At 48.4% G+C, this 71774-nt stretch overlaps 1 protein-coding gene across 2 annotated transcripts; it reads left to right on the plus strand.

Moving 5' to 3' along the window:
- The first annotated feature begins 7872 nt into the window (after positions 1 to 7872).
- Positions 7873 to 59291, plus strand: vps26c (VPS26 endosomal protein sorting factor C). Of its 2 annotated transcripts, none has more exons than XR_015080896.1 (8): positions 7873 to 8060; positions 33296 to 33439; positions 35679 to 35828; positions 36965 to 37045; positions 37767 to 37920; positions 55314 to 55464; positions 56213 to 56365; positions 59011 to 59291. XR_015080896.1 is itself a non-coding variant. In XM_086007186.1 (8 exons), the coding sequence occupies exons 1-8, from the start codon at positions 8004 to 8006 to the stop codon at positions 59091 to 59093; spliced, it is 894 nt and encodes a 297-aa protein (XP_085863312.1). In that variant the 5' UTR covers positions 7886 to 8003; the 3' UTR covers positions 59094 to 59291. The 2 variants fall into 2 exon arrangements, 1 of the variants encoding a protein (XP_085863312.1); XM_086007186.1 differs by having other exon boundaries at positions 7886 to 8060; positions 37767 to 37841.
- Positions 59292 to 71774: the final 12483 nt, after the last annotated feature.

Genomic DNA, 71774 nt, shown 5'->3' on the forward strand with positions numbered 1-71774 from the left:
CAGTACTCCAATTGGTCAGTGCACGGCAGCGCCACTTAGCATAGGCCACGGAGATTAAGAACATAAGAAATAGGAGCAGGAGTAGGCCATTTGGCCCTTCGAGCCTGCTCTGCCATTCAATGAGATCATGGCTGATCTTCTATCTCATCTCCACTTCCCTGTACTATCCCCATATCCCTTGATTCCCTTAATATCCAAAAATTTATCGATCTCTGTCTTGAATATACTCAATGACTGAGCCTCCACAGCCCTCTGGGGTAAAGAATTCCAAAGATTTACCACCCTCTGAGTGAAGAAATTTCTCCTCATCTCAGTCCTAAATGGCCAACCCCTTATTCTGAGACTGTGACCCCTGGTTCTAGACTCCCCAGTCAGGGGAAACATCCTCCCTGCATCTACCCTGTAAGAATTTTGTATGTTTCAATGAGATCACCTCTCATTCTTCTAAACTCCAGAGAATATAGGCCTAGTCTACTCAATCTCTCCTCATAGGACAATCCCCCTGATATGCCATCAATGACTCAAAGACAAGGATTCAACTGAAGGCTTTTAATCACTAAGAACATTGCAGCATTACAGGTCTTCCCACATCGGGTTCGTCTGGTAGGAATGACTCATCCAGCTCCTGAGACCTTTATATGGCAAAAGACAGGGGCGTAGCCAATACACACAATAGGAACAAAAGGGGGCGGTTCACACAATACAAGCAGGTAAAACACATGGGCTGATGAAGGCATATATTTCATCACATTCACCCCTTCTACAGATTTAGTCTGTCCGGGGGTGTGATAGTCCTTCCTGAACGTCGCAACAGTACCTCGGGTTCCGACCGGGAGTCCGTGGTGCCCTCCTGGGCATACCCATGTGCTGGGGGTGTTGCAAGTACTGCTGGGGGCGGTGAGGATACCTCTGGGGATGGTGGAGGTTCTTCTGGGGGTGGTGGTGATGGGTCGTCGTCGTCGCTTCCTGCCGAGACGAGGTCCTTTATGGACACGGTGTCTTCACGCCCGTCGGCGTGCTTGACGTACGCGTACTGTGGGTTTGCGTGGAGTAGGTGTACTGCCTCCACGAGGAGATCCATTTTGTGGCCCCTCACATGCTTCCGTAACAGGACTGTCCCTGGGGTGGAGAGCCACGAGGGTAGGGATACTCCTGAGGTTGATTTGCGGGGAAAAACAAACATCTTCTCGTGGGGAGTGGCGTTAGTAGCAGTACACAGTAATGACCTTATCGAGTGGAGTACGTCTGGGAGGACCTCCTGCCAGCGGGAGGTGGGGAGGCCTTTAGACCTTAGTGCTAAGGTGACCGCCTTCCACACTGTCGCGTTCTCCCTCTCCACTTGCCCATTACCCCGGGGGTTATAACTAGTGGTCCGACTCGTGGCTATCCCCTTTGACAGCAGGTATTGGCGCAGTTCATCGCTCATGAACGACGCCCCCCTGTCAGTGTGGATGTAGTTAGGCATGCTGAACGTGCAAAACAGGTTGCCGAGGCACTTGATGACCGTGGCACTGGTCATATCTGGGCAGGGGTAGGCGAATGGGAAGCGGGAGTACTCGTCCACAATGTTGAGAAAGTACACATTGCGGTCGGTGGAGGGGAGTGGTCCCTTGAAATCTAAGCTCAGGCGCTCGAATGGCCGTGTAGCTTTGATCAGGTGGGCTCGGTCGGGCCTGAAAAAACAGGGCTTGCATTCCGCACAAGTGCGGCAGTCCCTGGTCATAGACCGGACCTCCTCAATGGAATAGGGCAGGTTACGGGATTTTATAAAGTGGAATAGCCGGGTGACCCCCGGGTGGCAGAGGCCATTGTGGAGGACCTGTAGCCTGTCCCCCTGGATGCTGGCACACATCCCTCGTGATAGGGCGTCGGGGGATTCGTTGAGGGCCCCCGGCCTATATATTATGTCGTACTCAAACGTGGAGAGTTCGATCCGCCACCTGAGAATTTTGTCGTTCTTGATCTTCCCCCTCTGTTTGTTGTTAAACATGAAGGCTACCGACCACTGGTCGGTAAGCAGGGTGAAGCGTTTGCCGGCTAGGTAGTGCCTCCAGTGCCGCACTGCCTCCACTATGGCCTGGGCCTCCTTCTCGACTGAGGAGTGCCTGATCTCGGGCCCTTGGAGGGTTCTTGAGAAAAAGGCTACGGGCCGCCCAACCTGGTTGAGGGTGGCTGCTAAAGCGAAGTCGGACGCATCGCTTTCGACCTGGAAAGGGATGTTTTCGTCCACTGCCCGCAGCGCGGCCTTCTCAATGTCGTGTTTAATGCTGTTGAAGGCGGCGTGGGCCTCGGCCGTGAGCGGGAAGGACGTTGATTTCAGGAGGGGACGGGCCTTGTCGGAATAATTGGGGACCCATTGGGCGTAATAGGAGAAGAACCCCAGGCACCTTTTCAGGGCCTTGGGAGTGTTTGGTAGGGGTAGCTCCCGTAGGGGGCGCAATCGGTCGGGGTCCGGACCGATTTCCCCGTTTTCCACCACGCAGCCCAGGATACAGAGGCGCATGGTGCTAAAGACACACTTATCCTCGTTGTAGGTGAGATTGAGTCTGAGGGCGGTTTTCAGAAATCTCGCGAGGTTCGAGTCGTGGTCTTGCTGGTCGTGGCCGCAGATGGTGACGTTGTCTAGGTATGGGTAGGTGGCTGTTAACTGGTTCTCATCGACCATGCGGTCCATCTCCCGCTGGAAGACCGAGACCCCGTTCGTTACCCCAAAGGGGACTCTGAGGAAGTGGTAGAGACGTCCGTTCGCCTCGAAGGCGGTGTATGGACGGTCCTCCGGCCTAATGGGGAGCTGGTGGTATGCCGATTTTAGGTCGATGGTGGAAAACACCCGGTATTGCGCGATTTGGTTAACCATATCCGCTATGCGGGGCAGAGGGTAGGCGTCTAGTTGGGTGTATAGATTAACCGTCTGGCTATAATCTATCACCATCCGCTTCTTTTCGCTACCCTTAACTACTACTACCTGGGCGCGCCACGGACTGGTACTGCATTCGATGATACCCTCCCGCTTGAGTCTTTCTACTTCCAACGCAATGAACCGTCTGTCCTCCCAGCTGTACCGCCTACTCTTGGTCGCTATGGGTCGACAGTTGGGTGCGAGGTTGGCGAACAGAGAGGGCGGCTTGACCTTCAGGGTAGCCAGACCGCACACTGTGAGGGGCGGCTGGGACCCACCGTAGGTAAGCGTGATACTTTGGTGGTGGCACTGGAAGTCCAGACCCAAGATCACGCTCACACAGAGATCTGGCATTATCAATAGTTTAAAATCTCTGTAATCATTGCCTTTTACCGACAACATAACCGCGCAGAAACCTGTAATTTTTGAGGTATGAGTCTTATCGGCCATGGCGATTTTGCCCTGTGTGGGGACTATCGTTAGTGAAAGTCGTTTTACCAGGCTAGGATGAATAAAGCTTTCTGTGCTCCCGCAGTCAATCAAGCATTTAACCTTGTTCCCGTTTACCTCTATGTCCATCATCGATTTAGACAACGGATGCGGCCTGGATTGATCCACTGTGATCGAGGCCACCAGTGGGTCCTGGAGGTCCGTGTAGTCGGGGCAAGATGGTGGACTCCATGAGGGTGGACAAGATGGCTTCCAAGATGGCCGCTCCCACGGCGCGCACGCGGCGGTGGTGGAGTTGGAGGCGGGGTTCCCTCTGCAGACTTTGCTGAAATGTCCTTTCTTCCCGCATTTAGAACAGGTGGTGCCCTTCGCTGGGCACAGATGCCTGGAGTGTTTGTCCTGGCCGCAGAAGTAGCATTTCGGGCCCCGATGCATCGCGGCAGTAGTGGGGCTCCTGGGTGGAGGCTGGGGCTCCGATGGTGCTGGGCTGGCCTGAGACCTGGGAGGTGAAGATGGCTTCCAAGATGGCGGCCCCCACGAGGCGGAGTGGGCCGCGTGGCCTGGGGAACAGGATTCAGAGTTCTTCTGGGCCATATCCAGTGATCGCGCTATATCTATAGCCTGTTTTAAGTCCAGTCCCTCCTTTTCAAACAGTTTCTGCCGAATGTAATTTGAACTGAGGCCCGCAATAAGGGAGTCTCGAATCAGCTCCTCCGTGTACACGATGGCAGACACGGCCTTACAGTTACAGTCTCTGCCCAGTACTTTTAGGTTTAGTATAAAGTCCTCTAGTGACTCACCATGCCGCTGCGTGCGAGTAGTCAGAAGATGCCTGGCGTACACCTCGTTTATTGGCTGCACGTAGTGGGCCTTCAGAATGGTGCAGGCATCCCTGTAGCTGGTGGCATCTTGGATGAGAGGGGAGACCCGATGGCTCACCCAGTTTCGCAGGATTCCCAGTTTCATGTCTCCGGTAGCGGTTGCGGCTGCTATGGTGGTGGATGAGTTTGCAATGAAAAATTCGAAGTATTGGAACCAGTGACTGAACTGTGTGGCTGCGTCTGAGGCATGGGGGTCCAGATCCAAGCGCTCTGGTTTCAGTAGTCGATCCATCTTGGTGTTTTAGTGATTAAAATTGATATGCCATCAATGACTCAAAGACAAGGATTCAACTGAAAGCTTTTAATCACTAAGAACATTGCAGCATTACAGGTCTTCCCACATCGGGTTCGTCTGGTAGGAATGACTCATACAGCTTTTGAGACCTTTATATGGCAAAAGACAGGGGCGTAGCCAATACACACAATAGGAACAAAAGGGGGCGGTTCACACAATACAAGCAGGTAAAACACATGGGCTGATGAAGGCATATATTTCATCACACCCCCCATCCCAGGAACCAGTCTGGTGAACCTTTGTTGCACTCCCTCTATGGCAAGTACATCCTTCCTTAGGTAAGGAGACCAAAACTGTACACAATACCCCAGGTGTGGTCTCACCAGGGCCCTATATAATTGCAGTAAGACGTCTTTACTCTTATACTCAAATCCTCTTGTAATAAAGGCCAACATACCATCAAGCTCATGGTCTACAGAGCAGTAGTAATACCCGGGGCGCGTGCGAAAAGAGCGCTGGGTGCGCACGTCAACCCAAGCACCCCACCCACCCGCCCGTTCAACCACCATCTGCCCCACCTGTGACAGAGACTGTAGGTCCCACATTGGACTCATCAGTCACCTGAGAACTCATTTTTAATGTGGAAGCAAGTCATCTTCGGTTCCGAGGGACTGCCTAAGAAGAAGAATATAATTGCAGTAAGACGTCTTTACTCTTCTACTCAAATTCTCTTGTAATAAAGGCCAACATACCATTTGCTTTTCTAATTGTTTGCTCTACCTGCATGTTAACTTTCAGTGATTCGTGTACAAGGACACCCAGGTCCCTCTGAACATCAACATTTCCCAATCTCTCACCATTTAAAAAATACTCTGCTTTTCTATTTTTCCTACCAAAGTGGGTAACTTCACATTTCTCCACATTATATTCCATTTGCCATGTTCTTGCCCACTCACTTAGCCTGCCTATATCCTCTTGAAGCCTCTTTGCATCCTCCTCACAACTTACATTCCCACCCAGCTTTGTATCATCAGCAAACTTGGATATATTACATTTGGTCCCCTCATCCAAATCATTGATATAGATTGGAACACTTCTTGGAGGCACACGCACAGGGATTGAAACCTTCGGTAGCAGGTATTCCATTCCTGCGCCGCGTGCACCCAGCGCTCTTTTCGCGCACACCCCGACTCGCAGCTCGTGCAGTTGGGGACCCGGCCGGAGACTGTACGTGGTGGGCTGTTTTACCATAGCACTTCAATTCGAATTATGTAAATACAAGAGCATGGAGTGTGCTTCAGGGGTTGAAAGCATTATCAGAAGTGAGATGATGCGAGTGGAAACTGTCACTTGTTTAGAGATGGAAGGAGACACTGTGAACGTCAAAAATGGGGAAATACGTAACTTTAATAACCGTGAGCTCACCACGTTGGACTATTTCAGGAACTCCTTGGCGGCTTTGTCAAACTTATTCTGCAGCTTTGGAGCACGGGGTCTGAAGCACTCAGTAAATACTGAGCATGCGCAGCAGGTCAGTGAGCATCTTACATAGTATTACTTCGTTCATTGAAGACAGCACAGGCAACTGCTGGTACTGTGATGGGAATGGGAAACAGCCTACAGGGCAGACAGTGAGCTGCGGAGCAGGACTGTGGCTGTCACTCCAGGGACAGGCCTGTGAACCGAGCCCAGAGCGGCCTGAGCTCAAATATCACCCACCATCAGACCCCACATCAATATCATTAGCACTGTCACACACCTCGCTGAATCTTTGAAGAAACGGGAATTACTAAGTCTTCATTTTTGTTTAGAATACAATAATTTTGCGCTTATCTGATACTGAAAAACCCCCCTTCCGAAACTCAAGAGTACCCAAACATAGCGACGTGGTGATAACAGGTAGGATATTTTAAAAGTTTTTTGTAAAGCATTTTCAGATGCAGTACGATAGCAAAATACTGCAGATGCTGGAAATCCGAAATAACAACAGAAAATGCTGGAAAAACTCAGCAGGTCAGGCAACATCCGTGGAAACGTAATTTCTCTCCACGGATGTTGCCTGACCTGCTGAATTTTTCCAGCATTTTCTGTTGTTATTTCAGATGCTGTAGTATAGTTTTTGTAAAGACCTGTTCCGAGATTAAATAAAGCCACTAATGAGGTTTATAAACCAACTGTCAATCTATATTGGTTTATTATGTTTGAAAAAAAATAGCAACTCATCATTTCTGTACTAAATCTCATTATTTTTAAGAGTGTCTCCTGATTTATGAGGCGGTGGGATTGGCAATACTGGGGTAATGTCCTTGTAATTCCTGCATGTTCTCCAGTGCTTTAATATCCTTTTTTGCATGGTACAGGAGACCAGAACTGCGGCACAGAAGCACATTGTGAAAAATGGATTTCCATTTTTAAAATCGGGCTTTTCATTTCTGGTTTGAGTTTAGAAATTTGCGGAAGCACCACTTGGGACAGGTTGTGTGCTAAATAACAACAACTTGTATTTATCTAGCGCCGTTAATGTAGTAAAACGTCCCAAGGTGCTTCACAGGTGTGTTGTAAGACAAAACTTTGACATGAGCCACATAAGGAAAAATTAGGGCAGGTGACCAAAAGCTTGGTCAAAGAGGCAGGTTTTAAGGAGCATCTTAAAGGAAGAGAGGTAGCGAGGTTTCGGGAGGGAATGCCAGAGCTTAGGGCATAGGCAGCAGAAGGCACGGCCTCCAATGGTTGAGCGATTAAAATCGGGGATGCTCAAGGGGCCAGAATTAGAGGAACGCAGATATCTCGGAGGGTTGTGGGGCTGGAGGAGATTACAGAGATAGGGAGGGGCGAGACCACGGAGGGATTTGAAAACAAAAATGAGGATTTTGAAATCGAGACGTTGATTAACCGGGAGCCAGTGTAGGTCAGCGAGCACAGGGGTGATGGGTGAACAGGACTTGGTGCGAGTTAGGACACGGGCAGCCAAGTTTTAGATCACCTCAAGATGTTTTCCTAAATGATTTCTGCGTGTCTGCACCGTAACAGGCGTTCAAATCATAAAAGGCAACTGGGGCGGTGGGGGGTTTATCACAACTGTGGTAACATGGGGCCTGTTGGCAACTCGGGAGGCCACAAACCACTCGGTGGGCGCTGGGAAGGGCACGTGACGCTTGGAGGACCAGCGTGCGATAACCACGTGATGCTTGGAGGACCAGCGAGCGCCTCCTGACGGTGGGAGGACCAGCGAGCGAGCGCCACCTGACCGTGGGAGGACCAGCGAGCGAGCGCCACCTGACCGTGGGAGGACCAGGGGGCGAGCGCCACCTGACCGTGGGAGGACCAGAGGGCGAGCGCCACCTGACCGTGGGAGGACCGGCGAGAGAGAAGACCACGTGACGGTGGGAGGACCGGTGAGAGAGAAGGTCACGTGACGGTGGGAGGACCGGTGCGAGAGAAGACCACGTGACGGTGGGAGGACCGGTGAGAGAGAAGACCACGTGACGGTGGGAGGCCCGGCCAGTCTTGGTCCTGGGTCTGGATCCCCGGGGTCACCATGGGGACGGTGGTGGACGTCAAGCTGAAGCGGGCGAACAAAGTTTATCACGAGGGGGTGAGTGCGATCGGCGTGACCCGCCCGCCTGTGGCCGAGCTCGGCCCACTGAACTGAACTGAACTGCATCGCATCTCACTGCTTCCTCTCTGAGTCCAGCTGTTTGCAACATTGTCTTAGTTACACTGATAATGTAGCCCTGGGGAATCGCACTGCAACGGATGCAAATCAGTTCGCAATCTGAGGAGGGCTGTTTGCTTTGGAATCCTGACTGGGTTTTGGGCATATAAAGATGCAGTGCAGCCCTTGATTCAGAGCCAGTCATGTCCTATTTTAAAAATGTTCTATATAATATAGGAGTTTTTTTCACGTTTGCTGGTGCTGTGTACCATCCCTGGCTCAGAATGTGCATTGGGTAACTGTCCCCACAGTCCCAGGCCACTGCCATTCTGGAGCAACACAAAAAGTTGCACCAGGAAAGGTTGAACTGCTTCCCTTTTCTTTCCCTACCCCATTCACAAGGAAGTGCCTAGATTCTGCTCAGTATGTTCAGCCCTGGCTCAGTTGGTAACACCCTCGCCTCTGAGTCAGAAGGTTGTAGGCTCCAGCCCCTCTCCAGAGACTTGAGCACGTAATCTAGGCTGACACTTCAGGGTAGTACCGAGGGAGTGCTGCACTGTTGGAGGTGTCATCTTTCGGATGATAAGTTGGGTGGATGTTAAAATATCCCTATTACGAAGAAGAGCAGGGGAGTTATCCCCAGTGTCCTGGCAAATATTTATCCCTCAACCAACATCATTAAAACAGATTATCTGGTCATGTATCACATTGCTGTTTGTGGGACCTTGCTGTGTGCAAATTGGTCTGCGTTTCCTACATCACAACAGTGATTGCACTTCAGAAGTACTTTTTTGGCTGTAAAGCAATTTGAGACGTCCTGAGGTCGCGAAGGGTGCTGTAGAAATGCAAGTTCTTTATTTTGCAGTTCTATGGTTGAAATTCGGATTCTGCTTCCTACTTTTCCATGGCAATGGGGCACCACTGTGGTGCCAGGCATGCATTAGTCCCTATCCGATGTACTCCATTTGAGCATATGTTAAAGCTACATTTTTGTACAGCGAGCGGTACATTTTTATTGTGGCCTTAAGTTGCGCACAAGCCTATGTCAAAATGGGTTATGGTATGTTTGAGTTGAAAACTAGCAGCGCAGAAATCAGATTTCATGGAGTGGAAAGAGACAAGAATTAAATTTATTTTAAACATCTGAATATACCAGCTGAAATGCTTGTCGCTTAGTGATGATGTTGTGGTCATGATGCAAGGAACTTGATCTATTTCTTATACAGATAATCACCTCAAGAAAAGTGGTTTAGAAGATGGCTGCTGGGACCGGTTGAGTGTAGTTTCTTGTTAAAATAAACATGTCATTTTTCACCTAATGAAAAGGTCTCAAGGCTTGGAAGTTTGAGTGTCAAATATTCATCCAGTAAAAGGTATTGAATCATTTTGTACATAGCAGTATAGAGTATCAGGGTGGCGGAGTAGGGGCAGAGGAGGAGCGAGGCGGTGACATGGTCTGGTGCATTTGTGTTCCAGGATGTGTCGTGATGGAATGGAATAGTGTATATAATTAAGTAAAATGAAGCAAAATTGAAGGCCACACTTGCACACCACTTTGTGGGTGTTTAAAAGTTGGGATTGCTAGAGGGATGAGTGTAGCTTGCCCCTCCTTTACTCTACCTTCTGTCCATGGGACATTTTGCTATGTAAAAAGCGCCATATAAATGCAAGCTTTTGTAGTAATGGCATGCTTAGGAGATGAGGCTGAGGGGATCTGAAGTGGAGAGCAAAAAATAGATCTATTATAATTTACAAAAAAGAAGTTTCTAATCTGTATTAATATGTGCGTGTGAGCACGGCAACCTGAGGTTTAGGCCTAGAGAACTCTTGATATTTTAACTGGGTGAGTAAGAGATTCCAGGGATTAATTCACATGAGGCAGAACTGCACCAGTTTAGGAAAATCTGTAGCTGGTCTTTTAATTTGATTTCTGAGAATTCAGCTCAACTGGAGTGGTGTCGTTGAGGAGGGGAGGGGGTGTCTTCTTTTATCGTCAGTTTTGTACTTTGCAGTTCACTCTCTTTTTCCTTGCAGTAGGCTGTGGCGAGATCTTAACCAAGCCCGCCCCTGCTCACCTGATGCTCACACGTTTGCACTGTCCAGCAGGAGCCAGTGGGTACCAGTTAGGAGTGGGAACTCTATAGCTGTTTTCCATTCCTTTCTAATCCAGAGATACTGAAGATAACTATGGTGCCATAACTGCAGTCATTCGGGTTTGTTTGGTCTGGGTACTATATTTATCCTGTAAGCATCAGGGAGCTGTTGTTGGTTTATTCGCCATATGCTATTTATCTTCCATATGTATGATGGACTTTCAGGTTTTTATATAACTTAATATTCAAGATCCACACATCAGAGAAGTATATTTTTAATATTCTATATTGGGCTGGGTATTCTGCTGCGAGTGTCTCGCCTCCTGACTCCCTAAAGCCTTTCCACCATCTGCAAGGCACAAGTCAGGAGTGATGGAATACTCTCCACTTGCCTGGATGAGTGCAGCTCCAACAACACTCAAGCTCAATACCAGGACAAAGCAGCCCGCTTGATTGCCACCCCATCCACCACCTTAAATATTCACTCCCTCCACCACCGTCGCACCGTGGCTGCAGTGTGTACCATCTACAAGATGCACTGCAGCAACTCGCCAAGGCTTCTTCGACAGCACCTCCCAAACCTGCGACCTCAACCACCTAGAAGGACAAGGGCAGCAAATTCCCCTCCAAGTCACACACCATCCTGACTTGGAAATACATCGCTGTTCCTTCATCGTCGCTGGGTCAAAATCCTTCCCTAACAGCACTGCTGGGAGTACCTTCACCACATGGACTGCAGCGGTTCAAGAAGGGGGCTCACCACCACCACCTCCAGGGCAATTAAGGACGGGCAATAAATGCTGTTCTTTTCAGTGATGCCCACATCCTGTGAACAAAAAAAAAAATACCCCAACCAACCTGAGACGAGGGAGACGAGCATGTTAACAATGGCATACCACTAGCAGTCCCAGCCCTACTTCCTCAATATATTAGCATTACTGTTGGGGAAATTAGTTAAGAAGTAGGGTTGGAAAGAGCTGGTACCTTAAATTGTTTTGTAGCCATATACAACAACAACTTGTATTTATATAGCGCCTTTAATGTAGTAAAATGTCCCAAGGTGCTTCACAGGAGTGTTATAAGACAACAAATTTGACACCGAACAACATAATGAGAAATTAGGGCAGGTGACCAAAAGCTTGGTCAAAGGTAGGTTTTAAGAAGTGTCTTAAAGGAGGAAAGAGAGGCGGAGAGGTTTAGGCAGGGAATTCCAGAGCTTAGGGCCCAGGCAACAGAAGGCACGGCCACCAAAGATTAAGTGATTCTAATCAGGGATGCTCAAGAGGGCAGAATTAGAGGAGCGCAGATATCTCGGGGTGGGGGGTAGTGGGGCTGAAGGAGATTAGAGATAGGGAGGGGTGAGGCCATGGAGGGATTTGAAAACAAGGATGAGAATTTTGAAATCGGGGCGCTGTTTAACCGGGAGCCAATGTAGGTCAGCGAGCACAGGGTGATGGGTGAACGGGACTTGGTGCGGGTTAGGACACGGGCAGCCGGGTTTTGGATGAGCTGAAGTTTACGTAGGGTGGAATGTGGGAGGCCAGCCAGGAGTGCGTTGGAATAGTCAAGTCTAGAGGTAACAGGCATGGATGAGGGTTTCAGCAGATGAGCTGAGATAAGGGCGGAGATGGGCGATGTTACGGAGGTGGAAATAGTCAGTCTTAGTTATGCTGCAGATATGCGGTCGGAAGCTCATTTCAGGGTCACATAACAGCCTCGGACAGATGTTAGGGAGAGGGATGGAGTCAGTGGCTAGGGAATGGAGTTTGTGTCGCGGACCGAAAACAATGGTTTCGGTCTAACCAATATTAAGTTGGAGAAAATTTCTGCTCATCCAGAACTGGATGTCAGACAAGCAGTCTGACAATTTGGAGACTCTGAACGGGTCAAGAGAAGTGGTAGTGAGGTAGAGCTGGGTGTCATCAGCGTACGTGTGGAAACTGACGCTGTGTTTTATAATGATGTAGCCAAGGGGCAGCATATAGATGAGAAATAGGAGGGGGCCAAGGATAGATCCTTGGGGGATACCAGAGGGAATGGTGCAGGAGCGGGAAGAGAAGCCATTGCAGGTTATTCTCTGGCTACGATTAGATAGATAAGAATGGAACCAGGCGAGTGCAGTCCCACCCAGCTGGACGACAGTGGAGAGGTGTTGGAGGAGATTGGCGTGGTCAACCGTGTCAAAGGCTGCAGACAAGTCAAGGAGGATGAGGAGGGGTAGTTTACCTTTGTCACAGTCACAAAGGATGTCATTTGTGACTTTGAGTGTTTTGGTACTGTGGCAGGGGCGGAAACCTGATTGGAGGGATTCAAACATGGAGTTGCGGGAAAGATGGGCACGGATTTGGGAGGTGACAACACGTTCAAGGACTTTGGAGAGGAAAGGGAGGTTGGAGATGGGGCTGGTAGTTTGCAAGGACGGAGGGATCAAGGGTTGGTTTTTTGAGGCGAGGGGTGATAACGGCAGATTTGAAGGAGAGGGGGACATTACCTGAGGAGAGAGAACCATTAACAATGTCAGCTAACATGGGAGCCAAAAAAGGAAGTTTAAAGGAGAACTTGAAAGATCTGTATCTATCACTAGAGCAGGCTGCTGCTGCTTTATTACTTTACTGTGAGGGGAAACCTGTATCCATCCATTTTAATGCATTGTACTCCTACTAACTCCCAGAATTCTACAGCATAGGAGGAGGTCATTTGGACCATTGCCCCTGTGCCAGCTTTCAGAAAGAGCTATCCACTTGGTCCCATTCACTCGCCCATTCTCCATACCCTTTGACATTTTTCATTTTCAAATACTCGCCTTTCCACATTAATTCTGGACTCTGCCTCCATTACTGTTTCTGGTTACGGCATTCCACGTCCTAACAACCCTCCCTAAAAAAAGAACTCTAGCCATACTTTTGCTGATCTTAAATCCCAAGTAACCGACTCGCCAACTAATGGAAATAGTTTTTCCTGATTTACGTGATCACAATCTCTCATAATTTTGAACATCTCTAACGGATCTCCTCAACCTTCTCTGCTCTAATGAAAGTTTCTCTCGTCTGCTTATTACTTAAGGCCCTCATTCCTGATATTGGTGACTCTCTTCTACATCCTCTTTCCTTGTCTTTCCTAAAGCAAAGGTGCCCAAAACTGGCTGCAATATTCAACTGCAGCCTAAGCAAGCAATGGGATTGATTTGTTTATGCTCTATTAATAGGTGCTTTAGTCCCTATAGGTGCTTTTATATTCGCCTTTTCTTCTGGTCCATTTGTTGCTCTGCTCTCATTTAGATTTATTGTTGGGTGCCAAATCCCACAGGCTCTGCCACGTAACAGAGACCTGATTGTAGAGGAGTGCACCAGTGCAGGTCCATTTGCTGCTTTTTATCTGTGCGCCTCATTCGAAGTTGGATTTGTATGCACACTATTTTGTGGGTCTACAACACCACCTGAACCCTGTAGGTTGGGTTGTTTGTGCTTGGGAATGCAGCTTGTAGCTGGAGAACTGTGCCTTGTTGCAGCTATGTGTGGGGCAATGTGCCTTATATGTTTGTATGGCTGCAAACCTCCAGTACCATCTATAATATTGATTTCGAAATCAGAACCAGTTGTTTTCTCTGCAATCCTGTCTTGAGTGAGGAAGCCAGAAAAATACTTTGGCCTTTTACCAAGACTTTTGCTGAGATTTTCCATCAGGCTTCATAGTATTCCAATACTGAGAAGATTGCAAATGTTTTGTAATTCGAGTGTACAACACTAAACACTTTTTAGGCAAAACAAAATTTGCTTTAATGACCCCCAAGCCGCACTCTTGAATTCCTCCCTGAGATATTCTCCCTCAGTTCCGGCGCTGAGCAACTCCTCATCCGTGGTAATTTCAATCTTCACCTCTTCTCTAAATTCAATGTCCTCCTTGCCCTCTTGAGATCTCTCCCTCCACATAAGCTCACCTACCCAGGGCCCGCTCAACCTTGCCGTCTGCCGTGGAGCTCTCTAACCTCCTTGGTCTCATCACGGGTCAGGCTATTTCTGACCACTTATCTGCTTCCCTTAGCACCCGCAACCCCCTACCTGATCTCAACCTCACTGCTGCCCTTGGGTGGGGGGGGGGGAAACCTCTCTTCCCCAAATCGCTTAGCAGCACTTTCAAACTGTCTAGCCATTGGCGTTCATTTGTCACAATCAAGCTATTGATTTGCTCAACTGCTGTCCCCCCTACTTTCATTGCCTTTGTCCCCAGAAAAACCATCACGCTCCCATCCCTCTTGTTTCTTCTGGTATAATCTCCCCATTTGCTCCCTCAAGTCCAGTGGACACAAACCTGGGCATACCTGGTGCACAACTAGCTCACCCACCCGTTAACCACATCTGGCTTGAGCACATCAACTGCTACCAGACCTCTGCCGAAACCACCCTGTACCTGAGGATCATCTTCCTTTCCTCTGCTGCTGACCATCTTTTAGCCCCTCTCTCTGCCCCCTCCACCCTCCCCTCTGACAACAAGTGCAAGGAGCTCATGGATTTCTTTATTGTCAAGAGCATCTATTCAGCTACCTCTGCTGCGTCTCTCCTTTCCCCATGTCCCTTAAGCCCCTCCTTTTCAAAATTGCTGTCATCACCCCATCCTCGACCAAAGCCACGCTCAGTTCCATGGTCCTCACTAACTAATGCCCTACTTCCAATCACCCTTTCCTCTTGCATGTCCTTGAATGTGTTGCTGCCTCCTAACTCTATGCCTTTCTTCCCAACATATTTCAGTTTGGATCCCTTCAGTCTGGCTTCTGCCCCTCCCAAAGCATAAAAATAGCCCTAAACAAAGTCATGAGCAACATTCCACGTGATTGGTGCATTATCCCTCCTCATCCTCCTCGACACCTCTCAAGCTTTCATCACAGTCAACCCACCATCTTCCTCCAATGCCACTTCTATGTTGTCCAGTGCTATGGGACTGCACTCATTTGGTTCCACTGTTCTCTCTTTTTCTCTTAGGCAGTCCCTCGGAACCGAGGATGACTTGCTTCCACATTAAAAATGAGTTTGCAGGTGACTGATTAGTCCAATGCGGGACCTACAATCTCTGTCACAGGTGGGGCAGACGGTGGTTGAAGGGGCGGGTGGGTGGGGTGCTTGGGTTGATGTGCGCTGCTTGCGCTGCCTGCGCTTGGCTTCCGCTTGCTCCCGGCGAAGAGACTCGAGGTGTTCGGCGCCTTCCCGGATGCTTCTCCTCCACTTTGTGCGGTCTTGAGCCAGGGATTCCCAGGTGTCAGTGGGGATGTTGGACTTTTTCAAGGAGGCTTTGAGGGTGTCCTTGAAGCGTTTCCTCTGCCCACCTGGGGCTCTCTTGCCGTGTCGGAGCTCCGAGTAGAGCGCTTGTTTTGGGAGTCTCGTATCGGGCATGCGGACAGTGTGACCCGTCCATCGGAGCTGATCGAGCATGGTCAAAGCTTCGATACTGGGGATGTTGGCCTGGGCGAGAACACTGACGTTGGTGCGCCTATCCTGCCAATGGATTTGCAGGATCTTGCGGAGGCAGCGTTGGTGGTACCTCTCCAATGCTTTGAGGTGCCTGCTGTACATGGTCCATGTCTCTGAGGCATACAGCAGGGCGGGTATCACTGCTGCTCTGTAGACCATGAGCTTAGTGCTGGGTTTGAGGTCCTGGTCTTCAAACACTCTCTTCCTCAGGTGACCGAAGGCTGCACTGGCACAGTGCATGGAGGAGGAGAGCATGCCAGGGGATCTCAGAGACGCTGTAATTGTGACTCATCTTTAAGAAAGGTGACAAGTCCAATTGCAGTAATTACAGAGGAGTTTCCCTGCTGTCTGCCACAGGGAAAGTCATCGCAAGAATCCTCCTCAATCGCCTTCTCCCAGTGGCCAAAGAGCTCCTCCCAGAGTCGCAATGCTAATTCCGCCCACTAAGGGCCACAATGAACATGATCTTCACCATGCGTCAATTACAAGAGAAATACAGGGAACAGTACCAACGACTGTACAGGGCCTTCTTCGATCTCACAAAGGCCTTCGACACTGTCAACCGTGAGGGATTATGGAGTGTCCTCCTCAAATTCGGCTGCCCTCAAAAGTTTGTCAGCATCCTCCGCCTCCTTCACAATGACATGCAGGCCGTGATCCTGACCAACGGTTCCACCACAGACCCAATTCATGTACGAACCGGGATCAAGCAAGGCTGTGTCATCGCACCAACATTCTTCTCGATCTTCCTTGCTGCAATGCTCCATCTCACCCTCCGTAAGCTCCCCACTGGAGTGGAGCTAATTTACAGAACAAACGGGAAACTGTTCAACCTCCGTCGCCTCCAGTCCAGATCCAAGGTCGCCCCATCCTCTGTCGTCGAATTACAGTATGCAGACGACGTTTGCGTCTGCGCTCACTCGGAGGTTGAACTCCAAACCATCATCAACACCTTCACCGAAGCGTACGAGATTATGGGCCTTACACTAAACATCCGTAAGACAAAGGTCGTCTACCAACCTGCCCCCGCCACACAGAACTGCCCCCCGATTGTCAAAATCCACGACAAGGCCTTGGACAACGTGGACCACTTTCCATACCTCGGGAGCCTACTGTCAACAAGGGCAGACATCGACAACGAAGTCCAACACCGCCTTCAACTCTTATCTATCCAATCATAGCCAGAGCATCTCTAGCAATGTCTTCTCTTCTCACCGCTGTACAGTTGCCTTTACAGCCATTCAAGGATCCGTCCTTGACATCTACATGCTGCTCCTTGGCAATGTCATCCACAGATTTGGCGTCCGCTTCTGCATGTATGCTAATGATGACCAGCCCAATCTCTCCTGGGCCACCACAGCTCCTCTTGCCCGCCCTCCCTCTCTCTGAATTCACTTTTCTGCTGTCCTCCCTACACCTTTCCCTCCGTATACCCTTTCCTACTAGTAATTACGGCCACCCCCTCGACCATGCCATTTCCTGGGGCCTCTATTCCCAGGATCTTGATCACTGCCAATACCAAGTCCAACCAAATCACTACCCTTACCCCCTTCCAACCCTACTTCCTTCTGCGTCGATCCCTGGAAAAAAAACACACCCTTCAGTCGCTCATAACCGCACTTTCAAACTTCCAGCCGCCTAGACTTTGGATCACCATTTGCCACAATTCTTCAGCCAACAATTTACTTAACCGCTCCCACACCTCCATCTCTGAATCCCTTGTTCCCAGCAAAACCATGACTCTTCATCTTGACTCCCTAAAGTCCAAGAGACTATCTGGTGCATAACTGGTTTAGTCATCCATTACCAACTCTGGTTGGCCCACATCAAGTGCTATCGGGCCTCACTCTCCTCTGTCAAAGCCGGCCACTACTCCAGGATTGTCGTGGAGAGCAAAGATAACGCTCGGCTTCTTTTCTCCACTACCCGACATCTCCGTAAACCCCCTTCTATGCCCCCGCCACCATCTTCTCCAAAAGACAAGTGAGAGGAGCTCATGGACTTCTTTGTCATTAAGATTGAGACCATCTGTTCTGCTTCTGCTTCCGATCCCCGCACGAGATCTGAACCCGTGTGTCTTTCTCCAGCTAATCTCCATTTTCCCCCTCTCCGAGCTCATCTCATCCATGAGACCCACCTCGTGCTCCTTTAACCCCATTTCAACTAAATTGCTGACTTCCAGCTTCCCTTCCTGGCCTTCATGCTAGCTACCATTGTTGATGGTTCCTTCTCCTCGGGTACTGTTTCCATTCCTTTCTAAACCACTATCATCATCCTTCTCAAAACCCCATTCTCCTCTCTCCCTACAAACCCACCCCATTTCAAACCTTCCTTTCCTCTCAAGTCCTTGAACGTGTTGTCGCCTCCGAAATCCATGCTTATTTGTCCCTGTTTGAAGTTTTCCAGTATCCGGTTTTCACCCCTCCCACAGCGCCAAAACTGCCCTAACCAAAGTCATGAACGTGTCTGTGACCGTGGTGCATTATCCCTCTTTCTCCTCCCTGCACCCTTCATCATACTGCAACGCCTCCTCTGTAGTCCAGATTGGTGAGACTCGGGTATCCAATTGTATGCAGAGTATCTACAGCAATGGCATCTCTTCCTGTCTAGGTCTTCTGCCTGTAGCTCCTCCCCCTTCCCTCCCTGTTAGTTTTTGCCCCAACACACTTCTCCGTCTCCCCTCCTCTGCAATTAACTGCTCTTTGCTTCCCCCATGCTGCCTGGTTGTTTCTAGTCAAATGTAGAATGTCTTTATTTTGGAAAGACAGGCTGTTAGCCGTATAACTGGTGTGTCTGCAGCACCATGTAATACAATAGACTACACCTCGCAGTGAAGTGAAACGCAAGCTCTCTGGAAGTGTGGAGAATGAAGTTACACAGTTGTAGAATTATTGGGTGAATCTCAGTGCAGTGGCTTCAGGCGTGCAGCTGCTAAGTAATTTTAAGAGGGTATTAAAGTGGGCTGTCAGCTGATTGTTTTACAGTCTGCATTGAGTGGTGTTGGCAGGGCTGGGTAATTTACAGACGAGTATAATGTTTCTTGAGGGCCGAATACAGAGCTGTGTAATGTGCATTGTCATATATAAGGGACTCGGTTTCTGAGCTACTTGTTACCACTCTCAAAAATGTCCAGGTACTTTCCCTGTAGATGCCTCCGCTCCGACAGCTGTTCTTCTTTTGGATCTTCTGCATGTTCTTCATTAGCGCTGCCTCTTTACATTGACATTCACCTTCATACTCTTGTGTATCCCTCCCGGAGCCGTGGCTCAGCGGGTAGCACTCTCGCCCCCGAGTCAGAAGGTGGTGGGTTCAAGTCCCACTCCAGGGACTTGAGCACAAAAATCCAGGCTGACACCCCAGTGCAGTGCTGAGGGAGTGCTGCACTGTCGGAGGTGCTGTCTTTCAGATGAGACGTTAAACCGAGGCCCTGTCTGCTCTCAGACGGACGTAAAAGATCCCATGGCACTGTTTCGAAGAAGAGGTGGGGAGTTATCCCCGGTGTCCTGGCCAATATTTATCCCTCAACCAACATTACGAAAACAGATTATCTGGTCATTATCACATTGCTGTTTGTGGGAGCTTGCTGTGCGCAAATTGGCTGCCACGCTTCCCACATTACAACAGTGACTACACTTCAAACGTACTTCATTGGCTATAAAGCGCTTTGGGATGTCCTGAGGTGGTGAAAGGCGCTATATAAATGCAAATCTTTCTTTCTTTCACTGTTGAAGGAGCTGGCTCTTGGCTGGAGTACTGTTCCACAGGCGTTCCAGGCACTGCTTCCCCCAGGAAACTGTCGCTCATGTGTGAGCTTACACACAAAGTGTTATCACGGGAGATTGTGGTGGGGTGGGCTGCGTTGCAGACCAGCCAAATCCTACTGTCCGTAGGTATCACTAGATATTGGTCACCAGATAAGAACAGGAACCTAGCTAATGGAGTCACAGCTCATCTGGATAATTACAGGCCAGTTAGCTTCAATGTCTAGATGCAGGAAGGATGTTCCCGATGGCGCGGGAGTCACAGTCTAAGGATAAGGGGTAAGTCATTTAGGACAGAGATGAGGAGGAATTTCTTCACCCAGCGAGTGGTGAACCTGTGGAATTCTCTACCACAGAAGGCAGTTGAGGCCAATTCATTAAATATATTCAAGAAGGAGTTAGATATATTTCTTAAGGCTAAAGGGATCAAGGGATATGGGGAGAAAGCAGGGACAGGGTACTGAATTTGGATGATCAGCCATGATCGCATTGAATGGCGGAGCAGGCTCGAGGGGCCGAATGGCCTACTCCTGCTCCTATCTTCTGTGTTTCTAATGTCAGTAAGTGTGAGGTGATGCATTTGGGTTTAAAAAACAATGTAGCAGTAATTGTGCTCTGAATGATAGACTTGGTGCTGTGGAAGAGCAGTGGAGAGACTGGAGAAGCTGGGGTTGGTCTCCTTAGAGCCGAGAAGGTTAGGAGAGATTTGATGGAGGTGTTCGAAATCATGAACGGTTTTGATAGAATAAATAAGGAGAAACTGTTTCCAGTGGCAGAAGGGTTGATAACCAGAGGACACAGATTTAAGGTGATTGGCAAAAGAACCACAGGCGACATGAGGAAACGGATAGGGAGGGGCGAGGCCACGGAGGGATTTGAAAACAAATCGAGGCCATGCCAGACTGGGAGCTAATGTAGGTCAGCGAGCACGGGGGTGATGGGCGAACGGGACTTGGTGCGAGTTAGGACACGGGGCAGTGAGCACAGGGGGCGATGGGTGAGCGGGACTTGGTGCGAGTTAGGACACGGGGCAGTGAGCACAGGGGTGATGGGTGAACGGGACTTGCTGCGAGTTAGGATACGGGGCAGCGAGCACAGGGGTGATGGGTGAGCGGGACTTGGTGCGAGTTAGGACACGGGGCAGTGAGCACAGGGGGCGATGGGTGAGCGGGACTTGGTGCGAGTTAGGATACGGGGCAGCGAGCACAGGGGTGATGGGTGAACGGGACTTGGTGCGAGTTAGGACACGGGCAGTGAGCATGGGGTGATGGGTGAACGGGACTTGGTGCGAGTTAGGACACGGGGCAGTGAGCACGGGGCGATGGGTGAGCGGGACTTGCGAGTTAGGACACGGGCAGTGAGCACAGGGGTGATGGGTGAACGGGACATGCTGCGAGTTAGGACACGGGGCAGTGAGCACAGGGGGCGATGGGTGAGCGGGACTTGCTGCGAGTTAGGACACGGGGCAGTGAGCACGGGTGATGGGTGAACGAACTTGCTGCGAGTTAGGATACGGGGCAGTGAGCACAGGGGTGATGGGTGAACGGGACTGGGTGTGAGTTAGGACACGGGGCAGTGAGCACAGGGGGCGATGGGTGAGCGGGACTTGCTGCGAGTTAGGACACGGGGCAGTGAGCACGGGTGATGGGTGAACGAACTTGCTGCGAGTTAGGATACGGGGCAGTGAGCACGGGTGATGGGTGAACGGGACTGGGTGTGAGTTAGGACACGGGGCAGCGAGCACGGGGCGATGGGTGAGCGGGACTTGGTGCGAGTTAGGATACGGGCAGTGAGCACGGGGCGATGGGTGAGCGGGACTGGGTCTGAGTTAGGACACGGGCAGGGGGCGATGGGTGAGCGGGACTGGGTGCGAGTTAGGACACGGGGCAGTGAGCACAGGGGGCGATGGGTGAGCGGGACTGGGTGTGAGTTAGGACACGGGGCAGTGAGCACGGGGCGATGGGTGAGCGGGACTTGGTGCGAGTTAGGACACGGGGCAGCGAGCACAGGGGGCGATGGGTGAGCGGGACTTGGTGCGAGTTAGGACACGGGGCAGTGAGCACGGGGCGATGGGTGAGCGGGACTTGGTGCGAGTTAGGACACGGGGCAGTGAGCACGGGGCGATGGGTGAACGGGACTTGGTGCGAGTTAGGACACGGGGCAGTGAGCACAGGGGGCGATGGGTGAACGGGACTTGCTGCGAGTTAGGACACGGGGCAGCGAGCACAGGGGGCGATGGGTGAGCGGGACTGGGTGTGAGTTAGGACACGGGGCAGCGAGCACAGGGGGCGATGGGTGAGCGGGACTGGGTGTGAGTTAGGACACGGGGCAGCAGAGTTTTGGATGAGCTCAAGTTTATGGAGGGTGGAAGATGAGGGACCAGCCAGGTGACCATTGGAATAGTCGAGTCTAGAGCTAACAAAGACATGGCTGAGGGTTTCAGCAGCAGATGAGTTGAGGCGGGGCGGAGCAGGCGATGTTACGGAGGTGGAAATAGGTGGTCTTGGTGATGGAGAGGCTGTGGGCTAATCTCGGGGCTAAATAAAATGCCACGGTTGCAAACGGCCTGGTTCCGCCTCAGACAGTGGCCAGGGAGCGGGTTGGAGTCGGTGGCTGGGGAACAGAGTTTGAGTTGGGGACCGAAGACGATGGCTTCAGTTTACCTAATATTTAGTTGGAGGAAACTGCTGCTCATCCAGTACTGGATGTCGGGCAAGCAGCGTGACAGTTTAGAGACAGTGGAGCGGTCGAGAGAAGTGGTGGTGAGAAAGAACTGGGTGTTAGTGTACATGTGGAACCTGACGCTCAGTTTTCGGATGATGTCACCGAGAGGCAGCATGTAGATGAGAAATAGGAGGGGGCCAAGGATCGATCCTTGGGGGACACCAGAGCTAACGATGCAGGAGCAGGAAGAGAAGCCATTGCAGGTGTTTCTCTGGCTACGATTAGATAGATAAGAATGGACCAGGCGAGGGCAGACCCACCCAGCTGGATAACGGTGGAAAGGCTTTGGAGGAGGATGGAGTGGTCAACCCTGTCAAAGGCTGCAGACAGGTCGAGAAGGATGAGGAGGGATAGTTTATCACGGTCACAGTCACCTAGGATGTCATTTGTGAATTTGATGAGAGCCGTTTCAGTACTGTAGCAGGGGCGGAAACCTGATTGGAGGGATTCAAACATGGAGTTCCGGGAAAGATGGGCACGGATTTGGGAGGCGACAACACGTTCAAGGACTTTGAAGAGGAAAGGGAGGTTGGAGATGGGGCGGTAGTTTGCAAGGACAGAGGGGGTCAATGGATCAAGAGTAGGAATCTAACCAACGACCCGCCCTCCACCCCTCTCCCAGTCCAAACTGGTCCGTGAAATTACACCGAAATAGACTTGTGGGATGAGTAGAAGATGAGGCGACCTGTGCATTGGCTGAAGACTGAATCTGATTGAGGTGATATGTGAATTGCACATTTAACCAGGGCTTGGCATAATTTCTGTGTTCTATTAATTGAATTAACCATTTAAATGATCGATACTTGGTAATTTGCCTAGCCTTTCCTGTTGGGAATCGCTTTATAATATCCATCAGTGGCAGATACTAATTGGCAAAGCTGCTAATTAAAAGGGCAGCCTCGAGTCATGAATCCGTCTGCGGCTTATGTAATTGGGTGAAATGTTCAATCTAATTATCACCTTGAAATCACCCACCGTTGCCGGCTCATCAACATTGCAGGGTAAAAGAGAAGAGTTAGATTGATGTGGCGACTGAAGGAAGTGCTTTGATCGCCTGGGAGGGCGGTGGATGGACGGACAGAGGAAAGCGGGAGGGCCAAAGACCACTTTCTCCCTGTGTCAAAAAAAAGTCACTTCTTAATGAAAACAACTGCATTTTGTACCTATCCTGCTGTCTTGACACTTTTAACAGGATTGCTTGGGTGTATCCGAATCGATTTGATTCACTGTGCTGGTCACAGTCTTACTGCAGAGTTGTAGCAGGCATAATCATTGAATGTTTCCGTTTACTAAATGGCCCTTGCTCTCCAGATGGCTCAAGAAGCTGACTCAGTGAGTAACTGAGAGGGTCCCCGGGTTTAATCCCCGCTCTGTGCCCATCAGGCAGTCATGCTGTAAAAATTGCCTCTGGACTAGTGAGGGGCCAATAAGTCAGGGTTCCCTCTCCTAGATTCATAAAAGATAGGAGCAGGAGTAGGCCATTCGGCCCCTCGAGCCTGCTCCGCCATTCAATGCAATCATGGCTGATCATCCAAATTTAGTACCCAGTCCCTGCTTTCTCCCCATACCCCTTGATCCCTTTAGCCTTGAGAAATATATCCAACTCCTTCTTGAATATATTTAATGAATTGGCCTTTACTGCCTTCTGTGGTAGAGAATTCCACAGTTTCACCACTCTCTGGGTGAAGAAATTCCTCCTCATTTCTGTCCTAAATGGCTTACCCCTTATCCTTAGACTGTGACCCCTGGTTCTGGACTCCCCGACCATCGGGAACATCCTTCCAGCATCTAGTCCTGTCAGAATTTTATAAGTTTCGATGAGATCCCCTCTCATTCTTCTAAACTCCAGCGAGTACAAGCCCAATCGATCCAATCTCTCCTTATACGTCATTCCTGCCATCCCAGTTATCAGCCTGGTGAATCTTCGCTGAACTCCTTCCATGGCAAGAACATCCTTCCTCCTCACCATTTCAGGAAGTGCATGTGTGCGGACGTCGGGCGAGGGCAGGATTGGACGCTGCTGTGATGATCTCCATGGTCAAATAGCATCCTGTTGAGCCTCGCGCGTGCGCGTGTACAGCAAGTACTTCGATAGTGTGCTGGAGGTCAGTGGCACTTGTAGCACCTGACCCCAGCCAAGAGTCAATGTCTTCAGGGGAGGAGGGGGGAAAATAAACTGCAGAAGAGGAAATGGTCCTCCCCAGTGTCATGTACGTGTCTGCATTGATTGTGTGAGGATAAGGTGCTTTTGAAGGGGGAGTTTTTCTTCCTTGCACCACATGGGCTGAAAGGAAAGACCGGTTACCTGCTTCTGGATGTTGTGCCAATGTCGCCCTCAAAATGGTCTGCTGTAATATGCACAAGAGCAATCCCAGCCGGAGTATTGTGGGAACCGCACTTTAGGAAAGACGTGAAGGCTTTGGAGAGGGTATGGAAGAGATTTACTAGAATGGTTCCAGGGATGAGGGGTTACAGATATGTGGATAGACTGGGGAAGCTGGGCTTGTTCTCCTTGGAGCAGAGAAGGCTAAGAGGAGATTTGATAGAGGTGTTTAAAATCATGAAGGGTTTAGATAGAGTAAATAAAGAGAAACGGTTTCCAATGGCTGAAGGGTCGATAACCAGAGGGCACAGATTTAAGGTGATTGGCAAAAGAACCAGAGGCGGCCTGAGGAAAAGTTTTTTGCGCAGCGAGTGGTTAGGATTTGGAACGCGCTGTCTGATAGGGTGGTGGATACAGATTCAATAGTAGCCTTCAAAAGGGGATTGGAGAAATACTTGAAGGAGAAAAAATTGCAGGGATTTGGGGAAAGAGCGGTGGAGTGGGACTAACTGGATTGCTCTTCGAAAGAGCCGGCGCAGACTCGATGAGCCGAATGGCTGTACTGTACTGATTCTATGACGAGCTACAGTTTCAGTTACACAGCTATGGGAGCTGGCGAGCAGAGGCCTGGGCTTCCCTAGGGGTGTGGGGATAGATGGTGGGAGGAGAGAGAGAGAGAGAGAGAGAATGATCAAAACTCAGGGACTCCAGCCCAAGATTTGTACCAAGTGGTTAGCTTCAGCCCAGGGCTGGCGACGACCTCGCAGGAGGTTGCCTGATGCTCGGTCTGTGAGGAATAATGGGCCCGTTTGCTCCTTCCCCATCCTTCATTTCCCACACCCCCAACTTCCTCCTTGTCCTGAAGACAGTGACTCATATTGAGGGGGTGGGGGAGGCGGTGTATAGTTCCGCAGGTGCTGACAGCCCTCTGCTATTGTACCTCCTCCAAGGTATCGCTACAAAAATTTTTTGAAGTTGATGGGCAATATTTTATGTATAAAAATAAATCTGACTTCTATATGAATTGAGTGCAGCTCAGAATTGGGAGGATTTGGTAAGCATGTTGTCGCTGCCCTCTGGTGGCAGGGACGTGCCATAACCAAAATGGGATGCATAGGATTAAAAACTGGGGCGGGTCAGCCAGCATATGTTGAAGAGAAAAAGGACAGAATATGTTGGGACATTTCAATGGGTGTGGGGGGGGGGGGGGGGGGGGTCCTTTAACACAATGTCCCAACATTTTGGGTCCTGTAATTTAGGGTTCTAATATCTCCGATTTGGTAATATTTGCAGTTTTATTTTATTTCCTAGTACTGTATTGGAGGGCTGAATGGGGAATGCAAATCTGTGTCATCTAAGGGTTTCCCAGTGCCTGCTGGGTACTGCGTTAACTCTGCCTCCTCCTAAGTATATAAAAGCTGTCTTAATGTGGCGGTGACTCCTGACACAACTGGGAAGAGGAAAGGTGCCTTGCTTCATTAAAGCTGGCAAAAGTACTTTTTTGCACCGATGGTCATGCGTGCCTTTAGTGAATTTACCTTCATGTTGCTGCTGGCTGCATGTCATCTGGCCACCGAGAGCTCGAGCTGCTAGAAAAAGTGTCACGGAGGGTAAACACGGCTATAAAGTTTGATGTTCATGACCGCCAATAGACATGAGCTGGCATCGAAATGGTTGCAGGCGAAAGCGGCCGGCTATTGATCATTAACTCGCTGGAAGTTTTAGAGGAGACGGGCCAAATAAGCACTCTGAATCTTGACACCTTGCCCAAAGAATACGCAGAAATAGAACCAGCAAACAAACAAGTTTGCGATCAAGCAAACATGCTGTCTAGACGTGAGGTGGCAACAGTTGTGAGGCTAGTGGCAAACTGCAGCCAAGGGAAGTGTCTGCTTCTCTCCCTCGGAGCGCCAACCTGTGCTCGTTGTCTGGGCTACTGATGGATGGACAAATGAAGAAAGTGTTGAACGGCTGGGGGGTTGGGCTGATTGATCTCATTGAAACATATAAAATGCTGACAGGGCTAGACAGACTAGATGCAGGGAGGATGTTTCCCTTGGCTGGGGGGGGTGTCTAGAACAAGGCGTCACAGTCTCAGGATACGGGGTAGGACATTTAGGACTGAGATGAGGAGAAATTTCTTCACTCGGAGGGTGGTGAACCTGTGGAATTCTCTACCACAGAAGGCTGTGGAGGCCAAGTCACTGAATATATTTAAGAAGGAGATTTCTAGACACAAAAGGCATCAAGGGGTATGGGGAGAGAGCGGGAATATGGTATTGAGATAGAGGATCAGCCACGATCATATTGAATGGTGGAGCAGGCTCGAATGGCCGACTCCTGCTCCTATATTTCTCTGTTTCTATGTCTGTGGTTAGGGGGAATTCACCGTGTTGCTGCAAGAGTGCTGGCTTCTCAGGAAAACCTGACGGAGCTGTGAAGTTCATGCTCATCGGTGTGGCGATGTGACCCAGCGCTCGGTGTTTATAGTGTCAGCCAGTGGCTCGGTGGGTAGCACACTCGCTTCTGAGTCAGAAGGTTGTGGCTTCAAGTCCCACTCCAGAGACTTGAGCACAAAAATCCAGTACTGGGGGAGTGCGGAGCGTAGAGGCAGGGAGGCAGGCACGGAGAAGGTGTGTGAAATTATTTCGAGACGACGATGATGATGTTAGCGCAGCACTCACTCAGTCACTCACTGTACTGTCTGAGATGCCGTCTTTCGGATGAGTCATTAAGCCGAGGCCCCGTCTGCCCCCTCGGGCGGACGTATAAGATCCCGCGGCACTATTTTGAAGAAGAGCAGGGGATTTATCCCCGGTGTCCTGGGCCAATATTTATCCCTCAACATCTAAAACAGATTATCTGGTCATTATCACATTGCTGTTTGTGGGAGCTTGCTGTGCGCAAATTGGCTGCCGCGTTTCCTACATTACAACAGTGACTCCACTCCAAAAAGTATTTCATTGGCTGTAAAACTCTTTGGGGCATCCGGTGGTCGTGAAAGGCGCTATAGAAATGCAAGTCTTTCTTTTCTTTACGGGACGTGCTGTGGTAGGTTTCGGTGAGGCTGTTCTGTTCCGTACTTCCGGGCAGCTCCACTGATTAATTTCAAAGCAAAATCTGCTGCTCCAGTCATTCACTCCAAAAACATCATCATCGTCTCCAACTGATTTCACAAACCTTCTCCTCGCCTGCCTCTATTCTCTGTAGTTTTCAGTTAATCCGTGGCTTTGCGTCTTATCCCACTCGCCCATCATCGCCTGTCCTTCCTCCATTCCAGTTACTCCCTGCTCCACAACAAATCGACTTGAAATACCTCGTCTTCAAATCTTTCCGTAGCCTTGCTGCGTCCTACCGCGCCCATTATCCTCTCGGCCCCATACATCCTCCACTGGTCTGGGTCTGGACTGCTGATCATTCTCTGCTCTCGCCTCTCCACCGTTGGAGGCTGATCTTTCCGTCACTGCGTCCCTTGCCCTTCGGATTCCTCTCCCGAAGCCGCTTTGCTTCTCTCTCTCAGGAAAAAGTATCTCTCTGACCCAAGTATTCAGTCGTTCTGCCCTTCTCCCTTCTTTTCTCCCCTACCCTCACCCTCCCACAGGGTGGGTGTCATCTCTTCAGCCGCTTGTGAAACACTTGGAGACGTTCCCTTTTTCCGTGAGGAGTGCTGCATAAATGTAGTTGTTCCCAGCTGAGCTTTCCTTTAATAAGTCATCTTCTAGCCCGGGTTTGCACCAAATCGATTCACCGGCTGAGATCCAGTGTTGTAGAAAACTTCAACCGATATGGTGCAGAGAAAGTGTAGAAAGACCTAAAGAAAGACTTGCATTTCTATAGCGCCTTTCCCGGCCACCGGACGTCTCAAAGCGTTTTGCAGCCAATGAAGTACTTTTTGAAGTGTAGTCACTGTTGTAATGTGGGAAACGTAGCAGCCAATTTGCGCACAGCAAGCTCCCACAAACAGCAATGTGATAATGACCAGATCATCTGTTTTAAGGATGTTGATTGAGTGATAAATATTGGCCAGAACACCAGGGACCCCTGCTCTTCTTTGAATAGTGCCGTGGGATCTTTTACATCCACCCGAGAGAGCAGATGGGGCCTCGGTTTAACGTCTCATCCGAAAGACAGTACCTCCGACAGTGCAGCACTCCCTCAGCACTGCACTGAAGTGTCAGCCTAGATTTATGTGCTCAAGTCTCTGGAGTGGGGACTTGAACCCACAACCTCCTGACTCCGAGGCGAGTGTGCTGCCCACTGAGCCACAGCTGACATCGGGTGTGGTAGCTCCTTGTTACAACATGCTGACGTAATTATTTGTCATGCTCCATTCCTGAATTTGTTTAAGATGTTCTTTTGCTCCCCCCACCCACCCCCGCCCTTACTACTTTTCAATGTTTTCTTCCCCATATTTTTTCTCAAGAGTCTCCCTGCACTGTGCACACATTCTGGAGACCTGTTACTGGGAGGCGTGCAAGACTGCCTCAAGAGGGCCACTTGTGTCATGTTACAGTTATATGAAGCTCTGGTTATAGCCCATTTAGAGCCACTGCATTCAGTTCTGGGCACCGCACCCCAGGAAGGATATATTGGCCTTGGAATAGGGGTGCAGCGCAGATTCACCAGACTGATACCCGGTGCTAAAAGGGTTAAATTATGTGGACAGGTTGCACAGACTAGGCTTGATTGCCCTCGAGCACGGAGGATTAAGGGGTGATCGGGTTGAGGCGTTTAAGACGATCAAATTAATTAATAGGGTAGCTGGAGAGAAACTGTCTCCTCTGGTGGGGGAGTCCAGGACAAGGGGGCAGAACCGAACAAATAGAGCCAGGCCGTTCAGTGGTGATGTCAGGAAGCACGCCTCCACACACAGGGTGGTGGAAACCTGGAACTCTTTCACCCAAAAAGACTAGGTCAGTAACCGGAAAACAGCACTGACCTAACATGTCAAACTAGCCCACAGTAACACACACTGCACACACACACTGCACACCTCGGCTCATACCCGCCACACACACACACACACACACACACACACACACACACATTGCTACATTGTGAAATGGAGAGGAATTGTTGGGCGTTCACTGTTTGTTTGTAGAGCAAGTATTTTGATCAAATGACCGTACAGATTTCTATCTGCAAAGAGGACACAAATTGCCCAATTTTGGGGGGAAGGGATTTTCAGAGTTTGGAAAGAAAGAAAGACTTGCATTTCTATAGCGCCTTTCACAATCACCGGACGTCCCAAAGCGCTTTACAGAGGTACTTTTTTTTGAAGTGGAGTCACTGTTGTAATGTGGGAAACACAGCAGCCAATTTGCGCACAGCAAGCTCCCACAAACAGCAATGTGATAATGACCAGATAATTTTTTTTTAGTGATGTATGATTGAGGGATAACTATTGGCCAGGACACCGGGGAGATCTCCCCTGCTCTTCTTCGAAATAGTGCCGTGGGATCGTTTACGTCCACCTGAGAGAGCAGACGGGGCCTCGGTTTAACGTCTCATCCGAAAGACGGCACCTCCGACAGTGCGGCACTCCCTCAGCACCGCACTGGAGTGTCTGCCTAGATTTTTGTGCTCCAGTCCCTGGAGTGGGACTTGAACCCACAACCTTCTGACTCTGAGGCAAGAGTGCTACCCACTGAGCCATAGCTGACTTGCATTTCTATAGCGCCTTTCACGACCTCAGGATGTCCCAAAGCGCTTTACAGCCAATGAAGTACTTTTGAAGGGTAGTCACTGTTGTAATGTAAGTACAGTGTTTGATGGTTCACATAAAACCACCATGATTCATACTATTTTTTTTAATTAAAAAAAAAAAGCAAAACTGAGGGAAAAATGACCAGCTATAAATTGTAGTGCAGTGCTTGCCAATGCCCAGGGCATCCCAAGGACTTGGAGAAAACAATATTTGCTCAAAAGTTAGGAATCACGCAGCCAACTCCTAATATTGCACATCAATAACTACCTCTGACTTAGTTTTTTTTTATTCACCAAATGGCATTGTTCTTAGTTTTTGGAAATCATTTTTTTTTTAATTGCTCTAATACCGAGTAGATTATCACAGAATCACAGAAACCCCACAGTGCAGATAGAGGCCATTTCGGCCCATCGAGCCTGCACCGACACATATCCCACCCGATCCCCGTAACCCCTACACCAACACATATCCCACCCTATCCCCGTAACCCCACGTATTTAATCCCCCTAACACTAAGGGTCAATTTATCATAGCCAATCAACCTAACCCGCACATCTTTGGACTGTGGGAGGAAACCGGAGCACCCGGAGGAAACCCACGGAAACACGGGGAGAATGTGCAAACTCCACACAGACAGTCACCCGAGGCCGGATTCGAACCCGGGTCCCTGGCGCTGTGAGGCAACAGTGCTAACCACTATGCCACCTTACATAAGAAATAGGAGCAGGAGTCGGCCATTTTGCCCTTTTGAGCCTGCTCCGTCATTCAGTCAGATCATGGCTGATCTTCTACCTCATCTCCACTTTCCTGCACTATCCCCAAATTTCTTGATTTCCAAAAGATCTATCGGATTGAGGTTTTACCCTCAGTTCCGTTTGCTCCTCTCCTGGAACCACTGGCATTCAGTGGGATATGGTGCCACGAGCAGCTCTGGTGTGTTGACCAAGTGGCTGTTTTCCACGCGGGGACCTAGACCTCATTTGCGATTATGAAAGCTATCTGTGCGCTGAAGGGGAGCGGTGAAGTGACCGGAAGCGTTCAGTTTGAGCCAGCTGAAGATGGACCTTTTGGCTGTCGAAGGAAGCATCACTGGATTGACTCCCAGAAAGCATGGGATCCCTGTTCATGTGTTTGGAGATGGTACAAATGGCTGTATCAGTGCAGGACTAAACTACAACCCTTTATCAAAAAGTTATGGTGGACCAGACGACCAAGAGAGTCATGTTGGTGATCTTGGCAATGTGGAGGCTAATGGAAATGGTGTGGCCATCTTTGAAATGAAGGATAAACTGCTCCATCTATCAGCAGAAAGGTCCATTGTTAGATGGACGCCTGTGGTTCATGAGAAGGAACATGAGTTGGGTAAAGGTGGAAATAATGAGAATTCTTGAATCTTCAATTACATCATTTTAGCCTGTGGTGTAATTGGGGGGGGAAAAAGACAGACTTGCATTTATATAGCGCCTTTCACGACCGCCAGATGTCCCAAAGTGCTTTACAGCCAATAAAGTAATCTTTGAAGTGTAGTCACTGTAAGAAACGCGACAGCCAATTTGCGCACAGCAAGCCCCTGCAAACAGCAATGTGATAATGACCAGATAATCTGTTATAGTGATGTTGATTGAGGGATAAATATTGTCCAGGACACCGGGGAGAACTCCCCTGCTCTTCTTAGAAATAGTGCCATGGGATCTTTTACATCAACCTGAGAGAGCAGACGGGGCCTCGGTTTAACGTCTCATCTGAAAGACGGCACCTCCGACAGAGCAGCACTCCCTCAGCACTGCACTGGAGCGTTAGCCTAGATTTATGTGTTCAAGTCTCTGGAGTGGGACTTGAACCCACAACCTTCTGACTCAGAGGCACTAAATAATGAAATTAATATATCTGTGGAGGATGGAGAATTGACATTGTAATTTTCGTGTCGGCAAACACGAGTCGGATTGTAATGGAGTCTAATCCTGGTATCGCTCATCACTTGTACAAATGCACTTGCCAGCAGCGGTCAACCACATAGTAAGCAGGAGCTCTGGGTGATTCATTTTTCTTAAACACTCTCTCGTTGCCCCAGGGACACTGAGGTCAAGTGTAGCACCCCACCTGCTGCCCGGACCAAAGTCAACTAACTTAGTACAAACCAGGGATCAAATCAGTAACCTCTGCTTTGATAGGGTAGATCAAGAGATAATATTTCCTCCAGAACAAGGCGGGGGTGCGGGGACCGGGGTGCAACCTTAAAATCAGAGCTAGGCTGTTCAAGGATGATAAGAACATAAGAAATAGGAGCAGGAATAGGCCACTTGGCCCCTCGAGCCTGCTCCGCCATTCAATAAGATCATGGCTGATCTTGGGCTCAAAGCCACTTCCCCGCCCGCTCCCCATAACCCTTCACTCCCTTATCTTGCAAAAATCTGTCTATCTCCACCTTAAATGTATTTAATGACCCAGCCTCCACAGCTCCCTGGGGCAGAGAATTCCACAGATTTACGACCCTCTGAGAAGAAATACTTCCTCATCTCAGTTCTAAAAGGGCGCGACCCTTTATTCTGATGTCAGGAAGCACTTCTTCAAAGAAAGTGTAGTGAAAATCTGGAACACACTCCCCCCCCAAAAAAGCTGTTGAGGCTTGGGGAGCGGGGGTCAATTGAAAATTTCAAAACTGAGACTGATAGATTTTTGTTCGGCGAGGGTATTAAAGGATATGGAGCAAAGGTGCTGGTGTGAAGATGCTGATCAGCCATGATCTCATTGAATGGCGGAACAGGCTCGAGGCGCTGAATGGCCTCCTCCTGCTCCTGTGGTCGAATGCTACACTTGGGCGGTGTTGAGATGCCTAAATAGACAAAATAAATACTTGGCAGACTTCTACATTGATGACCGTGGCGCATCTCGGGATGCAAGGGGAATTTTCAACTGCATGAAAATCAGTAATGATGAGAAACATTAGGTAATTGTTCTGCTCAAGTCAGTGGAAATAAATCTGTGCTAGAGATTTTTGTACAAATAAATGCAGTGTGCAACAAAATGGTTTGCTGATATGTGTGTGTTGTGGATTGGAATATAGACCGGCAGGGCTTTTGATCGGTACTGTGGCTTCTGTTGCAGGAAACTCTGTCTGGAGTGATTATTTTATCCAGTAAAGAAGCCATTCAGCATCAGGGAATTACCTTGGCCATGGATGGGACTGTTAGCCTGCAGCTCAGTGCAAAGAGCGTCGGGGTATTTGAAGCTTTCTACAACTCTGTCAAGGTAAGTGAGGCTACCCCAACTTGCTTTTCCCTCTCCTCTTGAAATGAGTTCACTGCGAGGATGAACTACAGTAATCCCTCCCCAACCACAGGGGATATGTCCCTGAAAACCCCCATGATTAGTAAAACCGCGGTTGGCAAATACAGTATAAATGTTCAAATAACACAATAAAAAAAATATAAAAAGCAATAAAAATCATGTTATTTACCTTTAATCCTAAATTTAAAAACCGCGTATACGCAAAATTCACTGCCGCGGTTGGCAAAATTTGTCGCAGAGAGGAAACAGTGTATACTTGAAATCCGCGTATGGCAAAACCGCGGTTGGGGCGGGATTCCTGTATATCAATTTTTTTTATATGGACTTGTTTCCCTTGCTCTGTGTTTGTTAGAAAATCTAAACTACTGTCACAGCACTCGGCTGGGAGATTACTTCTTTCCCAGGAGATCTGAACACGACTTACTTTCCTTCCTTGATAAGCTTCCAGTTAGATGCTGCTCTGCTGTGTAATGCAAAGACCAGATGAGTGCACACAGAGGGAACCAGCTTCAAATGTTCGCTTTACAAGAACAAGACGGCCCAACGCAGAGTCACGGACTCGACTCTCTCTTTCAGAGGTCTGTTGGTTCCCTGATTTGTGGTGGTTCCTGAACCTGGGCCGTTTACATCAACTCGCTAGCGAGAGAGAGAGAGGGAGAATCTGCCATCAACTGCACTCCCGTAATGTGAAAATGCTTCTGGGGTAAGCAGCAGTATCTGCCTGAAGCTCGTTACAGAAAGTTGTTCGTGACCATTGGCCTGCCTCCCTCACTTGCCGAGGTTGCATTGCGAAATGATTGCAACTGGGAATCAGTCTATCTTGCTGCCAAACATGCATGCGCAGCGCAAGCCAATATTAGACTGGGACTTCATAAAAATGTTAAAATAACAAGCCTTTGTGTCCAAAGTTTAGTCCTTTTGGATGACGAATGATCCAGTAAGACCTCCCGACAGCACCCAGGCTGCCTAAAAGCCAAGAAGCAGTTGGAAGCATCATCCGTGATCTGCCCCGAGATGGCGAAAGCTGCTTGGAACAGTTTTATGTTGTTATGAAAAATAAATGAATTGCGTACATATCCTGAGGTAAAAAGAGAAAATGCTGGAAATGCACAGCAGGACTGTTTTCATCTGTAAAGAGTAAAGATGTGGATGTAGAGATCTAGACGATGTACTACAGCAACTCGCCAAGGCTTCTTCGACAGCACCTCCCAAACCTGCGACCTCTTCCACCTAGAAGGACAAGGGCAGCAGGCGCATGGGAACACCACCACCTCCAAGTCACGCACCATCCTGAGTTAGAAATATATCGGCTGTTTCTTCATTGTCGCTGGGTCAAAATCCTGGAACTCCCTCCCTCCCTAACAGCACTGTGGGAGTACCTTCACCACACGGACTGCAGCGGTTCAAGAAGGTGGCTCACCACCACCTTCTCAAGGGCAATTAGGGATGGGCAATAAATGCTGGCCTTGCTAGCAATGCCCACATCCCAGGAACGAAGAATAATTAAAAAAAAGACACTTTCTCAGAATAGGAATATATTAAGTATGCAATTATCATGCCCTAGTTGTCCTGAGGATATCGAGAGACAACCACATAATGTGAGACCGAATATACATGTGGGGCGACGGGTTTCCTTCCCTGAAGAACATTGGTGAATTAGTTGGAATTTTACCACAATTTGGCAGTTTTCATGGTGTCCACAAATTAACCAGATTGATTGAATTCAATTTCACAACTTGCCATGGTGGGATTTGAACTCGCGACCTCTGGGTTGTTGGTCGATTCCTATAACCACTAGACCACTGGACCGAATTGAGTCCAAATCGGTTGCGGTCTCGGGGGTGGGGTGTGCGGGTAGGGCTTGTTCCACCCGTACACTATCTCGTAGAAAAATGAGAATATAAAGAGCCTCTAGAGTTCATTAGTACAGTGTGGTGTGCTTTTCTAAGTTTGTGTACTCAGCAGGTCAATGGAATTTCCACATCACTTGCAGCAAAAAAAGTTGTACCCATTACTGGAGCCGAGTGGAGGGAGCATTATTTCTGCCCTTGACCCCTGGGAATGCCGGAGACAAAATCGTCCACACATTCAACCTCAGCGTATAAAATCAACCCCCCCCCCCCCCAAAAAAAAAAAGGCTGTGTTCTTTTTGGCTCAGCTTGCCTTGAAGTTTCAACACCGATCTTTTCCCTTTTTGCAGCCTATCCAGCTTATCAGCAATAACATAGAGGTAGCCAAGGCAGGGAAGCTTCCCAGTGGCCGGACGGAAGTCCCGTTTGAATTCCCACTGAAGGTGAAAGGCAGTAAGGTTCTGTACGAGACGTACCATGGGGTCTTCGTAAACATTCAGGTGAGTAACTGACGAGGTTTATTCAGTATAGTCACAATTTGTTATTGCAAGCTCTGCATTTTTGCCCTGCCTTAATTGGAGCTGGACTGGGGTGGGGTGGGAGGAGAGGGAAAAGAAAGAAAGACTTGCATTTATATAGCGTCTTTCACAACCTCAGGATGCCCCAAAGCACTTTCCAGCCAATTAAGTACTTTTGAAGTGTAGTCACTGTTGTAATGTAGGAAACGCAGCAGCCAATTTGCGCACAGCAAGCTCCCACAAACAGCAATGTGATAATGACCAGGTAATCTGTTTTTAGTGATGTTAGTTGAGGGATAAATGTTGGCCAGGATACCAGGGATAACTCCCCTGCTCTTCTTCAAAATAGTGCCATGGGATCTTTTACGTCCACTTGAGAGAGCAGACGGGGCCTCGGTTTAACATCTAATTTGAAAGACGGCACCTCCGACAGTGCGGCACTCCCTCAGCACCCCACTGGAGAGTCTGTCTGGCTTGTTGTGCTCAAGTGTCTGGAGTGGGACTTGAACCCACAACCTTCTGACTCAGAGGCGAGTGTGCTACCCACTGAGACATGGCGGACACTGAATTTTGTAGGGTTCTACACCCTTATAAACCCACCAGAAGCTGCACTCCTCCTTAGGGGTAATTGTAACTTTTGGGGCTGGTGTAAAATGAATGATATCAGATTGGCTGTCCATTAGACACCTCGCCCGATCTTCATTTCCATGGAAGTCAGCCCTGTGCATTTCACATCCGGCACACTTCAGGGTCCTGGAGTTTTAAGCCCCCTGAAATGCTGAGATTTGATCAAATAAGCAAGCCAGAGAAGGTTTTTTTCCCCCTTTTTAAAAAAAAAAAAGTCAAAACAAAGTAAGAGATGCAATGATGTGAGAAACAATAATGAACCAGCACACCACAGCTTGGTTTCCTCTGTGGCTTGTGCCACTTGTGACAAAACAACCCTTCAACAGTCTATGGTTGCACAGCCCCAGGGTACCATTGGTGACCAGTCTGTAAACTTGCAGTTCTGGACTGCCACATGTCCAAGCTTGTGGGTAGTGGACCTGGGTCTTTGTAATGAATCGGATTGCCCCGTGCCCAGAGCTGCGATTGACCATTCATTGTTCCTCTTTCAGTACACGCTCCGCTGTGACATGCGTCGCCCACTGCTTGCCAAAGACCTGAGCAAGAGCTGCGAGTTCATTGTGCATTCACTGGTAAGTGCAAACCAACTTTATGAAGACGGTGTGGTCGGAGGGAAGAACGAGCACTTGTTGGTTTTTTGATGTCCTTTAATTTGCCTTGAGAACTCGCGGGAGGCAGTCATTGTCTTGCCTGCGAAGCCAGTCCATGAGGGGCAAAGGTAATTAATGAAGGTGGTGTACACGGAGAGAAGCTGTGTAAGGAACCTGCACGAGTGAGGAATCGGTGCTCAAAAGTGAAAGAAATAAAGGGAAGGGCCAAGCAAAGAGAAAGGAGAGAAGGATAAACATTGTCAAACAGGCACCAAACAAAAGGAAGAGAAGTTGAAATGAATGAATTATAGTGAACTTGTTCAGACAGCTTTCTGTTGAGGACGGTGTGTTGAATTTTTTTTTGGGGGGGTGGGGGCGCAATTGTGGAAGGGCATATTTACCTGTGCCAAATGGAAGTATCTTCTACGTTACAGGCCTGAGAATGCCGCTCCTGGTGCGGAACCTCGCCTACCGGGAGAGCACATTGAGAAATGAATGGACAGAAAACTGTGGGGGACGTGACCTAGGTTTCCCAACGTGTGCTCCCAGCAGATGAGGGTCCGCAAGGCTGCACGCGTTTTGCAAACTCGGCCCTCGTGTCTTCCGAGCATTTCTGTGAAATGCCACCCTTTTTCCAAGTTGTGAAATGAGTGCGTTACAAGGATGTTTCTTCTTTTTAAAAGCGAATTCTCTTCTTTTCAAGCCTCAGAAGGGGAGGCTCACCCCCAGCCCGGTGGATTTCAGCATCACCCCTGAATCACTGCAGAACGTCAGAGAGGTGAGCAGCACTGCCGGTAAGAGTCGGGGCTCGGATGGGTCACCGCCTTGTCAGGAAACAGTTTTGCAGGAGAATTGGGGTAAGGGCAAGCGGATTTTAAAAAAGCCGCCAACTTGGCACGCCAAGCGATTGGTGGTGAGGGCACTTAAGGTTGTCTCTGGAACAGTTCCAGGACAGAGTACAGAGCAAGCATGCGTGGTCGGAGAGCAGTCAACAAACAGGAAGTCTCACTTCTACACCCTTTGTTGAGATGTGATTCTGCTGATATACTAGTGTCTGGGTCACGAGGTTATTCTCTGGATTCAGCATTTAACCATCACAGGCAGGGTAGTTGGGGGTTGGTCTCTGTTGTCTCCTAGTTCACCCTCATGACTTGAAGATCCATCTTCAGGGAGTTTGACATTTTCAAGAACTGGGGGGGGGGGGCGGGGAGCTTAGCCATAGATGAACCAGTTGCCCTCTGGACAGGCAGTAGTTCTTGTGATTCAGCTCGAGGACCGAGCTCTTGTGACATGTAGGTTACTGAATGTGTTTGCTTTGATTTCCCGGATGACTCAAAAAGCAGACAGAGTGAAAGTTAAACACCTATTCCCTTGTTGGCCCCACAAACCTGGTTTGTGGCATCATAGCACTGAGCGGTGGCAGAATGCCAATGTCTCTCGGGAGTAATTTCCTCTCGGTCAGATGGCCAAATATTGCGTCCAAACCTGGAGATATTCCAGCTGGTGTCTACATTTTTGAGCGGCAATAGTCTTTACGGGCTGGCACACATGGTGGTAAATAACTTGACTAGATCCTGCAGTGCTTGTCTCATCAGAGCCTGTAGCACAAAATGGAACCAGGTTTGGTCAGTGGGTGCTCAGTTTGTTGTATCTCCAGTCGCCCAGCATCCATTTGACATTGTTATAAGGCCTAGTTCTTTTTATTTATTCGTTCCTGGGATGTGAGCATCGCTGGCGTGGCCAGCATTTATTGCCCATCCCTAATTGCCCCTTGAACCGCTGCAGTCCGTGTGGTGCGGGTACTCCCACAGTGCTGTTAAGGAGGGAGTTCCAGGATTTTGACCCAGCGACGATGAAGGAACGGCGATATATTTCCAAGTCAGGGTGGTGTGTGACTGGGAGGGGAACTTAGAGGTGATGGTGTTCCCATGCGCCTACTGCCCTTGTCCTTCTAGGTGGAAGAGGTCGCGGGTTTGGGAGGTGCTGTCGAAGAGGCCTGGCGATTTGCTGCAGTGCATCTTGTAGATGGTACACACTGCAGCCACGGTGCGCCGGTGGTGGAGGGAGTGAATGTTTAAGGTGGTGAATGGGGTGCCGATCAAGCGGGCTGCTTTGTCCTGGATGGTGTCGAGCTTCTTGAGTGTTGTTGGAACTGCACTCATCCAGGCAAGTGGAGAGTATTCCATCACACTCCTGACTTGTGCCTTGTAGATGGTGGAAAGGCTTTGGGGAATCAGGAGATGAAACACTCGCCGCAGAATACCCAGCCTCTGGCCTGCTCTTGATGCCACAGTATTTATGTGGCTGGCTCAGTTAAGATCTGGTCAATGGTGACCCCCCAGGATGTTGATGGTGGGGGATTCAGCGATGGTAATGCCGTTGAATGTCAAAGGGTGGTGGTTAGACTCTCTCTTGTTGGAGATAGTCATTGCCTGGCACTTGTGTGGCGTGAATGTTACCTGCCACTTATCAGCCCAAGCTTGAATGTTGTCCAGGTCTTGCTGCATGCGGGCATGGACTGCTTCATTATCTGAGGAGTTGTGAATGGAATTGAACACTGTGCAATCATCAGCAAACATCCCCATGCCTGATCTTCTGATAGAGGGAAGGTCATTGATGAAGCAGCTGAAGATGGTTGGGCCTAGGACACTGCCCTGAGGAACTACTGCAGCGATGTCCTGGGGCTGAGATGATTGACCTCCTACAACCACAACCATCTTCCTTTGTGTTAGGTATGACTCCAGCCAGTGGAGAGTTTTCCCCCTGATTCCCATTAACTTCAATTTTTACTAGGGCTCCTTGATGCCACACTCAGTCAAGTGCTGCCTTGATGTCAAGGGCAGTCACTCTCGCCTCACTTCTGAAATTCAGCTCTTTTGTCCATGTTTGGACCAAGGCTGTAATGAGGTCGGGAGCCGAGTGGTCCTGGCGGAACCCAAACTGAGCATCAGTGAGCAGGTTATTGGTGAGTAAGAGCCGCTTGATAGCACTGTCGACAACACCTTCCATCACTTTGCTGATGATTGAGAGTAGACTGATGGGGCGATAATTGGCCGGGTTGGATTTGTCCTACTTTTTGTGGACATGACATACCTGGGCAGTTTTCCACATTGTCGGGTTGGTGCCAGTGTTGTAGCTGTACTGGAACAGCTTGGCTAGAGGCGCGGCTAGTTCTAGAACGTCGGCACGATAGCCAGGATGTTGTCGGGGCCCACAGCCTTTGCTGTATCCAGTGCACTCAGCCGTTTCTTGATATCACGTGGAGTGAATCGAATTGGCTGTAGACTGGCTTCTGTGATGGTGGGGATGTCAGGAGGAGGACGAGATGGATCATCCACTCAGCACTTCTGGCTGAAGATGGTTGCAAACACTTCAGCCTTGTCTTTTGCACTCACGTGCTGGGCTCTGACATCATTGAGGACGGGGATATTCATGGAGCCTTTTTTTGCCCCATCAGTTGTTTAATTGTCCGCCACCATTCACAACCAAATGTGGCAGGACTACAGACCTTTGATATGATTTGTTGATCGCTTAGCTCTGTCTATAGCATGCTATTTTCCCTCGTGTTGGTTCTCTCACCACCTGTCGCATGTAGTCCTGTGTAGCAGCTTCCCCAGGTTGGCACCTCATTTTTAGTACGCCTGGTGTTGCTCCTGGCATGCTCTCCTCATTGAACCAGGATTGGTCCTCTGGCTTGATGGTAATGGTAGTGTGAGGGATATGCCAGGCCATGAGGTTACAGATTGTGGTGGAGTACAATTCTGCTGCTGCTAGTGGCCCACAGCGCCTCATGGATGCCCAGGTTTGAGCAGCTAGATCTGTTCTGAACCTATCCCATTTAGCACGGTGGTAGTGGTACACAACACGATGGAGGGTGTCCTCAGTGTGAAGACGAGACTTTGTCTCCACAATGACTGTGCGGTGATCACTGCTACCAATGCTGTCATGGACAGATGCATCTGCGACAGGTAGATTGGTGAGGATGAGGTCAAGTAGGTTTTTCCCTCATGTTGGTTCTCTCACCACCTGTCGCAGGCCCAGACTGGCAGTTATGTCCTTCAGGACTCGGCCAGCTCGGTCAGTAGTGGTGCTACCGAGCCACTCTTGGTGATGGACATTGAAGTCCCCCACCCAGAGTACATTCTGTGCCCTTGCTACCCTCCGTGCTTCTTCCAAGTGGTGTTCAACATGAAGGAGTACTGATTCATCGGCTAAGGGAGGGCAGTAGGTGGTAATCAGCAGGAGGTTTCCTTGCCCATGTTTGACCTAAAGCCACGAGACTTCATGGGGTCCAGAGTCAATGTTGAGGGCTTCCGGGGCCACTCCCTCCCGACTGTATATCACTGTGCCGCCACCCCTGGTGGGTCTGTCCTGCCGGTGGGACAGGACATGCCCAAGGATGGTGATGGAGGAGTCTGGGACATTGGCTGAAAGGTATGATTCTGTGAGTACAGGTAGACTATCCTTTATCCGAAAACCTCGGGACCAGCTGAGTTTCGGATAAAGGAGAATTTCGGAAGGTGGGTCGGCGGGGGGTCGTGCGCACGACTTACGCTGACGCTCAGCGTAAGTCAGTCGGGGTCGGGGCCGGCGGGGTACGCGGGGGGGATTGGCGGTTGTCGGGGCTGGCGGGGTCCGCGGGGGGGGTCGGCGGTTGTCGGGGCTGGCGGGGTCGGCGGTTGTCGGGGCCGGCGGGGTCCGCGGGGGGGTCGGCGGTTGTCGGGGCTGGCGGTTGTCGGGGCTGGCGGGGTCGGCGGTTGTCGGGGCTGGCGGGGTCGGCGGGGGGTCGTGCGCACGACTTACCCTTTATCCGAACTTCCGCAACCGGAACCCTCTAAAAACCGAAGGTTTTTTCGTTCAGCGTAAGTCGTACGCACGACTTACGCTGAACGAAAAAACCTTCGGTTTTTAGAGGGTTTCGGTTTTCGGAAGTCCGGATAAAGGGTAGTCTACCTGTACGACTATATCAGGCTGTTGCTTGACTAGTCTGTGGGACAGCTGTCCCAATTTTGACACAAGTCCTCAGATGTTAGTGAGGAGGACGTTGCAAGGTCGACTGGGCTGGGTGTTTCGTTTTTGTGTCCGAAGTCAGTGCCGAGGTCGATGCTGGGTGGTCCATCCGGTTTCATTCTTATTGTTTTCTGTAGCGATTTATTACAACTGAGTGCCTTGCTAGGCCATTTCAGAGGGCAGTTAAGAGTCAACCACATTGCTGTGGGTCTGGAGTCACATATAGGCCAGACCAGGTAAGGACAGCAGATTTCCTTCCCTAAAGGACATTAGTGAACCAGATGGGTTTTAACAACAATCCGATAGTTTCATGATCACCGTTACTGATACTAGTTATATTCGCAATCATATTGTGGTTCAGGTTCCAATGTCAGCTTGACTTAGTTTGCCTCTTTCTTCTTCTGAGTCAGAAGGTTGTGGGATCAAACTCCAGTCCAGGACCTGAGCACATAATCTAAGTTGACACTTCTGTATTTGGGGAGGGGGAGGGGATTAACTGCAAATTTTTTGGATGTGATACTGAAGAGATCCCATGTGCGTGTTCCAACAGTTCAGCTGGAAGTTAAGGATACCGTGGTAATATTTAAAGACCAAGGAGCCTCCTGGTGTCATAAGAACATAAGAAATAGGAGCAGGAGTCGGCCATTTGGCCCCTCGAGCCTGCTCCGCCATTCAATAAGATCATGGCTGATCTTCTACCTCATCTCCACTTTCCTGCACTATTCCCATATCCCTTGATTCCCTTAATATCCAAAATTTTATCGATCTCTGTCTTGAATATACTCAACGACTGAGCCTCCACAGCTCTCTGGGGTAGAGAATTCCAAAGATTCACCACCCTCTGAGTGAAGAAATTTCTCCTCGTCTCAGTCCTAAATGGCCGACCTCTTATTCTGAGACTGTGACCCCTGGTTCTAGACTCCCCAGCCAGAGGAAACATCTTCTCTGCATCTACCCTGTCAAGCCCCTTAAGAATTTTATTGCCCCTTATTTTCCGATGCTTATGGGTGGGTACGCGCTGTGTAAACACCCGTAGGGACATCGGAAATGCCGGTTTCAGGCATGCCAAGTACATGCGCTGAAAACTGGCATTTCCGATCTGTCAAGAATGCTCTTGACAGATCGGACGCCTGCCCTGGAGAAGGGCCTCTGCGGGGGGAGAGTTCCGCTTTCTGCAGAATCTCCGCCCGCTGAAAACATTTAGAAATCTTACGCCTGGTAAAAGCAAGTGTAAGGCCTGCTTTTACCAGCCGTAAGAGTTGAAAAAAGTAAAAAAAATTTAAAAAAAATTTCACTCATTTATAAATTAAAAATACTTTAAAAAATGGTAAGCTTATTTTTAGCCGTGTAAAAAAACTTGAATAATTTTGTTCAAAAAATTAAATTTTTGTTTTAAAATTACATTAAATTAAATATTTTACTCATTTAAAAAATGTGATGGTTTTTTAAAAATGTATTTAATGTTTTAGTGTCTTTTTGGGGTGATCTCCATTCATATATTTGACAGGTCGATCTGTCAAAAGTATGAAGGCAGATTCCCTTCTATTGGCTGGCCTGGCCCACGTGATCCCAGGGATGCTTGCGAACCGCCTGCGCCCCCGGGATACGTGGGCCCTGCGCATTTCGACTGGAGAGGCCCAGGAGCGGAAGTGTCCGGACCTTGGGAGCCCTCAGGTAAGTTCGTAGATTTTTTTCCGATAGGAGGTGTCCGCACGCAGGAAGCCTCCGATTGGAAATTGCGGGCCATTATGTTTCAATGAGATCACCTCTCATTTCTCTAAACTCGAGAGTATAGGCTCAATCTCTCCTCATAGGACAATCCCGTCATCCCAGGAATCAGTCTGGTGAACCTCCATTGTCTGGCCAACATTGCTACCTTGTCCAACTCCATCCAAAACACAGACTACGTGGCCATTCATTGTTGCTCATGGGTGCAAAATGGCTGCTGTATTTGAATACATAACTCTCACTATATTTCAAAGTAATTAATTAATATGTGAAGCACTTTGAGGCATTTCTGACTGACATGATCAGGTGATGTATAAATGTAAATATTGACTTCCATTTCTTCTTTGTCCTCCTTGACCAGTTTGGATTATTGGGTGGGACACTTGGTGTCCTGTCACATCCAAGCAGTTGGAGTTAGGCCCTCACTGGATCCCAACTGCGACCTTAATGGTTAATGTGCCCAATATTCAAGCCTCTTCAAACCGGTCAGTTTAAACTTACTTCATGTAAAACTGCGAGCCCCTGTTGTAGATCTGTTGTATTTGATTTGGCATTCTAACGCAGCAGTCTTTGCGATTCATCCTAAGGTCACTCCCCAGGTTCGTTTGGTTCAAGAAATTCTTTCCCCATTTACCCTCTGCTGTATAAGTCAGATCTGACCATTATGTCGATGCTCAAAGAGCCCCAAGTTCTTGCACCTCTTCCATAAGCAATTCATGCAGTCTAAACATGTTTCTCATGTTGCAAAGATGCAAGACACACTAGTGACTGAGCAATGGATTGCCAAATGGATGGTTAAGTGCATCCCACACTTAGCATCTTCCAGGAGAAAAGCCCAGGGGTGGGGGGTAGATCATTTCACCCCAATTGATAGCTTATGCAAGGCTGCCACACTGAGCAATACGGGCACATTTATTAACATTGCCGTCTAGATTAACTGCAGAGTATGTGACCATACCTTTGGCATATCGACCCTGACCGAAGGTGTCATGGCTCCTACACAAGGGCATGCCCTACACAGGAGTTGTCCCCTCCCGCCAAGTTTGTGCTACTTCGACATGCTGTGTAGAGGATATGGAAAGAAGGGGGAAAAGTGACTACTTACTGGGTTAGGTCTTCATTCTTTGATGCACATCATCCATGGACACTCAGTTTCTGATAGGGGGTCAGTGTTAAGTAGTTAGTTTCAGTTTAGAAATGAAAAGAAAGATTTGCATTTGTGTAGCGCCTTTCATGGCCTCAGGACGTCCCAAAGCACTTTACAGCCAATGGAGTAGGTTTGAAGTGCAGTCACTGTTGTAATGTGGGAAACGTGGCAGCCAATTTGCACACAGCAAGCTCCCACAAACAGCAATGTGATAATGACCAGATAATCTGTTTTTTGTGATGTTGACTGAGGGCCAGGACACCGGGGAGAATTCCCCGGCTGCTCTTCAGGGCATCTTTTACATCCACCTGAGAGAGCAGACGGTTTTTAACATCTCATCCGAAAGATGGCACCTCCGACAATGCAGCACTCCCTCCAAGCTGCCAAAAGCTAAGTGGAATAATCATTGGAAACCACTTGCCTTTCAGAAGGGCTTCTGTCACACATACAAGAATATGAAAGCCTCTTTGTGCAATGGGAACTTCTTTGCTTGTGTTTTGCTGTGAGTTCTCGCCTCATTGCACAGTCAGATGCAGGTTCTCCTAAAGGGCCTGTGTAATGTGAAGCGCAGTGGCAGTCAGTAGACTTGGTGAGATTGCACAGTTGTTCCAGTCTGTGTGCTTTGGTGAGGTGTCACCTTGGACTGGAGAGAGAACCCCATTATCGTTACTTTTGTCCTGGGATTTCCCCCCACAAGCAGCGATAAGAACAGGAAAGCACTGTGTATAGATGTGTTACGTGGTTTTCCCTGAAGCGCCTGGTGACCTAGTTTATCTCTGATTTGCGTCTGCATTTAAAAAAATAAAAAATAAAAAAAAATTGTTAACTGTCACAATTAATTTTTGAGGTATGTGACTATTTTTATGTAATACAGTTTTCTCGTCGGCTGTCTGACAACAGGCCACAGGGGGTATAATCAGATTAGACTTACAGACTGACGGTGTCTGTGGTGCCCCATGGTTGGCAGCACCTCAGTTTACCAGGATTTTGGTGGTTCTCATTGAGGCTGGTGTTGGGTGGCAGTAGCAGACAAGTGTAAATTCTGCTCTTTTTATCTCCCCGTTTCATATCTGATCGGCATGGGATTGTGCCACTGCTTTTAGATGGTGCCGAAGGTTCTGGTATGGTTGGTGGCTGGGCATTGTGTGGTGGTTATTGGTTGCAGGTTGGGGGGAAGCCGTGTTGGCCAGTACACCGAGAGAATCTCCCTGCCCTTCAAAGAGGCAGATGGCGGGGGAGTCCAGAACCAGGGGTCACAGTCTAAAGATAAGGGGTAAGCCATTTAGGACAGAGATGAGGAGGAATTTCTTCACCCAGAAAGTGGTGAACCTGTGGAATTCTCTACCACAGAAGGCAGTAGAGGCCAATTCATTCAATATATTCAAGAAGGAGTTAGATATACTTTTTAAGGCTGTGGGGAGGAAGCAGGGACCGGGTACTGAATTTGGATGATCAGCCATGATCTCATTAAATGGTGGAGCAGGCTCGAGGGGCCGAATGGCCTACTCCTGCTCCTATCTTCTATGTTTCTATGGGACCTCCGTTTACCGTCTCATCCACATAATAATAGCTCTGGCAATTCGGCGCTCCCTCAGTAATGCAGTAGAGCATCAACTGAGATTGGGCTTGAAGTTTGAACCAGTGACCTTCCGATCCAGAGGCGAGAATGCTACCAACTGCGGCAAGTTAACACGTGGCTCCCAGGTTAAAAACTGCTTTAAGATCTTGGTTCAGTTCGTGATTCAAGCTGGTTTTATTTTTATTGCCTCACCCCAAGATTCTACTTAAAAACTAGGCTGCAATAGAAAGCATGCAGCAATCAGAAGCTGGGGCTTGGTTTACATTTTTTACTCCAAATATAAATATGGATGGACATTGGGGATGAAGTGAAAGTCTGGGGTTAAAAGATATTGGTAGCGAACCGCTGTATCTTGCAGTGAAACTGTTCCTTGAGTAAAATGGCACTTATTCCATTGTGAGGAACTCGCGAGGAAAGCACATTGCCATGGGTAGAAGGCGGCACCTGTGATTTTATTATTTCAGTTCTACAACATGAATTACATTCTCTGCTGGCCTGAGTGGAGGGTGAGCCACCCCAGGCTAACATAGAAACATAGAAAAATAGGAGCAGGAGTAGGCCATCTGGCCCTTCGAGCCTGCTTCTCCATTCAATATGATCATGGCTGATTCTCTATCTCAATACCATATTCCCCCTCTCTCCCCATACCCCTTGATGCCTTTTGCATCTAGAAATCTATCGATCTCTAGTGACTTGACCTCCACAGCCTTCTGTGGTAGAGAATTCCACAGGTTCACCACCCTCTGAGTGAAGAAATTTCTCCTCATTTCAGTCCTAAATGTCCTACCCTGTATCCTGAGACTGTGACCCCTCGTTCTAGAACATGGGTATATACCTCCCAGTGGAAAGTGATGGGCAGAGGCCAGGAAGGAACCATTGAGAGAAGCTTTTTCTAAAGTTGTAGTTAAAAAAAACAAACTGAAGCCAACAGTGATCTGAGCAAAGTAATGGGTGAGAATGGAAGCAAGATAAGGGATTGCATTGTCAAAGTTGGGCAAGTGACAGCTTGCAAAATTGAACAAGTCTGAATCCATTTCTTCACGTGTGTGCTCGTGTTACTGAACGAACATTTATATAGAGTAGCTGGAAATGCCCAGAAGACTCTTGCTGCTGGGCTTGTTACCTGGTGCTAAATGGCGTGTGTCGAGAGATTCCTGTAATTTTCTGAACGCTAATTGCTAGTGACGGTGACTCAGCTGATGGCCTGAGGTGCAGCCTGTTGCGTTGCTGTGACTACAACAGATGGGATTAACGCTGTCCCATGGGGTAAGATCAAGGGAGAGGTTAAACAAAAATCAACAACCCAAAGGGGACTGGCTAATCCGAGGTTCTCAAACAGTGGGGATGATGAGTAACAGTGTTCAACTCGAGGGAAATCTTCAGTGCAAGGAGAGAAAAAAATCCAAAATGAATCTGTCAAAATCCTAGACACTGGCAAATGTGCATGCTGTCCTGGAAACAATTGCAGAGCAATATTGATATTGTAAATCCATGTATGTGATTGCTCAAAGTATTGGACTGTCACACTGTGCCAAGTTAACCTTTCCCCTAGCTGTGGTTAGCTAGGCAGTTTATGCCATGGTTTAATCTCATCATGTGGATGAGTGACTGCTATAGATCTCTCACCTACTGGTACCATAGAGACAACAAGCCTCTGGAATGCTGAGCGAATAGAAGTTAATGTAAACTAAGGGTGAAGATCATGGAAACATAGAAACATAGAAGATAGGAGCAGGAGTAGGCCATTCGGCCCCTCGAGCCTGCTCTGCCAGTCAATGCGATCATGGCTGATCATCCAAATTCAGTACCTGGTCCCTGCTTTCTCCCCATACCCCTTGATTCCTTTAGTCTTAAGAAATATATCCAACTCCTTCTTGAATATATTTAATGAATTGGCCTCTACTGCCTTCTGTGGTAGAGAATTCCACAGGTTCACCACTCTCTGGGTGAAGAAATTCCTCCTCATTTCTGTCCTAAATGGCCTACCCCTTATCCTTAGACTGTGACCCCTGGTTCTGGACTCCCCGACCATCAGGAACATCCTTCCTGCATCTAGTCTGTCCAGTCCTGTCAGAATTTTATAAGTTTCAATGAGATCCCCTCTCATTCTTCTAAACTCCAGCGAGTACAAGCCCAATCGACCCAACCTCTCCTCATACGTCATTCCTGCCATCCCAGGTATCGGCCTGGTGAATCTTCGCTGAACTCCTTCCACGGCAAGAACATCCTTCCTCAAATAAGGTGACCAAAACTGCACACGATACTCAAGATGTGGTCTCACCAAGGCCCTGTATAACTGCAGCAAGACATCCTTGTTCCTGTGCTCAAACCTTCTCGTTACGAAGGCCAACATACCATTTGCCTTCTTAACCGCCTGCTGCATCTGCATGCTTACCTTCAGCGACTGGTGCACAAGGACACCCAGGTCTCATTGCACTTCCCCTTCTCCCAATCTATTGCCATTCAGATAATAATCTGCCTTCCTGTTTTTGCCACCAAAGTGGATAACCTCACATTTATCCACGTTATATTGCATCTGCCATGCTTTTGCCCAATCACCCAACCTGTCCAAATCATCCTGGAGTTTCTCGGCATCCTCTTCACAGCACACACGCCCACCCAACTTTGTGTCGTCTGCAAATTTGGAGATAGTACATCTAGTTCCCTTGTCTAGATCATTAATATATATTGTGAATAGCTGGGGTCCAAGGACCGATCCCTGCGGTACCCCACTAGTCACTGCCTGCCACTCGGAAAAAGACCCATGTATTCCAACTCTTTGCTTTCTGTCTGCCAACCAGTTCTCTATCCAAGTCAATACCTTGCCCCCAATCCCATGTGCCTTAACTTTACACGCTAATTTCTTATGCGGGACCTTATTGGAAGCCTTCTGAAAGTCCAAATACACCACATCCGCTGGTTCTCCCTTATCTACTTTACCAGTTACATCCTCAAAAAATTGGAGCTGTATGATGTAATGGTCTATCGCGAAGGGTATGATCAGACCATTATAACGCAAAGTTAGAGAAATCGAGGGTTGGGCTACCTTGCTATTGTAACGTGATGTCTCCCGCATCCTTCTCATTGTTGTCTGTGAGCATTATTTCCTCTAATAAATCTACAAGCGAAAGACTCTGCATTGAGAACTCTCATTCCCGGCACAGAGACATTGGGCTGGATTTTGATACTGGAGGTGTGTAGGAGGCGGGACTACAACTTTCGGGGTTGTAGTCCCGCCTCCATCGAGTTGTGGCCAACCCACTCGACTTTCACTTGATTGACCTTGTTGAGCCCGCCCAGCGGGCTCAGCAGGCCAATTAAGGGCTACCTGACAACAGGTGACATCACAGATTGACATTTCATCTGTCAAGAGCTTTTGACAGATGAAATATCAGCATTTGATAGCTCTTTGAAGCTGTCAAACACTGACAATCTGTACACTAACTTAATTCCTTCTTCTCAGGCTGATGTAGAGATCTCTCCAGAACAGAAAGCTGAATGCTGCAGATTTTGACAGCTCGCGGCCATTCTGCTTTCTGTGCCGGTGAGAGGAGGGACTCCCGAGACCTGAAGGAAGGAAGGCTGTAAAGGTAAGTTAAATTTCTTTAAACACTTTACACACACCAAACACACTTACCTCTGCACTCATGCACCCATCACTCACCTGAACACCGGACATCTCGAACCCTTCAGCCCGACGGTCCGCCTCGCTAACTTGGCGTGGTTTGGAGCCGTCTGGACTCTCACACTTCAGCAATAAAAATAGGGATTAGGCTAAAAACTGCCTGTTAACTACCTGTTAACAGGCAGTTAATTGGCACTAATCCCCTTCCCGCCTTGGAGAGGCGGGTCCCAGCACAGGTCGGGTATCCGCCTCCTTTGAAACTGGCTTGGGGGCGGGATAGGTTTGTCCCCCCCCCCCCCCCGATTTCGCGATTTTAAACCCCCACACGCCTCCAATCCCGCCTCCACGGCCCAATGAAAATCCTGCCCATTGACTCCAAGCTTTTGTCTCTAACATTTCCAACAAGCCGATTTATTTACCATATTCAGAGTCGTTGTATAATTCCAGCCGAATTAGCATTGTCATCACCAGAATGCCATGCACATGGGCCACCACACAGTTTAGTTAGTCGGCATGATTCAGCGCCGTGGGACATGATTTGTATTTGCTAACAAGGGCGTTTCTCGTCATCATGAAGGCGTTTCTTGACTTGCCTTTAAAACGCCATGCAAGACCCGCCAGTAATGCCTGGAAATTGCAGTCAGCAGCGATGTGAAGGCGTTCGCTGCTGGCCCCTAGTACGCTTTGCACAAGGATCTCGCGATCCCTGTGTCGAGAACGTCGGGTTTTCCGACCTTCAATTCAAATCAACGGACTGTAGTGGGGATTCCCTCGTGCGAGCTGCTGTGACGTCAACAGGCTGTCTAATCAGCCAATCAAAATGCAGAATTCTCACAGACTGCAATCAAGGAAGTGAGTAAGCTCTTACAATTCTAACTTTTTAAAAATGTTACAGAGCAGAACAAAGACTAGGGTGCTCACGTGGGGAAAAGGCAAACCTTATGGTCCCGCATAAGAGATTAGCGTGTAAAGTTAAGGCACATGGGATTGGGGGCAAGGTATTGACTTGGATAGAAAACTGGTTGGCAGACAGAAAGCAAAGAGTTGGAATAAACGGGTCTTTTTCCGAGTGGCAGGCAGTGACTAGTGGGGTACCGCAGGGATCGGTCCTTGGACCCCAGCTATTCACAATATATATTAAAGATCTAGACAAGAGAACTAGATGTAATATCTTCAAATTTGCAGACGACACAAAGCTGGGTGGGCGTGTGTGCTGTGAGGAGGATGCCGAGAAACTCCAGGATGATTTGGGCAGCAGCATGGCAGATGCAATATACCGTGGATAAATGTGAGGTTATCCACTTTGGTGGCAAAAACAGGAAGGCAGATTATTATCTGAATGGCAATAGATTGGGAGAAGGGGAAGTGCAACGAGACCTGGGTGTCCTTGTGCACCAGTCGCTGAAGGTAAGCATGCAGGTGCAGCAGGCGGTTAAGAAGGCAAATGGTATGTTGGCCTTCGTAGCGAGAGGGTTTGAGTACAGGAACAAGGATGTCTTGCTGCAGTTGTACAGGGCCTTGGTGAGACCGCATCTTGAGTATTGTGTGCAGTTTTGGTTGCCTTATCTGAGGAAGGATGTTCTTGCCATGGAAGGAGTTCAGCGAAGATTCACCAGGCTGATAACTGGGATGGCAGGAATGACGTATGAGGAGAGATTGGGTCGATTGGGCTTATACTTGCTGGAGTTTAGAAGAATGAGAGGGGACCTCATTGAAACTTATAAAATTCTGACAGGACTGGATAGACTAGATGCAGGAAGTATGTTCCTGATGGTCGGGGAGTCCAGAACCAGAGGACACAGTCTAAGGATAAGGGGTAGGCCATTTAGGACAGAAATGAGGAGGAATTTCTTCACCCAGCGAGTGGTGAACCTGTGGAATTCTCTGCCACAGAAGGCCGTAGAGGCCAATTCATTAAATATATTCAAGAAGGAGTTGGATATATTTCTTAAGGCTAAAGGGATCAAGGGGTATGGGGAGAAAGCAGGGACAGGGTACTGAATTCGGATGATCAGCCATGATTGCATTGAATGGCGGAGCAGGCTCGAGGGCTGAATGGCCTACTCCTGCTCCTATCTTCTATGTTTATATGTAAGTAAAGATGGACAAACTTTAAAAAAAAAAAAAATTAACATTAGTTTTCCAGGCCCTTAACATTTGTTCAGCAGTTAAAACCCCAGTTGCACCTAATCGCTCTGTGTCTAACTTTTAGTGGGGAATTTAACAGCATAATTACTGCGGAAGAGCTGAAGTTGTCGTCCGTTTCAATAATTTGACAGATTACACTGATTGCCGGCTCGGTGGGGGTGGGTGTGCGGGGGGGAGTCCACAGCGCAGCCAGTGTCGGAGCCGTGAATGACCGACTGCAACTTTAGGTTTTCCGCCTGCGCCAAATCCCGAAGTTGCCCAAATCCCGAAGTTGTGGTCAGTGTCGAAGGCGGAATGACGATGAACGCTGTCAATTCGCCATCATTGCGACCGCAAATTCCGGGCTGGTGTATTTTAGTAGGAAAGTGTAAGCTTATGCCACTGTGTTTGGTTTTTAAAATATTAGTTTATTCAGTGCAGTCACACACCTGGTTCCAGCATTCTCCATTACAGTTAATTTGCAGAATGTTCCAAAGACCCACGTTAATAGGCTAAGCGTATCATAGATTGCTCCAGCACCGAAGGAGGCCATTCCGCCTGTGCCAGCTCTTTGAACGAGCTATCCTACTAGTCTACTTTATTACACTACACACAGATCAATAACAAACCCCTTGAATATAGTCATTTACTTTGTTTTTTCCTGTCAAAGCTACCTCCGCTAAAGATGCTCTTTTACCTTGTTTCGATGTTTTATACAACCTCTTCTTTTCTCCCCCCACTCCAATAAATTCACAGCCAATAGCTTCCTGCCTTTAGTGCTATCTGGCCTTTTCCATCGCAGAAGAAGCGTGTTCTGGCATATTCCGTGAAATGCTAGTCTTGCTGTGCGTCATCTTATATTTTAAAAAATAATAATTATGGTCTGTTGTGTGCCCCCAGCCCCAAAATGTAATAATGTTCATTAGACTCAAAGTAGGTCATCTTGAGCTGCATTCTGGGGAACAACTTCTGATCGGTATCGTGAGTGTGCGTAACATCCTGTCAACTTTCACTGGTTTTTACACATGAAAGATTGCTAAATGGGCAAATTACTGGAGGGTTACCAGCACCAATGGAATTGTAACCCAACAACAGAGGCTGCCCATGGGAGTGGGGGGGCTGGTGGGCGGCGGCGGGGCGGGTTATTAGCAACAGGGCACGGGTTAAAGAAAAATTATTAATAACAGGAAGTAGCAAGGGAGCACAGCTTCAGCAGAAATTGAATTTTTCAAAGAGAATAATGTTTTAGCCCTTGTTGAGATGCAGAGGGTTATTTCTGTTTGTGGATTGTGATTGTATTGTGTGCTCCATTGTAATTGAACATATTTTAGTATGGGTAACAAAGGCTGCGTTGTGCTGATAATTTATCTTTTAAATGGGCACAGTGTACAGCTGCAGGCACTTATCTGTACAATACAGTCAAAGGTTCGTTCTGTAGCTGTGGCTCGGTGAGGGGAAGTGATGTCACGATCTGCACAAACAATGGACCTTCTGCCCTTCTCTTCCTCCTCACCACTAGTGTTGCTAGTCTTGTGTTGCCAATGCAGAGTCGAGCCAACTTTCTTCATTTTGCTCAATCCTCAGTGCTTGCTTATTTTCCAATTCAGATGAGGGATCTAAAACCAGAAACATTAAGCTATATTTTTGCTTTTTTTTTTACGTGTTTCTTTTGGAATCAATGGTTTTTTTTTTCCCCCTCCCAATTGTTTCCACTCCCCTCCTGACTTCTTGGGATGTATGATCCCACAGGCACTAGCCACTCTCCTGTACATTACCCAGTGAACATTCTTCATTTGTGAATCAAGGTAGCGATTGTCGATGTGCTATTCCCATGTTGGGACCTCTCGTTCTCCATATACACACATGGTTTAGATGGAGGAAAATAATGTATCTACATTTTCCGGCACCATATTAGGGGGACATAGCGAATGGTGAGAAAATACATGGGCGACTGCAGGAGGATATAGGTTAGGAGAATTGGCAAATATGTGGCAAATGCACTTCGATACAAACAAATGTGAGATGGTGGGGGGTAAGAGGGTGGTGGCGGGAGTGGGGGAGAAAAAGAGATTGGAAATGTAACCTAAATGGTAGAACTCTTAACCAAGTGGAAGGACCAAGAGATTTAGGGGTGCACAGATCTTTAAAAGTAGAATTGCAAGCACAAAATTTCATTAAAAGGCAAATGGGGTTTTAAGTTTTATATACAGGGGCTTTTAATACAAAAAGCAACAGTTGTAATGATAAATCTGTGGTTCGGCCATAGTGAGGTTATAGAATTGATGTTGGGGCCATGTAAAACTGCAATACAGATTCATAGGATGATACCAGTGATAAAACAATCTAGTTATAAAGAGAAAAGTGAGAGGCTGTGGCAGTATTTCCTGGCGCAGCAAAGGTTAATAGAAACGTTGAAAATTATGAAAGGATTTGACTAGTTAAATAGTGAAAAATTATTTCTACTGGTCGGTGTGCCAATAGCATGAGGGCATAAACATGGGATCGGTACTAAAAGGAGAATTAAAAACTTTATTTTCACAGACAGAACATGGATTGTATTACTGCAAATGGCAATTGAAGTCAAATTAAAGGCAAAACTTAAGAGATAAACGTTTTAAGAAAAATTCTGTTAGATTCAGGAGATGGTTCAGTGATAGAAGATTGGCGGTTAGGATCAGATCAGCCATGATCTTATTGAATGGCGGAGCAGGCTCGAGGGGCCGATTGGCCTACTCCTGCTCCTATTTCTTATGTTATGTTCTAAGAGCAGGGAAACGGGACGAGAGTAGGTAGCTCCGCTTGCACTGACATGTTGGGCCCCAGCCACTTCTCTCTCCATTAATCTAACCCTTGCCACACTCGGTTCATGGCTGAGGTCTATGCTGTATGCCTGCTCGGAGATCTGGAGGCCAAGTGTAGTGTCCCCACTGCCACTCTGGGTGATATCGAGTTTTGCTGGCCGTGTGGCTGTTCCCTTTGTCTGCTTTATTTCTTGTACCCTCTTGTCAGACTCTTTTTTCAACCTTCCTTCCAGAGGACATCGCTGCCTCGATTCACAATCCGTGGCCGCCTGGACTCCACGAACTGTGTCGTCACCCAGCCGCTGACGGGAGAACTGGTGGTGGAGAATTCGGACATGCCCGTCAAAAGCATCGAGCTTCAGCTAGTGCGCGTGGAAACCTGTGGTAAGTGCTGTGTTCCAGGAATAACTGACGTGGGGGCGCGGGCATCAGGTTTGACCATAGCACAGTGCATGTAGACACTCTTAAGAGGCACACTGCTTTGAGGAGCAGAATGCCGTGCTTTAGCTAGTTTTATTGTACTTGCTTTGTAAAACGCGTTTCACTCGTCTTTTTTTTTTTCAGCATTTGATTTAGTTCATCGTTTACGATTAAGGGGAACTTTAAATATAATATCCTGTAATGCAGTCGGATATTTTTTCTTCCTAACCAGCTGTGGCTCAGTGGGTAGCACCCTCGCCTCCTGAGGTGGAAGGTTGTGGGTTCGAGTCCCACTCCAGAGATTTGAGCACATAATCTAGGCTGACACTGCAGTGCTGAGCGAGTGCTGCACTGTCGGAGGTGCCGTCTTTCGGATCAGATGTTAAACCGGTGGACGTAAAAGATCCCGTGGCACTACTTTGAATGAGAAGCAGGGGAGTTCTCCCCCCCCCCACCCCCCCCCCCCCAGTGTCCTGGCCAATATTCATCCCTCAATCAATCAACATCACTAAACAAAACAGATTGTCTGGTCATGATTGTGGGAACCTTGCTGTGTGCAAATTGGCTGTTCTGTTTCCAATTACAACAGTGACTCCACTTCAAAAAGTACTTCATTGGCTGTAAAGTGCTTTGGGACATCCTGAGGTCATGAAAGAAGTGATATAAATGCAAGTCTTTTTTAACCACCTATTTCCCCCAACTATTTAATTAGGTTGCGCAGAGGGTTATGCAAGAGACGCCACAGAAATTCAGAACATCCAGATAGCCGATGGTAATATCTGTCAAGGCCTGGCCATTCCCATCCACATGGTGTTTCCTCGGCTTTTTACCTGCCCCACACTAGAAACAACCAATTTCAAAGTCGGTAAGTCTGAATTCCCAGTTATGTGTGTTTTTGGTTTTTTTTTAAAAAGCAGTGGCACGGCCACAACTGCCTGATGACTGACTGACTGACTGACTGGAGAGAGCTGTGAATTGTGACCCAGTCCATTCACCCAGACACTGAAAATGCAGCATTAACACACCGCAATAGTCGACGGTGTGGGCAATATCTGACAAGCTAGGTCCTCGGTTGCAACTTGCTGCGCGACTGCTAATGCTTCATTGTGGTCGCAGTTCTCGAGAACTTTAAAAGAATGTTTAAGAGGTGCTGCAGCACTGAGCAGTGGTTCATTCCCTCTCCCCGCATTGCCAAATTCCTAGTTTCAGCCACATTGCTTTGGATGAGACACTGAGCAGAAGCCAGTATTATCTCCTTGGGCCACACCTGAGCAACTTATTGAAGGCAGGGGCCTGGGAGCATATTCTTCATTCTCTGGGCACTCTAACATTCTTGCTACTCTGGAAATACTCGCGCCGCAGCATCTGCTATATAAGTGGAAAGTCCAGATTGAAAGTTGGATTGCTGCTGTCTTTTTTTTAAATTTTATTTTGCTTTATGGTTGCTGTTTTTTTTTTACATCAGACACTTTACATGGGTTTGGCATCAGTGACCACTCCTGTTTCAGCCCCTGCGAACCAGAGAATATCTAGGTAAATGTAGCAAGACCCAGAGGTGGACCAGAGAACTCTTGTCGCTGGACGCCAACTTACTGGACGATATAACCGTGTCGCCATGTGATCTCATCTTCAGGGGGCTGATATTTATCAGCCCCATCAGTCTGAACAGTAAATGAAGAGTATTCCTTACAAGCAGCATATTTAGAGTAATTACAGCCTTTACTCAGACTGTTAAAACAAAAGACACTACTCCTGTACTAACTCTCGGCATAAATTTGAACCACCTTGTGTGGCGACATGCTGGCAGAGCTACTGATTTAGTCCAGTCTCTCCGATGACTTCAGACCAACTGTAGACCGTGCAGTTAACTATCATTCAATATCCTTGGAGGATGTTAAAACTGTATTTCTCTCAACTACTTAAAATGGATGGGATGTTTGAATTGACTGGAGTGGCTCGATTCAACAGCCTGTGTCGAACACTTTGATCTTTTACACAGGTGCCTGTCCAAGTACAATTACCGCAATCAAACTATCCACCAAAGACTTCCTGTAGTGTGCACACTTCTACCTTGCCATTAGGTGCGAATATTGGCCAGACTGTACTGTATATTCTCTACAGCTTTCGTATACAGCTAGCAATCACTGACCTTTAGCCTGTGTGGGTACTGTGGACACCACACCTTAGGAAGGATGTATTGGCCTTGGAGGGAGTGCAGCATAAATTTACCAGAATGATACCCGGACTACAAGGGTTAAGTTACGAGGAGAGAGGGTTGTATTCCCTAGAATTTAGAAGGTTAAGGGGTGATCTGATCAAAGTTTTCAAGCTATTAAGGCGAACAGATAGGGTAGATAGAGAGAAACTATTTCCGCTGGTTGGGAATTCTAGGATTAGGGGGCATAGTCTAAAAATTAGAGTCAGACCTTTCATGAGTGAAATTAGGAAACACTTCTACACATAAAGGGTGGTAGAAGTTTGGAACTCTCTTCCGCAAACAGCAATTGATGCTAGATCAATTAATTTTAAATCTGAGATTGATAGCTTTTTGTTAACCAAAGGTATTGAGGGATATGGGCCAAAGGCAGGTATATGGTGTTAGATTGTAGATCAGCCATGATCTCATTGAATGGTGGAACAGGCTCGAGCGGCTGAATGGCCTCCTCCTGTTCCTGTGTGGCCAGCAGTGAAGAATCCAACAAATAATCCATCATGGACAAAAATGCATCCTTTTTGTCAGTTACATTTTAGATGCATGGACGTGCTGTATGTAGATTCCATCCCATTGTGACGTGCTGTATGTAGATTCCATCCCATTGCAGAGCAATGTACAGGATTGAATTTAGCAAATCACATACACTTCATTCCACATTCTCTACACGGTGCAGAAGTCTCCCCCTCACCAGCTGCTCGAGGAAGCGACTTCTGCAGTATACGGAGAAAGCTTCCATTTAAAGAATGCTGACTATCCCAAGGTGGATCATCTATCGTTATACGAGGCTTGTGGATGACTAAGTGGTCTTTGCTGGTTCCCAGAAGGTGTCGGGGGAGCGGCTTCCTCGTGGTCCTTGGCTTATTTTTACTTTCTCTGCCCCCGGTTAATACTACTACTGGTTTTGAAGTGTTATTTTGGGGGTGAGACAAGAGCGAAACATTGTAAAACAATGTAAACAACCCCCTGAAAATGCTGGAAATACACAGGTCAGCATCTATAAAAAGACAGGTTCGACACACAAGGTGTGATAACCTGTCGATTCTGTTTACAGGTGCTGACTGGCCCACTCTGTGTTTCCAGCATCTTACGTTTTTCTCGCATTTACAGATTTTGCCATTTTTCTTTATTTTACAAACCTGTTGAACTTCCTGTTATAAAGCTAGAGTTAAAATCCAAGCCACTTTGCTTTTCTGTCTCTGCGATATTAGTTCACGGGCCCTCGGAAGGGTTAAGTGTGTCATGCTGTTGAAGGGTTGGGAAAAGTATCTATTCTAATTGCCTCTTTTTTCTCTCAGAATTTGAGGTGAACATTGTGCTGGTTCTCCAGGACGACCATCTGATCACCGAGAATTTCCCTCTTAAAATCTACCGGCTTTGAGTTTGGCAGGGAGCAGAGCGATTGTCTGTCGATGATGTGATGTCCTGCGTCACAGATGACGAATGACTTTGAGTTGTTGGAAACTAGTTCACATTCCATTTTGAAAAGCTCATTTCCTACGAAACTTGCCCTATGGCTGACGTGTACCTTTTTGAGAAATGGAGAATTGTTTTTTTTTAAATAAATATTTGCACATTGTTATGTTTTCCCTCTATACAATTTATACTTTGGGGAAATATGATGTATACATAGTGAACACATTGAAACTCAGACACCTGAATAGGACTGTGTTTGTAGTACAAGCATTGAAATCACGCAGAGCGATACATTTATGTGAAAGTAAGGAAAGCATCAACCAGCACGTTGATGGATTCATTACCAATATAGTGTTATGCAATATACACGGACTTTCAAAAGGTTTTCGATAAGGTCGCGCATAGCAGACTCCTGACTAAGGTCAGAGCACGTGGAGTCGGGGGACAAGTAGCAGAATGGCTAGCAAGCTGGCTACAAAACAGAAAACCGAGAGTAGGGGTTAAAGGTAGTTACTCAGACTGGTGGAAGGGGGCGAAGTGGTGTGACCACTGTTGTTCACCATTTACATAAATAATTTGGACTCTGGAATCCGAAGTACAATATTAAAATCTGCAGTTGACACTAACTTGGGAGCATAGTTAATACAGAGGAGGACGGTGATAAAATACAGGAAGATGTTAACAAACTTGCAGAATGGGCATGTAATTGGCAAATGAATTTCAATATACAGGAAACTTTGTGTTATCCGGAGGCTAAATGTCCGGCAAGCTCGAGCCACCGGCAAAAATCAGGAGCTGTTTTGTTAGGTTTTTTTTCTTCTCGTGGCTTTTTTTTCCAACAGTCAGGCTCTGCAAAGTCTCTGTAGCTTAGCAACAGCTTCAGAGAGACGCTTCCAAGGTACGGGCCGACTGTTTAGAAGCTGTTGCTAAACAACAGTGTTTGTTGTCGGATACGGAGATGAAAAGCTCCGTATGCTTCAACATTAACGCTGGTGTGTCCGGCAGTTTTGAGGGAACGGCAACAGCTCGGTCCCGTCGGTGCCGGATAGCACAAAGTTTCCTGTAGATAAATGTGAGGTGGTGCATTTTGGTAGGAGGAATAAGGGGGCCACCTACTCCAAAGTCTAAATCGGGTAGAGGCGCCCAGGGATCCAGCTGCACAAATCATTTAAAGTGCAAACAAAGCACTGGGGTTAATTTCTAGAGGAATAGAATTCCAAAGCAGAGAGATTACGTTAAACTTGTTTAGAACTGTGCTTGCACCACACAGTGTACTGAGCACAGTTCTGGCCTCCATGTTACAAAAAGGATATAGAGGCACTGGAGAATGCAAAAAAGATTTGCAAGGATGATACCAGAACTGAGAGGGTATAACGATCAGGAAAGACTGAACAGACTGGAGCTCTTTTCTCTAGAAGAGAGAAGGTAGAGGGGTGACCCGATAGAGGTCTTTGAAATTCTGAAGGGGTTCAATAGGGTAGACATCGAAGATGTTTCCACTTGTGAGGGAGTCCAAAACTAGGGGCCATAAATATAAGGTAGTCACTAATAAATCCAGTACTGAATTAATGAGGAACTACTTTACCCAGAGCGTGGTTAGAATGTGGAACTTGCTACCACAAGGAGTGGTTGAGGCAAATAGCATTGATGTGTTTATCTAGCTTCCCCTTAAATGCATGAAGGAGAAAGGAATAGAAGGTTATATCAATAGCGTGAGATAAAGTAAATAGAGTGGGAAGAGGTTCTTGTGGAGCATAAACACTGGCATAGACCTGTTGGGCCAAATGACCTGTTTCTGTTCTGTAAATTCTATGTTGCTCCATCCCAGTGGAGATCTATTACTTAGTCTTGAGAGTTTTCATGGCTCCAAAATCTGATCACTGAAGTGCATGTGTTTCTAACTGACCTGTTGAGATGCAGTTAAGCCCGTTGCTGAATTTCTGGCCCATTGATGTGTACACCACTGGTGCGAGAATGACTTTTGCCACCAGAGAGGTTACCACTTACTTTGGAAATGCAATGAAACTTTCACTGTATATAGATTAATTTCCAGTTGAATTTCATGCTTGGATGGACCATATTGCCTTGCCAGTTGTCCTTTCTGCATAGATGCCCAGATTTCATCTAAGTGCATGTTGGGTGACTGGAAATTGAAAGTCCTGAACAGTTTTTGGTATACAACCCTTGTGTTTACTCCATTTAACTGATGGTTTTCAGATATATATATTTTCTTTACCAAGGCTATAATTGATCTCCAATAACAACAGAAAATGCTGGAAAACAGCATTTTCTGTTGTTATTTCAGATTTCCAGCATCCGCAGTATTTTGCTATTGTATAATTGATCTCCAATGTTCATGACCCCAGGTTGCGCGCAGTCTCCTGTAGAACTTGTTGTAGGAGCACTGGTTTGCAGCAGTGTATCAAACTGCAGTAATACCATTCAATAATAGTACCGCAAGGCTGTTTTCGAGATTGGAAATTATTGGCTAGAAGTGTTCAGAACATTCTCGCTTGCTGTAAAGCCCTGACAAAAGGCTGTGGGAAATTCTGTATTCACTGCCGCAAATGTCAAGGGTCCCATAGGGCCCAGGTATAATTAATTTGTCTTGCATTTTACCCAAGGACTCATCTTCTCAATGTGGACAATCTACAGTTCTTAAGACGTTTAACTCTGCGCACTTTGTGGTGCTCGTAAGAACCTTGGACAGTGGCTGCAGCTTGACATATCTTAACTCTCCCTACCCACCACCCAGCACTGCAGCAACTCGCCAAGGCTTCTTCGACAGCACCTCCAAAGCCCATGACCTTTACCACCTAGAAGGACAAGGGCAGCAGGCACATGGGAACACCACCACCTCCAAGTTCCCCCTCCAAGTCACACACCATCCTGACTTGGAAATATATCGCTGTTCCTTCATCTTCGCAGGGTCAAAATCCTGGAACTCCCTCCCTAACAACACTGTGGGAGTACCTTCACCACACGGACTGCAGCGGTTCAAGAAGGTGGCTCACCACCACCTTCTCAAGGGCAATTAGGGATGGGCAATAAATGCTGGCCTTGCCGGTGACGCTCACATCCCAGGAATGAATTTTTTTTTAAAAACCTTAAACATTGCTAAACCACTCAAATGTGAATCTGGTAAGAAAGGAAGACTTGCATTTTTATAGCACCTTACACAACCTCAGGACGTCCCAAGGCGCTTTACAGCCAATGAAGTACTTTTGAAGTGAAGTCACTTGTGATGTAGGGAAACGCAGCAGCCAATTTGCACACAGCAAGCTCCCACAAACAGCAGTGCGATAATGACCAGATGCTCTGTTTTAGTGATGTTGGTTGAGGGACAGACATGGTACTGAGTTTAGTTTGTGATACTGGACGGGTTCATGCATTCAGAAGTTAGTTATTGAATGAAGGGAATTAATTGGATGCATTCAGAAGTTAGTTATTGAATGAAGGGAATTAATTGGATGACTGCAATAACTGTCTAACTTGTTATTGTCTGTCTGCCACCTGTATGTTAAAGAAATGTTTGGCTGTATTTTGACAGTAACAGCCCCTTCAAAAGAAACGCCACTCATCTTTAGAGAACCAATGACTCCGATTCCCTCCCACAGTGAGATTTTTTAAACTGCCCCCAAAAATAGCAAATATAGGGGGGATTACTGCATTTGAAATCCAATCTGTGAATCTTGAGACTGAATAATTGACTGTAATCAAGTCAATGTCATTCTGTCATCTGTGAGTACTTGGTGGAACTTGATGAGAATGATGCACTGCAGGTGAGCCGAAGGTGCTGGCTGAAAATCGCTGGGCCCCAAATAGGGTGAAGTCTGAATCTCAGCAGCTGGAAGTTAAGTACAACTGTGTTCTAGACGAGGGACCCAATATATACCGGAGGTCAGCCAATGAGCAAGCCAGAGAAATGTGATGTATGTACAAAAAGAGATGATTAGCACAGGTGCTGTTATACCACAGGTACCTGTTGAGAAAGGCTGGAGCACTTCCGAGGCCCTCTGGCCGGGGCAATGGCAGCTCGGCAGCACCATTTTGAACAGGTGCTCAGGGCTTCGTTCACGAAAGCTGGTTTAAATTTGTGTCAAAGCTGTTCTGCCAGCTCTGCTGGGATTGCAAATGAAGCTGAAACTACTCTGGATCAGTGTAAACGGGAAATGAAGATTGGGCAGTTTAGTTATCCGCTGCACTCTGAGAAGTATTCGAACCCTGAAACGGGCCTGTATTTTGTTGGCATTTCAGTAACCGGTGATTGGAGGTCGGGATCAGCACCTGCGTCCACTCTACAGCAATGATTACATCCTAAAAATTGTGATTGGTTATGTGACTCCTACTGGGATGTGAAGTACCTTGGGCAACTGCATATCCATCATTATCCTGTATTTATCGCAGGTTTAATCTGGTTTCAAATGGCTTTTTTCTTAATGTTTCTCATTCCAGGCTTCAAACACTTTACAGAAGTCACTGCCTAATTCTAGCATTATTTCTATTTTTATGTACAGCAAACTACGAGTTTTGAAAGACCACTTCCTGTTTCATCAAAATCTTCCCCAATACACTGCCAGGAACAATTTAATTTATATTTATTGTTCAATATGATGAAGGGAATTGACGGATTTAGTTGGGGAATCTAAAGCAAGAATTTAGCACAGCGAAGCCGGTTAAAACTGATCCCAGGAACAAATTCTTCATGCAAAGGGTTGTGAGAATATCGAATGCATTTTTCTCGGAGGGCTGTAGATGGAGAATCAATTTGGACCTTTCAAAATGTGATAGATACATGGGAAATCAGGCATTAAGAGGTAAGGAGAGGAAATTGGAATTATAGAGAGCTGACTTGACTCATAAAATGGTGGAGCAAAGTTAATGAGCCAAATGGCTGCACTTGTTCTCCATTAAGCTCCGAGAGAATATTAAATTCACTGCAAACTGAAAGCCAGAGAACTCTAGTAGAGATCTTGCTCTTGAGCAAGAGCTCTTCGCATTTAATCAGTACCAGATTGTTTCTATTCAATATAATAAACTGAAGCGTTCCAATGTTCGTCTTTCACTGCCCCTCGGTGTTTAGGAAAGCCAAACGCAGGGATAATCAGAGTTAATCTAAGTGGCAATGGATTGTGAATAAATTCTCCAAAGGAGTCCCAATGGCTGTCGGGTGTCTGAAATGTTAATGAGTGAATTGTTTCTGGAAACCAGACATTAGAAGAGTCACTTGTGTGTGTTTCATGTGGGAAATGAGTTACAGTGGGCAGTGAATTCAAATCCCTGGCACACAGACAAGTGAAAACTGAGTAATGAAGCTGCGAATTCTGGACTGTCTGAATCATAGAATGATGCCATGGTGCGGAGATGCCAGAGTTGGACTGGGGTGGACAAATGTAAGAAGTCACACAACACCAGGTTATAGTCCAACAGCTTTATTTGAAGTCACAAGCTTTCGGAGCGCTGCTCCTTCGTCAGGTGAAGTGGAGAGATGCATAAAGACACAGCTTATATAGTCAGAGAATAATGTCAGATGTTTACAGGTAATCTTTCTAACTGCCATTTATCACACCTCGACAGAGAGATAATCACAGCAATCAAAGGTGTGAATGGTGTCCAAACAGGTCAGTCAGGAAAACATTATATAAGCTGTGTCTTTATGCATCTCTCCACTTCACCTGATGAAGGAGCAGTGCTCCGAAAGCTTGTGACTTCAAATAAAGCTGTTGGACTATAACCTGGTGTTGTGTGACTTCTTACATAGAATGATGCGGCACAGAAGGAGGCCATTCGGCCCATTGTACCTGTGCCAGCTCTTTGAATCAGCTCTCCAGTCAGTGCCACTTGCTCACCCGCTCTTATAGAATCACAGAAGTTTGTATAAAATTCCTATTTTATTACCTGCCCTTCAGTTTTATATTTTAAACTTTTTTGTTTCATATAAAGACAAAGGATATCTAGATTGGGGAATACAATGCACTGTTGGTGTTCCGTGTTGGTATCAAACACTCCTGGGTTAGTTCTGGAGCATAGGCCAGGTATGGAGTAGAACTTCCTTCACTGAAGCCTCACAATGTGCCTTAATCCTGACCTTTTAAATGGGAAGTAGATAAATATTTGGAAAAAGAAAACTTTAAAAGGCTATGGGGAAAGAGCAGACGAACGTGACCAAGCAGCGGCGGCGGCGAGAGGATAAAGAGCGGCCCGAGAGCGGAGCTGAATTAAAACAGCGGCGGCGGTGAGAGGATAAAGAGCGGCCCGAGAGCGGAGCTGAATTAAAACAGCGGCGAGGCTCCGATTCAAAAACAACAACAAAAATCAGAGTGACGTCACAGGAGAGCAGGTAGGTGATTGGTCGGTGAGTATTACAGCTTTTTTTTTGCTCTCTAAGTTAGGGAAGGGGGTTAAATTAAGAGCTGAGAAACTGTAACTTGTGAGAACTGATTAAATTAATAACAAACTAGATAAAATAATCAAACAATAAAACTAAAATATTGATTGAATAAAAGCTTTAACTAATTATTTTTTAATTAATAAATAAAACAAGGTTAGAGATGGCAGGGCAGGTGGTGTGTGGTAACTGCAGCATGTGGGAGTCTGTGGAGAGCATCACGATCCTGAGCAACCACATCTGCAGCAAGTGTCTGTAACTCGAGGAACTTCAGCTCAGAGTTGTTGAGCTGGAATCCAAGCTACAGACCTTGCGATGCATCAGGGAGAGAGAGAGTTACCTGGACACTTTTTGGCCTAGAAATTCAGTTGGGCGCGGCAGCCGTTAGCGCCTTAGGAGGAGTAGATTTCGAGCGCTAGGCGCATAGCGGCCGGGCGCAGCGCGATCTGCGCCTCGCCCCAACTTCAGTACACATTTAGCGCCGGCGCAAAGTCTTAGCGCGCGCCCTGCTGCGCGCGCACATCATGACGTCATTTGCTAGTGCAGCGCCTTTTGTGCGCCCCGAACCGGAACTTCACTCGCGCCGGCCCATTGTGCGCCGGGCGGCCCGAGCGACTGTGAAGTGGAACGGTACACAGCCCAGCCGGGCCGCGGGGAGCGCAAATTAAAGGGCGCTTACCCAGCAGTATAAAGGCCAGCCATTTTGCAGCATTCACTCTTGTGCAACGGTTTTTTGGACAGAGACCAAGGAGGAGAGTTTACTGGTTTGGACCAACACTTGGACAGGTATTTTTGGCTCAGGCCAGAGCTTACCAATTATCTTTGCCTTCATTCAGAGCTCAGTGTTTGCCAGCATATAATGGGGGCTGCATTGGGTGGCAACGCTGAATTTCAGCCTTATGCCAGAAGGGCTTACAGACGCCGTGAGAGAGTGGCAGCCCTGGCTAGACGCAGAGGGGGCAACAGGCGTCGCCAACTGAGGCCTTACCCATGCAGGGTATACCGCCAGCAGACCTCCTATCTGACCATGTCTGCCGCGATGTGTGTTAGGAGGCTGCGATTCCGAAGGGAGGTGGTTGCAGACATCTGCCGGCTGCTTCAGAGAGATCTGCAGCCACAGCTGATGCGCAGGACGTCTCTGTCGGTGGCAGTGAAGGTGACGGTGGTTCTCAACTTCTATGCCACCGGCTCCTTCCAATCCGCTACTGGGGACATCGCTAACATCTCCCAGTTCGCCGTGCATTGCTGCATCCGCCAGGTGACCGAAGCCCTTTTCAGAAGGAGACATCAATTCATCTCCTTCCCCATGACCCTGGACAAGCAGCAGCAGCGTGCAGTGGGGTTTGCAAGAATAGCGGGCTTCCCCATGGTGCAGGGCGCCATTGGCTGCACGCATGTGGCTTTGCGGGCACCTCTTGAGCATGCCGAGGATTACCGCAACCGGAAGGGCTACCATTCCCTCAATGTACAGCTGGTGTGTGACCACAGGCAGCGCATCCTAGCTGTCAATGCCCGCTTTCCAGGCAGCAGCCACGATGCCTTTATCCTGCGACAGACAACTGTGGCTGACATGTTCCAGGCACAGCCTCCCCCAAGAGGATGGCTTATCGGGGACAAAGGCTATCCTTTGTGTACCTGGCTCATGACCCCGCTCCGCGCGCCCACGACCCCTGCTGAAGAGGCATACAACGAGAGCCATCAAGCGACGAGGAACCTCATAGAACAAACAATCGGCGTGCTCAAGCAACGGTTCCGCTGTCTCGATCGCTCCGGGGGAGCCCTCCAGTATTCGCAGGATCGAGTCTCCCAATTCGTCGTCGTTTGCTGCATGCTGCACAACCTGGCTATCCGCAGGACTCAGGCACTGCCACCTCACGTTGGACCACCACCTCAGGAGGAGGAGCAGGAGGAGCATGAGGACGACGAGGACGAGGAGGGAGGCACAAGGTCCAAGGGCCGCCCGTCGGCGGCTTATTGAACGTCACTTCTAGGCCCCCTGTCAGGGAATGGCTTGTGCCAATGATAGAACATGATTGCAGCCGCTCCGCAAGCCCTCAGCCGGTTAAGGCAACAAACACTTCAAAGATCAAACATGGACAATGTGAATAAATAAAATGGTTTATTGTACAAACTCTGGGCCCTTCCCACATGAAAACCAAAAACAGACGAAACCCCCAAAAAACACTCAAACACATTACTCGCTCCCACAACCTGGAGAGGATTAACAAAATAGGGCAACTAAAATGGCCGTCATTCTCGGCCTTCGTCAAAAACAAACATCACATCATCGGCCTTCAAAAAACAAACATCAAATTCTCGGCCTCAAGAAACAAACACAAATGGCCACACATTCGACTATTTGGCCCGCTAGGGCGATGCCTTGGCCATCTTTGGGTGGCCCCTGCCCGCCCTGCTGCTCCGCCTCAAAGTAAGGCCATTGGCTGCTGCAAGGCTGGGGGCAGGCTCCTGAGGGGCACATGTTGTGACGGCAGATGCCCTTGGGGGTCGGCCTAGTCGAGGTCTGGGCGTCGAGCGGGCGGCTGTTGATTGCTGCAGCTGTGGCTGGCCAGCATCAGTCGCTGCAGCAGCTCCTGGCAGCTCCACTGGGGGACTGGCAGTGGTGGCTGGAGGAATGGCGGCAAGCTGGCGGATGGCAGGCGCTCGCTGGTCACCTGAGACACTGGCACTCGCCCGGGCCAGCACTGCAGCATGCGCACCAATCTGCCGAGGGACAGACCGCTGTGCTGCTGCAGCGCGCCGGGTGCCCTGGCGATGCCTGGCTGACACAGCGAGTGTGGCAGCAGTGAGTGCCCATGTTGACCTGTTCACTGACCGCATCAGAGCAGCCAGTGACTGGACGGCACCACTGATCACCTGGCCAGTCGCTGACAGAGCTGCCCCGAATTCCGCCCGACTCGCTGCCTGATCTGCTCGGCATTCCGCCCGACTGGTGGCCTCTGAGGGCCCGAACTCGGCAACACTCCGAGAGAGGGAATCGATGGACTCAGGCAACCGTGCCACTGCCGCCATGAGCTCCGTGTGCCGGCGCTCCGAGTCCGCGGACAAGTCTTCGAGGCGTTCCATCTCCTCGGCGAAGAGCATCTCCTGACTGGAGGCCGGACCCTCCCTCTGGGGAGAAGGCCGCCGAGCTGGCCGACCCTTCCTGCGTTGCTGGAGGCCGCTGGGCCCAGCAATTGGACTCCCCTCCGACACTTCCCCCCTCTGGGGAGAAGGCCGCCGAGCTTCCACCCCCCTCCCGCCTTTCTGCAGCCCGCAGGTCCCAGGAGCTCCCCTCCCCTTCGACACTTCCGCCACGCTGCCCTCCAGGGAAGACGTGTCCCCTACATTGGCCTGGGTGGCCGCGGCTGAGGGTTCCCCTGATGGGCCGCCTTCCTCTTGCTCCTCCTCCTGCTCCTCTTCGGAGGGTCTGTCACTGGCAAGTTCAGGGACCTCCTCTTCACCACCTGAAAGCAGGAAGGCACAAGAGTAGCTTTAGAGTGAGGAGAGGGCGTCAGTGCGGGATGCATGAGTGGTGGCATTCAGCGCATTGGTCGGACAGTGGCAAAGGATGTAGATCTGATGCGCAAGTGGGACGAGAGAGGTGCAAAAGGTGATGTCCTTACCATTGCTGCCCAGAACAGGGTCGGCATCTCCACATGCAACGGGCCCAATCACCCGGCCACCCATGAGGCGCTCCACGCGATGTTGCAGGTCGGTGAGTGGCTGGATATGGGGTCGGCCTCCCCCGGTCGCAGTCCGGCTCTTGCGATTATTCGCCAGCTTGGCCTGCAAGAGAAAGGACGGCTTCTAAGTACAGTGTGTCGCCGTGATCTTGTGTGCACTGCCTCCCATGGTGGAATAGCCTGGCCAGTGTGTCGCCATGATCTGGTGTGCACTGCCTCCCATGGTGGAATAGCCTGGCCAGTGTGTCGCCATGATCTGGTGTGCACTGCCTCCCATGGTGGAATAGCCTGGCCAGTGTGTCGCCATGATCTGGTGTGCACTGCCTCCCATGGTGGAATAGCCTGGCCAGTGTGTCGCCATGATCTGGTGTGCAATGCCTCCCATGGTGGAATAGCTTGGCCAGTGTGTTAAGTGCAGAATGTGCAATTGATGCTCATGCCTGTCCCATAGCTGCTGGATGAAGGCTGGCCATTAGAGCTTTCAGGTCCCTTTGCCCATAATGTGAGGTGCACATGCAAGGATGAGGAGGTCACTGGAAAGGGTACTCACCCTGACAATGCGTGTGAGGTCATTTAACTTTTTGCGGCATTGGGCACCGCTCCTGGGGACGTCGCTGTTGGCTGACAGCTTGGTGGCGACATGCCTCCAGGCTCTCCTGTAGACGCGGACCGTCGCCTTCTTGCCATTGTCCGGGTACAAAACATGGCGCCTCTTTTCCACAGCAGCAATCAGCACACTCAGATCACGCTCTGAGAAGCGCTGCGCACGTTCACGGGCCTTCTCCATGTCTTCAGGCGCTATTTGGGTCCAGCAGCAGTGTTCAGGCCTAGCTGGAGGGCTCCACTATCCAGGGTGTGGCAGCAGACACAGTCGACCCTTCCCCCTTAAGAGCTGGCCGGCGCCAGGGTGTCTGCTGTCAGTCACGAGATGGCCGCACCTGCGCTGCGCCCGGCCTCGGCGCTATCGATCACCACCTCCGGCTTAGCGCCCAAAGAGAGGCGTCCAGCAGCAGTTTTAGCGCTCGCCCGAACTCCTAGGGCGAAGCTAATGAATATCGGAGAAGTGGCATCGATTTGGCGGCGGCCGCAAACTTTAGCGGACGCCCCACTTTAGTGCCCCAAAAGTGGCGTCAATGAATTTCTAGGCCTTTGTTCCAGGAGGCAGTTACACCCTTTAGGTGAAGTAATACTTTAGAGTTCGTCAGGCACAGGAGGGTGTGCCTGCGAGTCAGGAAGGTATGGGGACCCAGGATGTAGTGATGGTACTTGCTACCTATATGGATGAGGAAAAGGACTGCAGGGAGGATGGGCAAACTGACCACAGAACCATGGTACAGGGGGCCATCCAAGTGGAGGGAGAAGGAAGGGATGTGGTAGTGGTAGGGGTCAGTATAGTAAGGAGGATAGATACTGTTCTCTGCAGCCGCAAAAGAGGGTCCCGAAGGCTGTGTTGCCTGCCCGGTGCCAGGGTTAAGGATGTCTCCTCGCGGCTGGAGAAGAACTTGGAGTGGGAGGGGGAGGATCCAGTTGTCATGGTCCATGTAGGAACCAATGATATAGGTAGAACTAAGAATGAGGTTCTGCTGAGGGAGTTTGAGGAGCTAGGGCCTAAATTAATAAGCAGAACCTCAAGGGTAATAATCTCTGGATTACTACCTGAGCCACGTGTAAATTGGCATAGGGTCAAGCATATCAGAGAGTTAAATGCGTGGCTCAAAGAGTGGTGTGGGGAAAAAGGGGTTTCAATTCATGGGGCACTGGCACCGGTACTGGGGAAAGAGGGAGCTGTTCCGTTGGGACGGGCTCCACTTAAACCAGGCTGGGACCAGCGTCCTGGTGAATTGAATAACTTGGGCTGTAGATAGGGCTTTAAACTAAAAAAGGGGGGAGGGGTCAGGTGAGGGGAAATTTAGAAATCTAAAGAGAAAGGTTAAGGCAATAGAGCAGTGTGGCGATTTGGGTAAAAATAAGCAGAGTGTGACAGGAAGGGACAGAAAGTTTAACGGTAGCAGTGCAGCAGAGAATAAGGTCAAAGCAGGGAATAATGGTAAAAAATTTAAATTAAATGCTCTTTATCTGAATGCACGAAGCATTCGTAACAAGATAGAGGAACTAGTGGCACAAATAGAGATAAATGGGTTTGATCTAATAGCCATTACAGAGAAGTGTTTGCAAGGTGACCAAGGTTGGGAACTAAAAGTTCCAGGGTACTTGACATTTCAAAAAGACTGGCAGAATGGAAAAGGAGGGGGAGTAGCCCTGATAATAAAGGATGACATAAGGACAGTAGCGAGAAAGGATCTCAGCTCAGAAGATCAGGAAGTAGAATCAGTATGGGTGGAGATAAGGAATAACAAGGGGCAGAAAACACTGGTGGGAGTAGTATATAGGCCCCCCTAACAGCAGCTATACTGTTGGACAGAATATTAATCAAGAAATAGTAGGAACTTGTAACAAAGGTAATGCAATAATCGTGGGGGTCTTTAATCTTCATATAGACTGGACAAATCAAATTGGCAAAGGTAGTCTGGAGGACGAGTTCATGGAATGCATTCAGGACAGTTTCCTAGAACAA

Source organism: Somniosus microcephalus, chromosome 14 (genome assembly GCF_052327205.1).
Source record: "Somniosus microcephalus isolate GS21.2 chromosome 14, FLI_Smic_1.0, whole genome shotgun sequence".
Classification (NCBI taxonomy): Eukaryota; Metazoa; Chordata; class Chondrichthyes; order Squaliformes; family Somniosidae; genus Somniosus; species Somniosus microcephalus.

What these genes read in the sequence shown, in the direction of transcription:
- vps26c (XM_086007186.1), top strand. Translation starts at nt 8,004, where the DNA reads ATGGGGACGGTGGTGGACGTCAAGCTGAAGCGGGCGAACAAAGTTTAT. An exon ending in AGTTCATTGTGCATTCACTG is followed by an intron (nt 37,046 to 37,766) that starts GTAAGTGCAAAC and finishes CTTCTTTTCAAG; the next exon opens with CCTCAGAAGGGGAGGCTCAC. An exon ending in AGTGCGCGTGGAAACCTGTG is followed by an intron (nt 55,465 to 56,212) that starts GTAAGTGCTGTG and finishes CTATTTAATTAG; the next exon opens with GTTGCGCAGAGGGTTATGCA.